Source organism: Bos grunniens, chromosome 1 (assembly GCF_055505025.1).
Source record: "Bos grunniens cultivar Pamir isolate PY7600 chromosome 1, Bosgru_T2T1.0, whole genome shotgun sequence".
Taxonomy (NCBI): Eukaryota; Metazoa; Chordata; class Mammalia; order Artiodactyla; family Bovidae; genus Bos; species Bos grunniens.
The window spans coordinates 40,111,707-40,183,649 of NC_141165.1; the positions used below are offsets into that span (position 1 = coordinate 40,111,707).

The window sequence follows — 71,943 nt, forward strand, 5'->3', positions numbered from 1 at the left end:
TGCCCAGTAAATATGTATTAAATAAACAGATGAATGTTGCCTCAAGTTCTGGAGGCATCAGATTACCAGGGGGGGTGGATTTTAAAACTGTATGTTTGTATGTATGTGTATATATATTATATATATATATGAGAGCTTTATTGAGATGTAGTGTTCATTCACTTGATGCTTACAATTTAATGGCTTTTTAAAATTATTGATTTATTACTATTTATCGATGATTTATTGATTATTTGTTTATTGAGTAACTGAACAACAACAAATTCCACTATACGGATTCCATTTTTGGCTGTGCGGGATCTTTGTTGCTGCGTGTGGGCTTTCTTTAGTTGCATCAGGGCGTTGTTACTTGTCACTGCAGTACGAAGGCTTGTCACTGTGGTGACTTCTCTTGCTGCGGAGCACAGGTTCTAGGGTACGTGGGTTTCAGTAGTTGTGGCACATGGGCTTGGTTGCCCCACAGCACATGAGATCTTTTTGGATCGGGGGTCGAATCCACGTCCCCTGCACTGGCAGGTGGATTCCTGACTACTGGACCACCAGGGAAGTCCAGACAATTCAGTGATTTTTTAATGTTTTCAGAGTTGTGTGAGCATCAGTGATACCAATTTTAGAACATTTTTATCACTCCAAAAAGAGCCTCATGCCCATTAGCGGTCACTCTCCATTGCCTCCAAATCCCCCCAGCCCTAAGCAACCATTAATTTACCTCCTGTCTTGGTAGACTTGACTGTCTGTACAGTTCATGCATATGGACTTGTACAATGTGTGACCTTTCATATCTGGCTTCTTTCATTTAACATAGTGTTTCCAAGGTTCATCTATGTTATGGCATATATTAATACTGCTTTACATTGGTGAATACTATTATACTATATAGATATGTCAAGTTTTATTTATTCATTTGTCAGTTGATGTATGTTCAGGTTTGTTCCATTTTGGGGGCTATAATAGATAATGCTACGATGAACATTCATGTACAAGTTTTTCTGTGGGTATATGTTTTCATTTCTGTTAGATATATACCTAGAAATAGAATAGTTGGTTATATGACACTCTAAGTTTACTATTTTAGAGAACTACCCATCATCTATGTAGATTTCCAATTTCTTCACATCCTCAGCAATTCTTGTTAGTATCTGTTGGTTCTATTATAGTCATATTCTCAGTTCAGTCGCTCAGTCGTGTCCGACTCTTTGAGACCCCATGAACTGCAGCACGCCAGGCCTCCCTGTCCATCACCAACTCCTGGAGTCCACCCAAACCAATGTCCATTGAGTTGGTGATGCCATCCAGCCATCTTATCCTCCGTTGTCCCCTTTTCCTCCTGCCCTCAATCTTCCCCAGCATCAGGGTCTTTTCATATTAGGAGGTATGAAGTCATGTGTTATAATTTGGTTTGCAGTTCTTTTTTCTAAATGAAGTATACTTGATTTACAATACTGTGTTAGTTTTAGATAGATGTACAACGCAGTGTCTTGGCTATTGTAAATAGTGCTGGTTTACAGTTCTTTGGTGACTGACGATGCTGAGCATATTTTCATGTGCTTATTGGCTATTTGCATGTCTTCTTTGGAGACATGACTTTGCCAGTTTTTAAATTTGGGTTGCCTTTTTGTTGAGTTGTAAGAATTCTTTATATATTTTGCATACTAGACTTATTAGATATATCATTTGCAAAAATTTTTGTGCACTATTTTTCACTCTCTTCTTGATGGGTGTTCTTTAAAGCACAAATGTTTTAATTTTGATGATGCCTTATTTACCTCAGTTTGCTTTTGTGTCTTGTGCTTTTGCTGTCACATCCAAAAACAATCACTTAACCCAAGATTATAATGATTTACACCCAGGTTTTCTTCTAAGACTTTTATAGTTTTTGCTCTTACATTTAGGTCTTTGATTCATCTTGAGTTAACTTTAATGCATGGTTTGAGGTAGGGATCCAACTAAATTCTTTTGCATGTACATATCCAATGGTCCCAGCACAATTTGTTGAAAAAGCTATTTTCACCTATTGAATTGTCTTGGCATCACTGTCTAAAACAAGGGGAGATTTTAAATCAGATTTTTGTGATTAGGTTTATTTATTTGTGATTTATTTTCCTGGAAGCATTGAGAAGTCTAGTTAAAGTCTATTTATGTAGAAGGCAGGAAATGCTTTCAAACTATTTTAAGAATAAAGGGAATGCTCTTAATGCCTAGACTGTGATTTTTTCAAAATGTTTTACCTTTTTTTTTTGAAATTGAGGTATAATTACATATAATATTTTATTAGTTTTAGGTATACAAAGGAATGTTTCAGTATTGCAAAATGACCACTGAAACAGCTCTGTTTAACATTTGTCACCATACATGATTATAAAACTTTTTTTCTTGTAATGAGAACTTTTAAGATTTACTCTTTTAGTTACTTTCCTATATGTAATACAGTATTATTGACTGTGTGCTTCCCAAGTGGCTCAGTGGTAAAGAATCTGCCTGCCAACCAGGAGACTTGAGTTTGACCCCTGGGTCAGGAAGATCCCTTGGAGAAAGAAATGGCAACCCACTCTAGTATTCTTGCCTGGAAGATCCCATGGACACAGGAGCCGGGGCTACAGTCCATGGGGTCACAAAGAGTCGGACACTACTTAGCTAGTAAACGACAACAACAATTGTGATTATTATTAGTGACTATTGTCACTGTGCTATAGATTGCTTTCCCATGACTTATCTATGTTGTAACTTTTGATCCCCTTCACCCGTTTTGCCCACCCTCAACTCCTTTCTCTGGCAACTACAGATCTGTTCTCTGAACCTATGAGCTTTTTAAATTTTTGTTTTCATTTTTAGATTCCACATTATAAGTAAGATCATGTACTTGGCTTTCTCTGTCTGACATTTCATTTTGCATAATACCCTCCAGATCTGTCCATGTTGTCACAAATCTCAAAATTTCACCCTTTATCATGGCTGAATAATATTCCATCGTGTATATGTACCACTTCTTTTTCATCCATTCATCGATCAATGGACGTTTAGGTCATTTCCACATCTTGGCTAGTGTAACAATACTGCGATAAGCATTAGACAGTGATCTTGAATTATTATTTCCTACTAAAAGAAACCAAGGTCCCTTGGAGACATAATTGATTCTAGGTTGAGGGCAGGAAAAGCTTGGAACAACAAAGACTGCTGTCTATGACCGTGTCAAAAGGACTCAGAAACCAAGCTACGTAAGCATTCACTAGGCCAAGATGGAATGGACTGAAATGCATTAAAAATGTTTAAATCCATGATTCATAGTGATGTTTTAAAAATATTTCTTCACTGGTTACTTTTGGAGGATGCCAAGAAATCACCTCATTATTTTGTAAATTAATGGAGGAAAATAAGTGCCCCTCCAAAGTGTACTCTATGGTAACCAAATAGCTGAAAAGAAGAAGTTTCTGTAAAAGTTTTCCAGCTATTGAAGGAATGATAGGTTTGGAATGTCATTCTGTAATCCCTAATAAATGAATATGGGTCGTCAGTGGCTGATAATATCATCTAAATAGAGAAAGAGGGAGAGAAAGAGAGAGAGAGAAAGAAAGGGGAGGGAGAAAGGAAAAGGAGGAGAGAAGGAAAAGATTATTTTGTCCTTCCTACTATGGAAGTACACAGTACCCCCACACCTATGAAACAGGTAAAAAAATAAAACAGAACTTCTCTGGTGATACAGGGGATAGGAGTCCATCTGCCAATGCAGGGGACACTGGTTCAATTCCTGGTCCAGGAAGATTCCACATGCCACGGAGCAGCTGAGCCCATGTGCCACAACTACTGCCCCAAGTGCTGCAACTACCGAAGCCCGTGCACCTAGAGCCTGTGCTCTGCGTCAGGGGAAGCCACTGCAGTGAGAAGCCTGTGCACTGCGACAAAGAGCAGCCCCCACTCACCTCGCTAGAGAAAGCCCGAGTGCAGCAACAAAACCCAGCGTAGCCATAATGAAAGAAAGGAAGGAAGCTAGCTAGCTTCCCTGGTGGTAGAGTCCACCTGCCAATGCAGAAGACATGGGTTCAATCTCTGATGCAGAAAGACCCCACATGCTGAAGAGCTGCTGAGCCTGTGTGCCACAACTGCTGAACCTCTGCTCCACAGTTTGTGACTCACAACCACTGAGCCCATGTGCCGCAACTACTGAAACTCCCACACCCTAAAGCCTGTGCCACACGACAAGGGAAGACACCACAGTGAGAAACCCATGGACTGCAGTGAAGAGCAGCCCCCAGTCACTGCAACTATATAACAAGTCTGAGCAGCAACGAAGACCCAGCACAGTCAAAAATACATACATACATACATAAATTAAACAGGAATCTAATCAAGCCTCTTGTCCTAACTACTCATTGAAAGAAAATACAGGAAGCAGACGAATATGTTAAATGATATTCTGGGGATATAATGAAACTATAGGAAACTCTGTTGTAGGAAGCCTGGGTTTCTGAATAAATAATTTCATGAAAAGAAAAGAGATGGAAGGAGAATCTATAGATTCTATAGATTAAGAGATGTAACCATTTCATCAGTTCAGTGTAAGACTCTAACATGGATCCCAGTTCAAGTAAAGGATCCCAATTCAGAGTATACACGGGCCAGAGAAACATGTACATTGACTGGATACTTGATTATATTAAGGAGTTATCACTAATTTTTATATGTGTCATAGTAGTATTGTTATATACCCTGAAGTATTGTTATATACTCTGAAGCCATTGTCATATACTTTAAAGTCCTAGTTTTTCTGCACTTAAATATATACATATATACCCACACACATACATATATACATATATACATACATATATATATATATAGAGAGAGAGAGAGGGAGAGAGAGAGAGAGATGAAATGATATAATGCCTGGGATTTGATTGGAAAAATCCACCTGTGGATGTAGGTGAGGGTATAGATGAAGTAATATTGGCCAATAATTGAGAACTATTGAAGCTGGTGATGGGTTATTATGCATTCTTACTTGTTTTGATAATGTACATAATAAAAGGTTTTTAATAAAAACACCAGCTTCCTCCACCTCTCTGGGCCTGCTGATGCCCATTCCCTCATCCTGGCACAGCCCCACTGGGATCCCAGGGCTGTGGGGCTACAGGGCCTACCACTGGCTGTCTTCCACTCTCCTAAGAGAATCTGGTGGATTGAGCTCAGCCAGTGAACAGCCAGCCTGGGGTCATGTCAGCTGTGGCTTGCTTTGTGACCTTGTGTGTGTGTGTGTGTGTGTATGTGTAATTACTGGGGGTTCGCATGGAGATTTCCAGGAACTATGGGCTAGGAAAGTCTCGAAGAAGATTTCATTGTGGGCGGGGTTGGCCATGAAGTTTAGTTATGGATGGATTTGAGAAAGTAGAGACTGGAATTAGGAGACCAGACAGGACACTGTTGAACTCAACAGATATTCACTAGGCACGTTCTCCACGTGTGGCCTTGGGTTAGGCACTGGAGATGCAGGGATAAAGCAAAGGTGAGAGATGGAAAACTGTACAAAGGGGATGGTGAGGTGGTCAAGGCTGGATCCAGGCACTGAGTGGATTGGGATTAGTTGGGGAGAGGAGGCCCCTCTTTCCTTTCACATCCGCCCTACAGCATCAGCCCCGTCCTGTCCACCTCTCAAAGCCCATTGCACACACTCCTCCAGGAAGCATTTTCTGACCCCCCACCCGCTTTGAACTCCACAGCAGTTTTTATGTCTTTTTAGTTTGTGTTGTAATGATATAGTTTATGTAGTTGTAGTTGTGTCTTTTGTGTTATTGTAATACTGGTCATAGCAAACACCCTCTTCCAACAACACAAGAGAAGACTCTACACATGGACATCACCAGATGGTCAACACCGAAATCAGATTAATTATATTCTTTGCAGCCAAAGATGGAGAAGCTCTATACAGTCAGCAAAAAGAAGACCGTGCACTGACTGTGGCTCAGATCATGAACTCCTTATTGCCAAATTCAGACTTAAATTGAAGAAAGTAGGGAAAACCACTAGAGCATTCAGGTATGACCTAAATCAAATCCTTTATGATTATACAGTGGAAGTGAGAAGTAGATTTAAAGGACTAGATCTGATAGACAGAGTGCCTGATGAACTATGGATGGAGGTTCATGACATTGTACAGGAGACAGGAATCAAGACCATCCCCAATAAAAAGAAATGCAAAAAAGCAAAATGGCTGTCTGAGGAGGCCTTACAAATAGCTGTGAAAGGAAGGGAAGTGAAAAGCAAAGGAGAAAAGGAAAGATATACCCATTTGAATACAGAGTTCCAAAGAATAGCAAGGAGAGATAAGAAAGCCTTCCTCAGCGATCAGTGCAAAGAAATAGAGGAAAACAATAGAATGGGAAAGACAAGAGGTCTCTTCAAGAAAATTAGAGATACCAAGGGAACATTTCATGAAAAGATGGGCTCAATAAAGGACAGAAATAATATGGACCTAACAGAAGCAGAAGATATTAAGAAGAGGTGGCAAGAATACACAGAACTGTACAAAAAAGATCTCCTTGACCCAGATAATGGTGTGATAATGGTGTGATCACTCACCTAGAGGCAGACATCCTGGAATGTGAAGTCAAGTGGGCCTTAGGAAGCATCACTATGAACAAAGCTAGTAGAGGTGATGGAATTCCAGTTGAGCTATTTGAAGTCCTAAAAGATGATTCTGTGAAAGTGCTGCACTTAATATGCCAGCAAATTTGGAAAACTCAGCAGTGGCCACAGGACTGGAAAAGGTCAGTTTTCATTCCAATCCCAAAGAAAGCCAATGCCAAAGAATGCCCAAACTACCGCACAATTGCACTCATCTCACATGCTAGTAAAGTAATGCTCAAAATTCTCCAAGCCAGGCTTCAGCAATATGTGAACTGTGAAATTCCAGACGTTCAAGCTGGTTTCAGAAAAGGCAGAGGAACCAGAGATCAAGTTGTCAACATCTGCTGGATCATGGAAAAAGCAAGAGAGTTCCAGAAAAACATCTATTTTTGCTTTATTGACTATGCCAAAGCCTTTGACTGTGTGGATCCCAATAAACTGTGGAAAATTCTGAAAGAGATGGGAATACCAGACCACCTGACCTGCCTCTTGAGAAATCTGTATGCAGGTCAGGAAGCAACAGTTAGAACTGGACATGGAACAACAGACTGGTTCCAAATAGGAAAAGGAGTATGTCAAGGCTGTATATTGTCACCCTGCTTATTTAACTTATATGCAGAGTACATCATGAGAAACCCTGGGCTGGAAGAAGCACAAGCTGGAATCAAGAGTGCCAGGAGAAATATCAATAACCTCAGATATGCAGATGACACCTCCCTTATGGCAGAAAGTGAAGAACTAAAGAGCCTCTTGATGAAAGTGAAAGAGGAGAGTGAAAAAGTTGGCTTAAAGCTCAACATTCAGAAAACCATGGCATCCGGTCCCATCACTTCATGGCAAATAGATGAGGAAACAGTGGCTGACTTTATTTTGGGGCTCTAAATCACTGCAGATTGTGATTGTAGCCATGAAATTAAAAGACACTTACTCCTTGTCAGGAAAGCTATGACCAACCTAGACAGCATATTAAAAAGCAGAGACGTTACTTTGTCAACATATGGATGTGAGAATTGGACTATAAAGAAAGCTGAGCACTGAAGAATTGATGCTTTTGAACTGTGGTGTTGGAGAAGACTCTTGAGAGTCCCTTGGACTGCAAGGCGATCCAACCAGTCCGTCCTAAAGGAGATCAGTCCTGGGTGTTCATTGGAAGGACTGATGTTGAAGCTGAAACTCCAATACTTTGGCCACCTGATGCGAAGAGCCGACTCATTTGAAAAGACCCTGATGCTTGGAAAGATTCAGGGCAGGAGGAGAAGGGGACGACAGAGGATAAGATGGTTGGATGGCATTACTGATTCAATGGACATGAGTTTGGGTAGACTCTGGCAGTTGGTGATGGACAGGGAGTCCTGGAGTACTGCGGTTCATGGGGTTGCAAAGAGTAGGACATGACTGAACAACTGAGCTAAACTGAATGTACATCTTCATCTTTTGCTTTCAGACTTCTGCTAGGCTGCAGAGTCCCTATCTCAGCCACATCTGTAGGCTGGCCGGGCTGTTGGAAGGGCTAGAGTCCTGGGTTTGAATCCCATTTTCACCACTTGCAAACTGTGTGACTTTGAGCCAAATCCCTTAGCCTCCCTGAGCTGCTTCTTTCTTTGTTAATGGGAACGATACTGGTCACCTCAAAGTGTTTTGTGAGGATTAAATTCTATCAGGGATGTAAAAGCACGGGACTGGGCACAGATCAATTGACTGATGTGTCTTAAATGAGCAGAAATGTTAGGCCTTGAAGGGTGAGAGGCATTAGCATAGCTGGAAAGATAAGAAAGGTCAGGGAAAGTGAAGTGCCTGCCCAGCAGTATGCCTCCCTCCAGAAACAGGTGAGAAGGTGGGTTGGCTAGGCAGAGGGTCAGCACTCGTGTCACTATGGATGGGACGTCTTTTCCTGTTGTTGCAGAAGCCACTGTAATTCTAGGACTTGGGTAGCCCCATGTGCTTGTCTGGTGTAATGGAAAATCTGCCCTCTGGGCTGCACTGTGCCCCTTACTTGATATCATTGCCCCAGCCACTGGTAACTTGAGCAGGACATGGAGCTTGGCTCTCAGGGAAGTACAGTTTGACATTCTCCTCAGTAGCATTCCACAGCCAACCCCTCTGTTCTACCTGAGTCCAATATTCTCTTGGGGGTGGGCATTGTGACACCACATTCTCTGGGATTTCCCCCCACTTGAAAAAAAAAAAACACTTTTTTATTTATTTGGCTGTGCTGGGTCTTAGTTGCAGCACCCAGGATCTTCAATCTTCATTGCAGCACTCAGGATCTTTAGTTGTGGCATGTGGGGTCTAGTTCCCTGACCAGGGATCAAACCTGGGCCCCCTGCATTAGGAGCGCAGAGTCTTAGCCACTGGACCACCAGGGAAGTCTTAGGATTTCCCCCAACTTTGACAGCCGCTCCTGAAAGTCTCCTTTCCCGTCTCTGGTTCATCACGTCACCCCCAGAAGGTTGGCAGTTTTGGGACACAGGACTGAGTCACTCCCTCATTTCCATGCGTATTGCTCCCCAGGTCTTCTCCCCCCACCCCACAGCTCAGATACCGTATAGATGCTGATGGCCCCAAGTGCTCCCTCCAGCCTGGCCTCCCTCACAACTCCAGACTCAGATAAACATCTGTGTGCTTGCTGCCTTCAACCACGAGTCTCTCTCTGGCTTTCTCCCCTGAACCAACCCTTTCCTGTCTCTTTCATCTCAGTAAATGGAACTTAGTTATTCAGGATAAACACCTAGGAGTGGCCACCTTTGGCTCTTTCCTTTTTCTTATTCCTATAACCACTTCTCCACCCCATCTCCCCATCCAATCCTTTAGTGAGGCCTGTTGACTCTCCCTTTAAAACCCGGCCCCCAGGTACCCCCTTCTCTGTAGCTCTCCCATTCTTGTCCAGGCCAAAATCATGTTGCCCCTGAACTGATACAGTAGCTTCCTGGATGCTTCATTCCTTCCTGAATGCATCCCCTATACTCATGTTTCTTCACAAAGCAGCTCGAGCTAGTTTAAAAAATCTGAATCATGCCATTTATGCTCCTTCTTAAAATTCTTCAGTAGCTTTCTCTTGCTGGAAAGAAATCCAGTCCCCTAGCTTTGGCCTCTGAGGGCAAGGATCTAACTTCCCACGGACCTCCTCCTCAAACCACTTCCCTGCATCCATTGGCCTCCGGCCTTGCTGGCTGATCCAACCTTAGGCCTTTGCGCTCGCCATTCTCTTCTTGTTAAGAAGCTTCCCTCCAGGGGACTTCGCATGTATTTGCATCCGTTGGCCACTCCATCTAAGGTAGCCATCTGGTCATTTTTAGCATATTACTCCATTCATGTTCTCTGTAGCATGCTTCTGATATTTTCTTGTTTGGTTTGTCATCTGTTTGTCTCCGCCAGTTGCATGTACACTCCATGAGAACAGGTGCCAGGCTGGTTTTGTGCATGGCTATGATGTGTTGGAGAAGACTCTTGAGAGTCCCTTGGACTGCAAGGAGATCCAACCAGTCCATTCTGAAGGAGATCAGCCCTGGGGTTTCTTTGGAAGGAATGATGCTAAAGCTGAAACTCCAGTACTTTGGCCACCTCATGCGAAGAGTTGACTCATTGGAAAAGACTCTGATGCTGGGAGGGATTGGGGGCAGGAGGAGAAGGGGATGACAGAGGATGAAAATGCTGGATGGCATCACTGACTCGATGGACGTGAGTCTGAGTGAACTCCAGGAGTTGGTGATGGACAGGGAGGCCTGGCGTGCTGCGATTCATGGGGTCGCAAAGAGTCGGACACGACTGAGCGACTGATCTAATCTGATCTTATCTGATGACCTCAAGGGCCCGCACAGGGCCCACTGCACCCGAAGTGCTGTCAGGTCTGGAGTTTGGTTCTGCCCTGCTTACAGGCTAATGAGTCAGCCTTTGACTCTTGCATGGGTGCTGGCAGGAGACATGAGACTCGGAGGCTGGAAATTAAGGACTTTATTCCTCCCAAGACAGCAAGCAGCGTGTGTGCGCCAGGTTTCCCTTGCTCCTGGTTCTCACGAGGGAGACAGGACCTGGGCCGGATGGTGAGAGCACGCACAATGAGCTTGTGCTCCAGGTGAAGGACACAGAGCTTGGGGGAATTCATGACTCTGACAGTCAGCAGTGTGCACGCCTGTCCTTCATCCGAAGGGAGACATTACCTCATCCCTCAAGGTTTCTTGCTGATGACACAACCCTGAGAAATGGGTGAAGAGCAGTCAGGCCTTGTACGCCTGGCACACCCAGCAAGGTGTGTAGGTGCGTGAGTCACATGGAGGAATGTGGTAAATATTTGTTGAATGAATGAATGAAAGAAACCTAGTCTAGTGACCAGGTGCCAGCGTTGATGCCTGCAGATGGACTCACCTGGCGTGCATTCCTGCCTGGATCCCCGCCCCTCACTTGCTCTGGGCTTCCCTTCTACCACTGTTCTTCTCAGCCCTCACCACGCCTCACTCCAGCTGCATTCACTGAGGCTGAATGCTTGCTGGGACTGATGGCATCTTCTGCTACCGCCTGAGTCAGATACTATCTTTTTCTGCTTGCTGGATGGGGATTCCCCCCAGTGTCTGTGGCTGGCAGTCGCCCCAGAATCTGCCCTGCCCCACCCCCACATCACGCTGCTATTTAGTGGCCCAACATTGGCCCTGTCCCCATGACATGAGGCGTGTTAACGATGGTGCTTTGATGGCACTTTCCGTCACATACTGGGTGTGTAAGAGGTGTGGTTAGGCATGTGTAAGGTGTGGCTGCTCATGCTTCTCATCCTAGAAAGTACTCTGTGGAATGGCATTACATTGTCCTCTCCCATAATCCACAGCCTAGACTTACAGATTTAGAAAGTTCAGATTTCTAAATTTTTGAACTTGAATCCAGGCGATGTCCAGAGTTGACATAATTTAGTGATGTTGACTGACCAGTAGAGAGCTCTAAGAGAGTGAAGAAATATTTGAAAAGCAATTAATTTAATTGGCAGAAAGTCCTGTCAGATAGTTGGAACGTTGACAGCAGTGTACCCGGACATTCTTACACTGTATGTAAACTCCATGGGAAGTTAAATTCTATGCAGAAGTGGTCTGGCAGGCACAGAATTAGACACCACACTAGGAGGAGCTGGCTAGGGAGGGATAATGGCATCCTGCTTTGAAAGCCTAATGTATCTGTCTTCATGTTAGAGACAATCCTAGGAATTTCTTGGTGGTCCAGTGGTTAGGACTCTGTGCTTTCACTGTTGAGGGTGCGGGTTCAACCCCTGGTCGGAGAACTAAGATTCCACATGCCTTGAGACCAAAAAATAAATGAATTAATTAAAAAACATAAAAAAAAGAGAAACATTCCTGCTAACGAGCCTTATCATTACCCTAAAGAGTTCTTGTTATGAGCCAATTGTTGTCTCTTGGATTCTTCTTTTTAAATATTTCTAGGATTGACAATTCTCCCTTTTTGATCAACACATTTTTTTTTTTCTTTCTTTGGGTTTCCAATTTTTTTTCTGATTCTTTCACTATGTAACTAATACATAAATACATTTTGTTGTAAAAGATCCAAGCAACACATACATCTCTAGAGACAAAGCACAGGAAATTTCTCTGTCACATCCCTTTGCCATCCCCTCTCCTGTCCCTGGGACACCATGGAAATAAATGACTTGGAATATGGAAAGAATCAGACAGGAAGACCTCAATACGTATAAGTGACTATTTCTGAGAGAGGAGTTTGTAGTGATTTATATTTATCTTTATATTTTACTGTTTTCTTAAAATAATAACTCATTATTTCTTTTTATTTATTTATTTATTTTTTCATTATTTCTTATAAGAAGAAAAAAAAATGTTTTCCTAAGAAAAAGCAGAAAAGAGCATAGCCTCTGGAATCCCACAGACGTGGATCTGAATGCCAGCTGTACCGCTCCTCGCCCCCCACCCCCATGTGTACGCACTGCTTTTCCTCCTTGAACCTCAGTTTCCTCATCTGTAAAAAATGGGTGTAACACCCCCTTCCCTCCCTTACGAGGTCGTTATGAATAAAGTATGTGAAAGCACCGGACACGTGGTCATCACTCACTACATCAGCTTCCTCCCAAGGAAAAGAAAAGGCGCGTTGCCCTGGGCCCCCTTGGCAGGCCATTTCTAATTTTACACATGGAAGGTTCCAGAGCTGAAAAGTTGTGAAGATACTGTGTGTGCACACATGTAGGTATGTGTGGGAAGAAAAGGAAATACAAGAGCAAAACTCTTAAAATGATGCAAAATATGGGCATGTACTTAATACCACTGAATCAGGCACTTCAACATGGTTGGAATGGTAATTTGATGTTAACTAATTTTACCACAGCAAAACATGTTTTTTAAAAAACTGCTGAAAGAAGAGTGAGAACACCTTTCTTTCTTACATCCTTTGAGCCCCAGACTTTCTCAGGTAAAGCTGCAAAACCACGTTTTGGGTTTTCTTATAGAGTTTCAGTCAAAGGAGCTCTTTTTACCTGTGTTAATTGTACTGTTCCAGTAAATACAGATAAACATGCAGTATGGAAAGTGTTTTTTTTATAAGTTTCAAAAAAACACACAACAAACCACACACAAACACAACTCAGTGATTATAGGTCTTTGACCACTGGCATATGCTGTTTCTCCGATCAGGGTCGCCATCTGGAATGGAGGGGGCAGGGAAGAGAGTGGGACTAGAGGGCTGAAGTGGCTGGAACATGTGGCAAAGGAGACTGCCTTTGCTCTTTTCCCCTTGGATCTCACTTCCAACCTCTTCTTCTGCATCTTTTCATTGTTGTTGTTCAGTCACTAAGTTGTGTCTGATTCTGTGACCCCATGGACTGCAGCATGCCAGGCTTCCCTGTCCTTCACTATCTCCTGGAGTTTGCTCAGATTCATGCCCATTGAGTCGATGATGCCATCCAACCATCTCATCCTCTTCACCCTCTTCTTCCTCTGCCTTCAGTCTTTCCCAGCATCAGCGTCTTCTCCAGTGAGTCTGCTCTTCATATCAGGTGGCCAAAGTATTGAAGCTTTAGCTTTAGCATCAGTCCTTCCAATGAATATTCAGGGTCGATTGATTTCCTTTAGAATTGACTGGTTTGATCTTGCTGTCTGAGGGACTCTCAAGAGTCTTCTCCAGCACCACTGTTCAAAAGCATTGATTCTTTGGTGCTCAGCCTTTTCATCTTAGTCTTAATGAATGTTCTTTCAATACATTGGCTCCATACTTGGAGAATATGCTGGGGAAGAATTGCAATGTGCCAGCTTTTTACTCCTTGGACAGCCATCTGCTGCTGCCCTGGGGTGCTCTGACTTGGGCAGTCAGGGTAGCTGCCAGTTATTAGGGTCCTCCTACACCCAAGTGCAAACATTCCATTCTCCATACTTTGCTGGTTTTTCTCACAGTGACCCCTTAAGGTGGGCTTTATTACCTCCATTTTATAAATGTGGAAACTAAGATCCAAGCAGAGTAGTGTTTTGCCTAAAGCATCACTGCTAATAAGTGGCAGAATCAAGGATCCGAATCTTGACCTGTTTAATCTCTCAAGTCCACACACTTTTCATCATGCTTGGTAGGTCACTTCACTTGTTATAACTGTAGTATAAAAACAAGGGGAAGAGAAAAGAAGGCCATGCAGTTGGGCTAGATTGGTAGTTCTCAGCTCTGGCTGCATGTTGGACTCTGCTGGGAAGACTGAGAAAAAACATGCAAGCACAGCCCTACTACTGCCAGGGATTCCAGTTCAGGTCCTAACATGTTAAAACTCCCCCGGTGATTCTAAAGGGCAAGTGGGTTGAGAACCCCTAGTCTACACCAATGCTTTGCAAACTGGAACTGCATTTAGTCCACTTGGGTCTGTGTTAAAATGCAGATTCTGATCCAGCAGGTCTGGGTGTGCCTGAGATGCTATACTTCTAACAAGCTCCCGGCTGGTGCAGATGCTGTAGGTCCATGGACCACACTTTGAATAGTCAGCATCTGAATGATCTCTAGGTCTCTGTCCCCTTCTAACATGTTGTGACCGTAGAGAAAGAAGTTCTAAAGCACAGGCGTTCTGTTCTGTTTCCACCAAGCTTCCTGCATTCCTATATCCTGTCATCTCCATCTGTATTGCTGTTGATGGTCAAAATATGTAAAGGCCGAATGCCAACATGATGGACCATGGGCCATGGTGAAGAAGCACAGACTAGGCCTGGGTTCACATCCCAGTTCTGTTGCTTGCCAGCTGTGTGAGTTCAGGCAAGTTACTTAATCTCTCTGCGTCTTAATTTCCTCAACTCCAAATTGAGGATAGTATACCTTTATTGCATTGGGACATGGGGAGGATTAAATGGGTTAATATAGACCAAGCACTTTGTACCAACAGGTGCCCAAGAAATGGCAACTGCTGTTACCTTGGTGGACTTTACAGACTGATCTACTCTGATAGAGCTCCCTGGTCTAATCTGATACAGCTCGCTGTGAGTCAGGGGAACCCTGATCTCTGTCCTCTGCACAAAGCAGAGTCCGCCTTTGATCTCAGTGTCAGGTGACACGGTGACATAAGCCATCTCAAGGCGCCGGACTTTCTGGCCAGTGTCCTTGCCTAAAGAATGATGGGCCAGAGAAACCCTTGCTTCCTCCCTTCTCAGGACTATTTGATTATCTCCCCATCTCTGTTCCCTGCCTACCTGTGGAAATTCCCTGGGGGTTTTTGTTATTAAAAACAGAGAAGGTTAGCTTTTAAGGTATGGGTTCTTAAGTGCTACTCTGAGACTAATCGTTAGGAGTAATTTATTCAGTCAGTATTAATAGATGCCCAGGTGCGGGGGATACCAGGGACAAACAAAACCTTCACAATCTCTTTCAGCCTAGAATTTGTCAAAAGGGTGGGGGCAGATGTTGAACAAATACAATATCCATTTGCCATTGTGGAAAGTGGTGTGAAAGGAAACAACAAGGCTTCCTGGAGAGAAAATACTGCCAAGTTTGTGGCACCATCAATTTTGACTTAAAAGCCTTGTGATTGCCTGTGTGTGGACTAGGCTGGAGCAGGGCAGGAGGGAGGCAGGCCAAGCTGTTAGGAGCTCTGATAGTGGTCCGGGCCCAGGTGGTGACAGTGGAGCCGGAAGAAGTTGGTGGAATCACGACTAGGGACAGATTTCTTTCATTTGTCTTAAGTATCATAAAATGTCAGTTTTTAGATCAATTACTTTTATAGTTTTTCCCCTTTTGTTCAATACAGATTGGGGCTCAGCTGGTAAAGAATCCGCCTGCAATGCGGGAGACCTGGGTTTGATCCATGGGTTGGGAAGATCCCCTGAAGGGAAAGGCTCCCCACTCCAGTATTCTGGCCTGGAGAATTCCATGGGCTGTATAGTCCATGGGGTCACAAAGAGTTGGACACAACTGTGTGACTTTCACATTCAATACAGAAGACACCATGTTATCACCATGGAAAATTCTAACTAGTTTTTTTTTTTTTTTTTAGGCCAGTGACTTCCCTTCTGTATGTCTCTATCCATCTAGTCATTCTGGAAAATAGTGACAGTGGTAGCAGGTATTGGTATCAGCAGGGTCTGACATTCTTTCTTGCCCTGTCTTTTGGAGACTCCAAGACAGATGTGTTCACAAATAAGAATTTTTTTTAAAGGTTTTATTTTTATTTTGGCTGCGCTGTACCTTCCTTGTGACGTGAGGGCTTCTCTTGTTGCAGAGCTGGGCTCAAGAGCACACAGGCTCTCTGTGGCTCAAGGACTCAGTAGTTGCCCCTTGGCATGTGGTATCTTAGTTCCTCGACCAGGGTTGAAACCCTTGTCCCCTGCATCAGAAGGCAGATTCTTGACCACTGGACCACCAGAAAAGTCCTCACAAATTATAAGCTTCACATGAGGAGCAGAAGCAGAAAGTTTAATACTGAGGGGCGGTGAGATTTCCTATTCTTGAAGAACGCTTGGCTCCCTTCTTCGGGGCCAGCACAGGTCAGTGAAATTATAATCATACTTCAAACACAGAATGCATGAGTCAGGAAAAGTCAAGGCCGCAGGCCCCTCAAGCCAGAACTACAAAGCAAAGCTGGTTTCAATGCCCAAGTCCCATCCCTGGCTCTAAACCAGGGGAACTGAGAAGCGGCTAGAGCATGACTCACCTGCTAACTCTGAATGACACACACTGGATCAATTATCCCTGAACCATGGCATCCAGAGCCCTGCTGCAATGACTATACACCTCAACTTTAAGTAGCTCAGCTGTCTCAGGAAATTAGTACTAGAGCAAAAACACTTAGAAAATGAAACTTCACGTGTTACAGATCAGGATATTTGGGACCAGAGAGGTCACCTCATGGACCTAAGGTCACACTGCCGGCTACTTGGCAAGCCCTGGGAGCCTGAAGTCAGGGACAAGGAGAATTTCTTTGGAATGGTATTTTACAGGAAGTGCAGGACTCTGCTGCTGAGACAAGTTCAGTTCAGTCGCTCAGTCATGTCTGACTCTGTGACCCCATGGAATGTAGCACTCCAGCCTTCCCTGTCCATCACCAACACCTGGAGCTTGCTCAGACTCATGCCCATTGAGTCGGTGATGCCATCCAACCATCTCATCCTCTGTAGTCCCCTTCTCCTTCTGCCTTCAATCTTTCCCAGCATTGGGTCTTTTCCAGTGAGTCAGCTCTTCACATCAGGTGGCCAGTGTATTGGGAGTTTCAGCTTCAGCATCAGTCCTTCAATGAATATTCAGGGCTGATTTCCTTTAGGATGGACTAGTTGGATCTCCTTGCAGTCCAAGGGACTCTCAAGAGTCTTCTCCAGAACCACAGTTCAAAAGCATCAATTCTTCAGCGCTCAGCTTTCTTCACAATCCAACTCTTATATCCATACATGACTACTGGAAAAACCATAGCTTTGACTAGACAGACCTTTGTCAGCAAAGTAATGTCTCTGCTTTTTAATATGCTGTCTAGGTTGGTCATAGCTTTTCTTCCAAGGAGGAAGCATCTTTTAATTTCATGGCTGCAATAACCATCTGCAGTGATTTTGGAGCCCAAGAAAATAAAGTCTGTTACTATTTCCATTGTTTTCCCATCTATTTGCCATGAAGTGATGGGGCTCGATGCCATGATTTTTGTTTTTCGAATGTTGAGTTTTAAGCCAGCTTTTTCACTCTCCTCTTTCACTTTCATTAAGAGGCTCTTTACTTCCTCTTCTCTTTCTGCCATAAGGGTGGTGTTATCTGCATATCTGAGGTTACTGATATTTCTCCCGGCAATCTTGATTCCAGCTTGTGCTTCCTCCAGCCCGGCATTTCACATGATGTACTCTGCATAGAAATAAGCAGGGTAACAATATAGAGCCTTGATGTACTGCTTTCCCAATTTGGAACCGGTCTGTTGTTCCATGTTCAAACTGTTGCTTCCTGACCTGCATAAAGATTTCTCAGGAGGCAGATAAGGTAGTCTGGTATTCCCATCTCTTTCAGAATTTTCCAGTTTGTTGTTATCCACACAGTCAAAGGCTTTGGCATAATCAATAAAGCAGAAGTAGATGTTTTTCTGGAGTTCTCTTGCTTTTTCTATGATCCAGCAAATGTTGGCCATTTGATCTCTGGTTCCTCTGCCTTTGCTAAATCCAGCTTGGATATCTGAAAGTTCATGGTTCACATACTGTTGAAGCCAGGCTTGGAGAATTTGGGGCATTACTTTACTAGTGTGTGAGATGAGTGCAATTGTGTGGTAGTTTGAACATCCTGGCATTACCCTTCTTTGGGATGAGACAAAGTGCATGCTGAGACAAGTGCGTGTGTGCTAAGTCACTCAGTCATGTCTGACTCTCTGTGACCCCATGGACTGTAGCCTACCAGGCTCCTCTGCCCATGGGATTCTCCAGGCAAGAATACTGGAGTGGGTTGCAGTGCCCTCTTCCAGACCCAGGGATCCAACCTACGTTTCTATGTCTCCTACATTGGCAGGCAGGTTCTTTACCACCAGCGCCACGTCGGAAGCCCTGCTGTTTGAGGGTGGAGTTTCAGCTTCTACTTGGGTGTGCTCCATGATGTAATGATGGTTCATTGGTCTCTTCTCAATTTTCCCATGATTTGCACTGGACGGTTTGCTGTGAGGACACCATCCTCTCAATCCTCTAAATCTTAAGAATCCACGGAAACCAAGGCTAGTTCCTCCTCTTGGAAAAGTTGGGAACGTGTGATCTCAATTGGTTAGTTTAAAAACAATTTTTTTAAAAAACAGAGAATAATGTTAATACTAATATAACACATACCGGGTTCCTGCATCCCAGAATTAATGAGTATTAACATTTTCTTCAAGGTACATTAGAATCTTTTTTTTTTCTTTCTCTGTCTTACTGTGTTCGGGCTTTCTCTAGCTGTGGCAAGCAGGGGCTTCTCTCTAGTTGTGTGCTCGGGCTTCTCCTTGTGGTGGCTTCTCTCGTTGCAGAGCAGAGGCTCTAGACGCAGGGGCTTTAGCAGTTGTATCCATGGCTTTATTAGTTGTGGCTCGAGGTCCTTAGAGCATGTAGACTTTAGCAGTTGAGTCACGAGGACTCAGTAGTTGTGGCACATGGGCTTAGTTGCTCCGCAGCATGTGGAATCTTCCCAGACTGGGGATCTGTGCCACCAGGGAAATCCTATCACGCATTTTAAATTGCATTTTACAATCAGAACTAAAAGGACAGACTTTAATTTACATAGTGTTTCACTATTTTTCACTTCCTCTTAAAACAGGGAATAACCTGGGGGGTTTTGTTTGTTTTTCTGGCAGAAAATGGTTAAGTTTAAAAAAAAGTTGGAGAATAAAAGTTAAGTTCACAGATATCCAGGGACAGAGACTAAAGAGACTTAGAAAACTATGGAAAGTAAAAGCTCAGTTTTGTTGCCTACGACTTTATTTTCATTTACATTCTAGAAAGTGTCTGAACGGGGAGTCAGGAAGTCTGGATTCTGTGCTGCCACTCATGCCCTGTGTGACTGCCCGCCCATCCCTTGACCTTCTGATGCCGATCATCTAACATTTCATGCTTTTGCGGTGACTTGATTCCACTGTCTGCTCCTTTACTGTCTTTTGTTTATAGTTTACGCTCTGGTCCTGATTTCCTCTATCACATATAACAAGGGTGAACTATGGGCACCATAGGATGTCAGTGAGCTTGGCTAGTTTCTGTACAAAATATATTGCCTGAGTGTCACGTTTGTACTGGGCAGCCATTCGTGGACCAGCTCCACCTTGAGGGTCAAAGTCTGCCTGCTCCTGAGTCTTAGTCTCACCTCCAGGCATCCCTCTGTGTACCGGCTTGAAATATGACTTTCTCCATGACGAGAACTGTGGTTTTCATTCATTTACTCGACCTATTATAAGCCTGTCCTTTGATTCATGGTGCTGCTTTTTTTTTTTTGGGCGGGGGAGGGCTTCCCACATGGTGCTAGAGAGCCTGCCTGCCAATTCAAGAGAAATTAGAGCTGCAAGTTTAATCCCTGGGTCAGGAAGATCCCTTGGAGGAGGGGGATGGCAACCCACTCCAGTATTCTTGCCTGGAGAATCCCACGGACAGAGGAGCCTGGCGGGCTACGGTCCACAGCGTCCCACAGAGTCGAACGCTACTGAGCCGACTGAGCATGCACACGTGTACGCATCCTACTTTTCACCTTTATGTGAAGAACAGTCTTGAAGGTAAGTTACTTTAGCAAATTTCTTAACTGCTAAACTATTTCCTGGCTAAAAACTTAGCCCTGCAACTCACCTGAAATATGAAGTAAGTCTAAAGCCATCACTCCCGCCTGGCACTTCTCTGATACCTTCGGGCCACTAAGGGAAGCAGTCCATCCTCACCCGGTATTCGGGGCTAAAACTGTGAACTGCTTTGAGAGTTCAGGGTTGGGATCAAGGTAGTGGGTCACCTTGGCTCAAACCCAGTGCTCCGGACATCACAGCCAAACCTCTTCCTTCTGATTCTGTAAACCAGGAAAAGTATTCTCTGTCCACAAGCCCTGGCACTGTCAGACAGAAAGAACCACTCCAAGGAGGAGACCTGCCACACCCATGACACTTTGTGGTTGAGAGAAGTGAGTTCAGACCCCAGTGGTGCCAGCGATCTGTGCTGTGGTCTTGGACAAATGCCTGTTTCTTCACAGAGAAACAGTGAGAGCTCCAAGGGGGTGCTAGGGGTAAAGGGGTGAAGCTTCATGGCACCTGCACACAGTAGATACCCAATAAGTATGCATCATTCCACTCAAGATGAAGCAGAATATTCATTTTTGAAAAATATTTATTAAAAAACTAAAGTGAATGTGGAAAAAAAAAACCCAACAAACCAAACCCAACACATACCTTTAAATAGCAAGCATATGACACTGGTTATAAAGCTTTTCCAACCCTACTGATCTAGTCTTTCCCACCATCTAAGTTAAGGAGGGCCTCTGAGGGAAGCCAGGTGTAAACAGGTCATTTGTACTAGTGATGAGCAAAAACTAACTACGTGAGAGCTATCAATGGCTACCCTTTCTGCTATCCTAGGCAGTCCCTCCCAAACACAAGAGAGTGACTAGATCTCAAGACTGTGTTTGTGGGGATCTGTGGTTCTTGTTTTAATCTGGGAGTAGGGGTGTGTGTGGATGAAATAGTAGAAAGACAGACAAATCAGTAGAGGGTAATCGGAAAGCACCTTTAAAATCTGGACCCTTTCCCACAATTAACCCAGTAGTTCTCAAACTTTACTGTTGGAAAGCATCCCCTGATGAGATTGTTAAATTCGCAGGCTCCCGAAATTGCATGTTTCAGGTAAGCACGCCATTGATTCTGTGCACACTGGTTAGCCATCCGGTTTGAGAAACACTGTTTAAAATGTAGTAAAACAATTCCTACCTCCTTAAACACAAGGTAAAAGCAAAGTTAAGGACTCTGCTGACAGTCACTGTGCTTTCGTCAACTTGGAGGGACCAATATAGGGAGGCAGGAAGGAGCCTCCAATTCCTAACAAACATCCTGGTCTTAGAGGAGCCCGAGCAACCTGTCAGGTGCTGTTCAGGAAGGAAGTAAAATTTAATAATCAAGTTGATTTCCGATCATAGGATGGCCTCCAAACGACTAACTGGCCAACCTCCTCTGTCCCGGTTTAATGAACTTCGTTGGGCCAGTGCCAGATGGGAAGCTGCCGTTCAGACAGGACACGGGGAAACTGTGGGTCCTGACTTGTGAAGACACTGTGAATAAAACACCTATAAAAACCTTTATTAACCAGAAAGCGCCACGCCCAAATCATGTCGGTGCGTCACGGACAACATGTAGAAATAGTCACATTGATGCCAAGGTTCCCATTATCTGCAAAAAGATGCGCTATGGCTGTGTCGAACACCAGGCAGTCGCTGTTCATGATGGCTGCGGACACACCATCGTGGATGGACCGGGGCGTGGCCTCCCAGGTCAGTCTCCTCCGGTTTCCATTCAGTTCCAGTCTGTAGGCGAAGTTCTCCGCCTGCTTGCGAGTGCCGATGAGCAGGACGATGGCGAAGAACTGCTGGTGGCCCTCATACTTCTCTTGTTTCTCCAGCACCAGCATGAAGTGATGGCCGAAACATGACTGCATCATCACCCAGTCCACAGCTCCTGGCAGGTTAATGTCTGTGGCCAGGAAGACGATGTCCTCTCCCTGAAGGGTGGTGATGCTCTTGTGGGCGTGCATGAGATGGGACATCACGGCTTCCAGGGACCCCTGCCACTTGCAGGAAGCACCGGGACAAGGGCAAGAGTAGGGACGGTATTCACAGATGTCTTCATGCTCCGGCTTCTCGGTGTGGTGCAGGGTCAGGGAACAGCCCGTGGTCGCATACTGCAGGGACAGAAAGCAGCACAGTGAGACACTGGGGGCTTCCTCCACCTCTGAGGCTGCAAACCTCAGGTTTTCCAGACTCAAACTGCATTTTTGTTTCAACTACTTTCGTTCCAGGTGAGTTAAATATTGCAGACTGAAACATCTCAGTGCCTATTCATCCTCTGCACTGCCATGCATAAGATCAGGGGCCCATCCTGGCCAGGAATGAGCTGCATTCCCGCCCCTGTTCCAACATTGTTGAAAACATGAGAACTGAAGTACTCTTACAAATTTTTCAAACAAAGTTGTGGAGCCAGCCCTAGAAAACCTGGCTTTCCCCTTATTTTCTGTGAATTTAAAGATTTTTAAAAAGAATTTAGAATTGCTTGTGTGCATTGAGTGCTAAGTCACTTGAATCATGCTCGATTCTTTGTGACCTTATGGACTGTAGCCCTCCAGGCTCCTCTGTCCATGGGATTTTCCAGGCAAGAATACTGGAGTGGGTTGCCATGCCCGCCTTCAGGGGATCTTCCCAACCAAGGAATGGAACCAAGGGATGGAATCCGCATCTCCTGCATTGGCAGGCGGGTTCTTTACCACTAGCACTACAGAATTGCTAAGGGGTAGGACAAGGATGAATGTCGTCTTTGGACTAGTTTTCACTGACAGTTTTGCAGATGGTGTAATTCCCCCATTGGCCCCGTCCACTGCTTCCTGGCTCCAACTGTGACCGGCAGGTGGGCTGTGGGAAAGCTGCCCTGTGGCCCCTGCTCTTGCTGGTGGAGTGACCAGCCCAGTGCAGAAGAGGGCTGGAGACCCCTCACATTGCTAGAACCGTGACCTCACCTTCACCTTTTACCCCTCGCCCCAAGGGTGGGCTTTGGACATACATTTTTTAGGAAAAGAAAGCACATTCAGAAACTCAGGAGACTGCTTTTCAGTTTGGTTCCAGCCAGTGGAGCTTAGAGTGAGAAGGGCCTCAGTCTCCTCTCAAAGTCCGCTGGACTTGCCTCAGACCCCTTCCTCAGGCCCCTGTGCTCACCTCCTCGTGACCAGGTGGTCAGGCCCAGGAGGAAGGGGAACTAGAGTGGGTGCTAGAGTGGGTACTTGTCCTAGGCGGGTTTCCTGACACAGTCTGTCTTTCAAACGCTGCCTTAATAGGGAGGGAACAAAACCTTTTTCTCCCTGCACATTCCTGATGGATAAATCACACCTATCGCGAGAAAAGACCACACCACAGGAATTAAGACTTCTGTACCCAAACTTCATGAGAATGACCCTGCTAACTCCTGGACACCAGATGGAGAGTGAGTCCACCAGTAGACACTTGCTCAGAGGACTATGCTGTAGTTTTGTCAAGAATAAGGAAACCTGAATGACCTCTTCAGGTGAAACCAGAAGTCAGCTTCCTCCCCGAGCCCAGAGTGGCAGGTACGCCATTTGGGTTCCTGCACTTGGATTCCCCCACCCCGTGTTGAGACACGAAGACATCAAATGATGGCAGGGCCACATCAATTTTCTTTTTGGTCCCACTGGTGACTTGCAGGATCTTCGTCCCCTCACCTGGGATTGAACCCAGGGCCACAGTGGTGAAAGCCCCGAGTCCTAACCACTGGACCACCAGGGACTTCCTCTGCTTCATTTTTCTAAGATGCCGTGTCCAAGGCTGAAAACACAAAACTGAACCCCACAGCTGTTTCTGCTTCTCCCTACCCGTCCTTAAGGAATAAACCCTTATAAATTTTAAAAATAGGTCAAATTCTGATCTTTGCAGCTGAATTAAATCACTAGCAGTAAGCAGGCCCTGAACGTCTTCTCCTTACAAGACACTAAACTGCAGTCACTGAGAAGCAGATACGGAGGAGAGAAGGCCGCCACCACCCTTAGGGAGATGAGTCTCCCCTAATAAGGAAGAAGAAGGTGGCTTAGAGAGAGACATGCAGCTCCTTCCTCCTCCATACCTAAAGTGAATTATAATGGTCTTCAGTAGAAATTGGCAGAAATAGTTCACTGTTATTTATTAATACTTTGCCTGTAGGAACTGCTTATTCATCTTTGAAAACCATGGACTAATTTTAAAAGCATGGGTATAAAACTTAATCAAGAAGAAGGAACAAATTTACTTATCCAGATATATTTATAGTTTGTGTTCCTAGCAGTGTAAGGCCCTAAATAAACCAAATCTCTATTAACTTTGTCTTAAATCCAGGGTGAGGCTCAGAATACAGAGCCTTCTGAAACTCTTCTGTGAGTGATGGGTGAGACACTTCTGCCAAGCATTTAAAAACACACATCCAACACAATAAAAATAGCAAAAATTAACCCAGAACCTGGCCAATTTCCTGGCTGAAACAAACCCTCAATATTTGGATCTGAAGCCCTTTCAGAAGGGGCTGTTTACCACAGTCGCCCAGGAATAATTCCAGGAACGAGAAGAACTCTGGCTTAGAATGTACAGAAAAAGTACCACCTGCCTCCTTCCCCAGCCCAAAGCCCCAAACTACTCCAGGTTCACCAGGTTCACCAAATGTATAACAAATATTTATCACCAAGCAATCATTTGAGAACTTTTTCTTGTGTAACTCAGGTAGGAATATTTATACTCTGAATTATTGGTTTGCCTTACAAGTCACATACTTTTCCTTCCACCCAAATATAGAGAACAGGGGACCTCCCCAAAACACACAAATAGACCAGGCATTACTTAGCATCTGTGTGGACAGTGACCTTGTGAGAAAAAATCTTACTGCTGCCTCTATTAACTTAAGTAAATAAAAATTTAAAGTGTTACGTGCTTATTCTGCTTTTTCTGAACAAGCTGAACTTTAATGCCAATCTATTCCTTCTCTTTTCCATCATGGGTGAGGGCGTGTCTTCATGACCACTGGCGCCACTGTTAGGACGACCAAATTAAAGATGGTGGTCTCTAAAAAGAAAAGATCTGGACTTTAAACATGTGTGCACTCACACGCACACAAACACATGCACTCTCGCGCCACATCTGATACTTGTGACAGTCTCGCCATTGTTCTGGAATGATGCTCTTGTCATTACATTAGCAGTGCTCCTGCAGGGATCAGAGGGCTGCCTTTGGGGTCTGCAAATCTCCTGAGGCAGCCTGTAGAACGGTTTAGGGGCCTCTGAGGAGCAAACCCAAATTGCATGGGTCCCTGGGCTTGTGTCTTCTTGATAAGCGCCAAGGGTTTCTAAGGGCTGCCACCCTCTGTGGCGCAGATCCCGCCCCTGTGGCGTCTGCTGTCAGAGGGGCTATACCATGCAACAATAAACAGCTCGAACACATCAGAAATACAGGTACCTATGCAAAGGAAGAAGGGGGGGCAGGGGTGACAGGTGATTTCAAAGTGGAGACACGTTGACGAAGGGGGGTATGGGAAGCCTCACGGGGGAGGACGCAGATTGTGGAAGGAATAGTTCCATCTGGTTCTAGCGCGGGGTGAGCGGAGCATGTATTGGGGACAAAACCTAATGAGCAGGCGGGTCCAGGTTCCGTCCAGGACGTTGACAGTTTAGTTCATTTCCAGGGTTTCTCTGCAGCAGCACTACTGACGAAGAGCAAATGCGTCTTGGTTTGGGGGCTGTGCTGTGCGCTGGAGGGTGTTTAGTGGCATCCCTGGCCTTGAAGATGCCAGGAGAGTCCCCCTCGCCCAACGTGGTGACCACCAGAAATGTCACCAGGCATGGCCACATGTCTCCTGGGTGGCAAAATCACCCGAGTTGAGAGCCCCTGATTTCAGTGAGTGACACAACCCGGCTGGGCAGGCACACTCCCAGGCGTGAGGAGGGGCCACAGCAGGAAGCTGGTCCGGCTGGTCACTGCCCTGCCCAGCGGGTGCCACCTGAGGCACTTCAGGAAATAATCCAGCCACAACACACAGCTAGACCTCAATGGCTTGAGCAGCATGGATGGAGGCTGGGGCACTGGTTCCACCCGTTTTACAGAATGACTCATCCCAGCCATGTGGTCATCCATGGCCACACCAGGGTCAGAGCCTTGAGTTTCTGGATCCTCTGTGGCTCTTTCTCTGAACACAGCAGCTTAGGAGTCAAAGAACCAATCTTTTGCGGAAAAAGAAATTGGCCTTGATCTCCCCACCCAAGCCCTCCCAGCCTACCACCCAACATACACAAAACCCAGGGTCCACAGATATGCTGTTTCTGGAAACTGGTTCAAATATAACTTCTCCCTGGTTTGCAAGGAGAAAAACAGCCCCAAACGCGGCTATCCCCAAGGACTGAGGCAGCAGCAGATCACAAACAAGTAACCAGTAATTAGGCCCTCCCCGCCTTCTCTGGCATCTGGCAAGAAAGTCCTGAGGTTTCCCTCCTCTCGCTCTGGCCAGGGCCTGCCCACCCGGCGGGAGGGTTCAAAGGATGCCCGTTTTTCTTGAGACGACCGGTTCTTCAAGGCACACACTTGTCTCTGAGATAAAGCACCTGGGCTGCTTTGCAGACGGCTGCCTGCAGCCTGGGACACATCTGCGGTTATAAATGAGATTTCCCCCTCAGGAAATATCTGCTCATCTCCCCTGGGGGGTGGGGCTCGAGGTGGGATTTGCTTTAAGTAAACCCCTCTTTAAGCTGGGGGCCAGGGGCTGCATGACCACACACACAAGCCCAAAGCTAAAGAAGAATGCACGGCAGGGGGAGAGATGGCCCAGCAAAGCAATGTTGAAATAACACTTCTGACTTTTCCTTTAGAAATTTTTCACGTTGCAACGGCTCAAAAGTCTTGTGCAAACACATTCTGCTGCTCTGAAAAGGCGACAGAGGACCCTGGTGCCTCATTCTGATGTCTCTGCAGAAAGCAGTAAATAGTGCCAATTCTTTCCCTGGACATGGGGTTTGAAGGTGGTTTTATTTAAGCTGGAATTTAGACAAGGGTTTCTCCTTTTTGGCACAGAGACCCCTTGACACACAAATACACATGACAAGGTACGTCAGAAACATAGTCAAACACTAGACACCTGGTATTTATTCAAGAAACACAGGCATATTATATTTGTTTAAGGAATAAGTATATAAACGGAATTCTTAGCCTGGGTGCTCGTGAAGGTCGTGGATTCCATGACTGGTTTAGAACAAGTTTTTTCACCTATTTAATTAAATCTGAGTCCAGGCAATTTAAGGACGATTTGCTGAACTCTCAACAATCAACAGTCTACGACACTGGAGGCACTGGGAACCAACCAGGTCCCTCTGGGGACTGTGAGGTAACCGCCTTGCCTCCACCTGCTTACCTCCTAGGAAACGGTGAAGTGTATTAGCAGACTATCTGCCAGTACCTCAAATGACAACATCTCAAGAAAAGCAAAACATAGTAGATACTTGTTGCTGATGCTTATAAACGTCTGAATTAGAGCCAGGAAATGACCTTGTCTTGGGGTAAGCCAAAGCAAACTGCACTTCCTTTCCATCTAAATAAGCTGTAAGCATCACAGAATGCACACGGATGACCAAACGTCTGACCCTGGACTGGGAAACCAAAACTGCTACAAAGGGCATTACTGGGGCAACCGCTGAAATTTGAATATGGACTCTGGATTACATAAGAATATCTACACTGTATCACATTTCCTGATTTTGATAACTGTACCATAATTACATAAGAAAATGTCCTTGATTTTAGAGGAGAAACACAGGGAAGTACTTAGGGATAAAAGGACAGGGTGTCTGCAGTTTCCATGTAATATATATATATATATGAATGGAGAGAGCACAAACAGTAAAGCCAGTGGGCAAAAAGGAGGTAACTGGTGAATGTGGATAAAGGCCATAGGGGATCTGTACTAACATTGCAAGTGCCATGTAAATCTGAAATCACATGAAACAATCCAGAGGGACTTTCCTAGTGGTCCAGTGGCTAAGACTTTGCACCTCCCAGTGCAGGGGGCCTGGGTTTGATCCCTGGTCAGGGAACTAAGATCCCGTGTGCCACAACTAAAACCCAGCACAGCCAAATAAATAAAAACAAATATTAACAAAAAGCCCCAGAGACTAAGCATATTCATCCTTCTGGGGGTAGAGATTCTTTTTGCAGATCTGAATGATTATTGTGATAGTTTTTCCTTTTTCAAAGAAAATATACTTTTAACTACACACTTGCATGTAAATGCAACTAAACTAATAGTTTATCTTTTGTTAGAAGCTCTTGGGACTCATTTTAGTGAACCAACAAAATGTGGCAGTGAAGACATCAATTGTGATAATTACCAACACTTTTTTGACCCCCTCCCCCCTCAAAGAAAAGAGAGCCTTCTCTGTTGCTCCTCGGATCCTTCCAGAGGTTTGTGGGCACCTGACAGATCGATGGCCCTGGACGATGGTTTCCAGGTTCATGATCCACCACCCTCAGTGCTCCAAGGGAAACTCCTGTTTGCTTCCAGACCACATCTGGAAGAGGAGCTCCAGGTATGAAACATACCTGCACCTCTTTCATAAACAGGGAAACCCCTTTTAGCACTGGGGAAGTGACCCCATGAATGGAATCAGAGTTAGTTCAGTGGGAAGGATGGATCCTGACAGTATAACAGGTATGATCAGCAGACGATAAAAGGCTATTGGTTGAAGTCTCTGTTTCTCAACATTGTTTAGACTTGATCAAGTGGGAGCTGCAGCTAAACCTAGTCTAGACCCATATAGTGGTAAAACTTATATCTTAACCAGCAGTTACACTTAAATGTTACCATTTTCTTTAACATTTAAAAATTTTTATTTACGGCTGTGCTGGGTCTTTGTTGCTGCGTGTGAGCTTACTCTCGTGGAGAGCGGCGGCTGCTCTTTGTTGTGGTTCACAGGCTTCTCACTGCAGTGCCTTCTCTTCTTGTGGCTCACGGGCTCCAGGGCACACAGGCTTCAGTAGTCGTGGCTCGTGGGCTCAGGAGCCGAGGTACATGAGCTTAGCCGTTCCGTGGCATGTGGGATCTTCCCGGACCAGGGATCGAACCCGCCAGCGTCCCCTGCGTTGGCAGGTGGATTCTCAACCACTGGACCAGCTGCTGCTGCCGCCAAGTCACTTCAGTCGTGTCTGACTCTGTGCGAACCCACAGATGGCAGCCCACCAGGCTCCACCGTCCCTGGGATTCTCCAGGCAAGAACACTGGAGTGGGTTGCCATCTCCTTCTCCAGTGCATGACAGTGAAAAGTGGAAGTGAAGTTGCTCAGTTGTGTCCGACTATTAGCGACCCCATGGACTGCAGCCCACCAGGCTCCTCCATCCAGGGAAGTCCAATTTTACCACTTTCTAACAGGACTTCTAGCAATCAAAGCTAGCTCTTTTGTGACTAAAATTTTTTTTATCTTCCCCCCAAAATATCACTGAATGATCCCACATTATTTTCCAATTAACTTATGGGTCTGTTAATTTTGCTTATTGACTTACTGATGTATTGCCTGCTTCCTGTTCACCCACTATTTGTTGGTAGATGAATAAATATTAGGTTTATCTGCAAAAGATGATTTCTCTCCACCATGTTTCTTTAATTAAGTCTTACTGTGGAACTTAGAATTAAAAAATAATTCAATAGATCTTGAGACCATGTAAGAAAAAAATGCATATTTTAGACTTCATTCATTCTGGGTTGAATGACTTCTGTAATTTTTGACCAAGGCATTTCACATACTTTATGTATATAAACTATTTCGACGGGGGTGTTTCTAGCTTTTCTGAAACCTTACCTAGATGGGGAAACAGGATGCTGTTGTCATTCTGATGGCTGTATGTCACTTTTGCCTACGGTGTCTTTGCAACCACTGGTAGAGTGGCTGTGATTGGAACTCAAGTAACCAGTGTCTTGTGTGACCTTGGTTGAGCCTGCGTACCCTGTCACCTCTGAGTGGGTCTATAAAACTACCTGCCAAATAATCAGTCCTTGACTGTTACTACCAGTGGAGAAGTTCAGACTTGAGGAGCAGGAGAAATGACATCTCTTTTTGTGACTTCATTATAATGCTCACCCTGCATCTGTTTGTCTAGCATCTTTCCTCTAAGAACCTCAGCGGATTTTCACTTACATAGTACACTCCTCACCTCGGCAGAATTATCAGAGTGCAGTCTTAGTTTCACAGATGATAGTATGAGAAGACAGTGTCACTCAGTCCCCGAACTGTCGAACAGTGGTGAGGCTAAGCAAAGACTGACACTGAACTTTATAAACTTCCTTCCGGAGAAGGCAATGCTCATGAAAACCTTGGGCTTAAAAATTCTCCTTTTTGCCTAAGAAAAAGTCAACAAACCCCACGTGGCAGGGCTTTCTTACTGAAGGTGACTTGGTGGGAGAATCCGACCTCTTATTATCGCAGTCATCTGAGAACATCCTGCTTTTGGGGAGGTGTGTGTGTCCAAGTGTGCATGTGTGTGCGCATACAAAGACTCCTTGGGATAGCAGGGGTTTCTTTTTAATCTTGGAAGTGTTAAACAAAAGTTGACTTTTGACCGAGTATACCTCTCATCTGACCATAGATCAAGCTAGCAGGCAATACCCTCCGTGGACTTGGAGAACCAGTTTCGTGAGGTCTCTTCAGAATCTCTGCTGAAGCAAACAAAAGCAGGAGCTGGAGTGAGAGGCTTTATGGACCTTGTCCAGCCTTTCTCAACACCCTTCTTCCTGCCAGCTTCCCATCTGCGAGATCACATTCACTGCCCTGCCCACCCTTCAAACGCTGCTCCACCTCTCTGGACGCTTTATTTCTCAAAGGATACAACTGAATTCACAAGAAAGCTTAAGTGGTAGGGCTGCCAGATTTAGCAAATAAAAATACAAGCAGCCTAGAATGTTCCAGGCAGTTATTTATTACAAGCAGCCTAGAACGTTCCAGGCAGTTATTTATCTGTTAAAATTTAACTAGGCATCCTTATTACACCTAGCAGCTTCAGGGGTACCACTGCCATCCCTCCAGAAGCTACTGTGTGAGCCTGGAATGGGAAGGAGATCACCTCAGCCAGGCAGAGGGGTAGCAGAAAAGACACTGTGTGTATAATTACAAGGCACCTTCTGGGGTTTCTGCTCAGCATGTGGGAATCTTAATTCCCAGACCATGGATCAAACCCACATCCCCTGAAGTGGAAGCTCAGTGTTTTAACCAGTGGACCACCAGGGAAGTCCTCAAACTTACAAATTTTGAGCAAATTTCTTAGGGGGGATGTTAACCATGTTCTGTTTCCTTTACAAAGTAATTAGGAGGATAACACGAGATAATGTACCCAGCTTGGACCAGGTAAACAATGTTTTCTACAAGCACTGGCCTCCCACAAGCCCCATCGGGATATTCCATCCCTTCCTTTCTTGTGGACACCCTGCTCATCCTCCTTAATACAGCTCTGATACCACAACTGAGGGAGGCCTCCAGACTCCTCTGCTCCTACTACTCAGAAGGGCTCTGTTGGCACATCTGTCTCCACAATTAGACTCAATTTCAGAAGGACGGGGTGGTAGGGGAGGCAGTGGTTGGCTAAACAGATTTTTTGTAGGAAGAGAGGGCTTGGGGCTGCAGGGTATTCCAAGGCATGGGTGGGTCTGATGAAAAGTTAATGGGTAATCAGGAGGAGCCAACTCTGGCCTGATGTTACGTGAGGCAGAAAAAGTAGGCACTAGTGAGAAGGAAATGGCAACCCCACTCCAGTGTTCTTGCCTGGAGAATCCCAGGGATGGGGGAGCCTGGTGGGCTGCCGTCTATGGGGTCGCACAGAGTCAGACATGAATGAAGTGACTTAGCAGCAGCAGCAGCATTAAAGCAAAAGGATAACACCCATTGCTGGTGATGCTGGAGAGAAATGGGCACTCAGTGCCCATTTGATTCTATGTGAAAAAGCAGTTTGGCTTTATGAGCAAAAGCTGATTTCTGCACATGCTCTTTGTTCTTACCATTCAACTTGCAGTTTATCATTAGGAAATAATTATTTTCTTATGCACAGGGATTCAGTTATAGCAGTACTTTTCCTTTTTTTAAAGCACAATAAGAAAACAATGATTTAAATGACCACAAACAGGGGCTTGATTAAATAACTCTGATACATTCATAACCAACACCATGTTCCATAACATTCCAGAGTTAATGGAATTATAATACTATCTAGTCATTAAACAGGATCTTAGGGAATATTTATCAGTGTGGAAAAGCAGTCACAATGCATTAGATGAAAAAATAGGTTATGAAATAGTGTGTGAATTTCCTGTTTTACCTGTTTTTCATTGTTGGTTTTTTGTTGTTGTTGCTGGTTTGTAAGTTTTGATGTAGAGCTAAGTTTGCAAGGACATGTGCAAAATTGGTGTAGTGGTTATTCTAGGTGGGCAGGATTATAGAAAATAGTAGCAAATTAAAATCTTCTGTGTTCTACATTAAAAAAAGATCATAACTTAAAAAAAAAATACGCATAAAAAGTTCCCTAATCTAAGCAGGTTTTCCCTTCTAAAAGCATTAAAGAAATTTTTAAAAACTCTCATCACTGAAAAATCAATGCCAGAGCCAACTTACCTAGTTCTATGGAAACCCTATAAGACTAGGAATACGGAAGAGAAGCTCGATGGGAGAAAAAAAGATTCCTTTTTTTCTTTTTTAGGGCTTCCTTGATAGCTCAACTGGTAAAGAATCCACCTGCAATGCAGGAGACCCTGGTTTGATTCCTGGGTCGGGAAGATCCCCTGGAGAAGGAATAGGCTATCTACTTCAGTATCCTTGGGCTTCCCTGTGGCTCAGCTGGTAAAGAATCTGCCTGCAATGCGGGAGACCCGAGTTCGATCCCTGAGTTGGGAAGATCCCCTGGAGAAGGGAAAGGCTACCCACTCCAGTATTCTGGCATGGAGAATTCCATGGACTGTATAGTCCATGGGGTCACAAAGAGTCAGACATGACTGAGCAACTGGACCTGACCTCAGACTCCAGTCATTTGCTTTCTGTTAGTTTCTAACTGCGCATTTATTTAGTTTTTACTTTGTGCTGGGCACTTTGCATGAATTACTACCACAGTCATCATCCCATTTTAGCAAAAAGCCACTGAGGCTTGGAGAGGTCACCAACCAGTAAAGACAGATAGGATTGGGACCAGGAGGCTCAAGTAGGGCCTGCCTTCAAAACTACCAGAGTTAAGAGGTGAAGGGGAGGAGTGGGAGAAGGAAAGACCCAAAGACACCACCTCCATTAATTCAAAGTTTTGAATTAGGGCCCACCAGGCCCACACATTTAATACCTTCCATTCATCTCGACAGCTAAAAACTAGGAAAGGGGGTGACCTTTTATCTCACGGACACTATACAGTATAAAAATGATTACAACTTTTACCCAACTGGCAATGAGAATGTCAATTTCGCAGTTTTTAAGAAACAAATGGAGAATGGATGTGTGGGGCAAAGTTGATGCAATTCTGCTAGGGAATTTTCAGCATCTCTCATGAGCTTTAGAAAGTATACTCAGGTGAATGCTGGCATTCACTCTGGCACATGTATACCTACTGTGTGCCCTTTTCAAAGAATGAGGACCTTACGGGTGTGAATGAGAAACGCCACTGTTCACAAATTTTGTCAGATGCACAAGTTGGACAATAAAGATATTTTACATTGAGGTCTTCCTATGGTCATGTGTATATAGCACTTTATATAGGGCTTCCAAGAAAAAAACAAAAAGGGCAATTCTAATCCATCCTAAGCTGGGGACTCTATAGGTCAGACCTGCTGTGCCTTTTGGCTTTCGTCCACTCTGGCTGTACCCAAGATCAATCTTTAGCAATGATTTACTCTAGTTCCAGGACTTGGTGACCTGTGAAAAATCTTTGGCCAACTCTGTGTAGAATCATCATTAAACTTCCAAGTACTCTTTTCATGCATTCTAGTGCTTCTGTTCTTGATTTTATACTCAAAAGCTGTCTGTTGTCTTCTGGAAAATCTTGAGCCTCACCAGAAACACATGTGGACCCCAGTGCTTGCCAGCACAAGCTTCTGTGGGCCAACCCAGTCAACTTCAGCCAGGAGTGAGGACGGAAGGGATAACTTCCAAAGTAATTGATTTTGTCTTAGGGGAATTTTTGAGGTTCAGAAGAGATCCCTGAAATGGTTTTGGCAAATTGGCTTATCCCCTCAGACTGTTAGGTGACTGATCACCCATCACCTAGCAACTGCTCTGATCCCACCCACCTTTCATCTGTTTTGGTGACAAAGAAGTCCTCGCCAGCATTGCTAATCTGACCTGAGAGCACCCACCAGCTCAAGGTTATCTCTGTTCTTTTTAATTAATGAACAAACAGATCTAAGGAGCTAGTGACAGGACTGAGATCACAGAAAGCCAGGATGAGAACCCAGTTCTGTCTCCTGACTAGTGCCTCTTCTCTTGAACAGCTCACTAGATTCCAGAATTTTAGGCAGAAGAAGATCCTTGGTATAGTCATCTTGTCCAGCTCTTAAGACATTCAGGTGCAAAGAAATAGACTGACTTGAACAAAGTGTCAAACATCTAGTCAATAGGACAATAGTTCAGGTCTTCCAAAGGCCAGAATGTTGGCATTTTCTCTCAGCAAAACAAAGATGAAAAGGCAGTAAGCTGTAACAGTCGGGACCTATCAGAATTCCAGAGTTCATATGTTCTCAGAGTCAAATGAGAACTTCCAGGCTCAGTGGATGTTTTCTGAAAGAGAACCAGGTCAGAAGTTGGAGTTTGGTCTATAGACACGGTTGGTTTGGCCTGCAAGTGCTAGCTTTAAATCTGAATTTGGACAATGTTTAAAAAAAAAAAAAATCGAGATATTTAACATTTTAAAAATGCAGATTTCTGAATTTTCTTGAAAAAAAAAAAAAACAAAGATCTGGCATGGCTGCAATCACATTCCCATCCTGGCCAATCAGCCAGAGTTGAGCAAAAGTTGTCCAACTCCCAACCACCTCCACTGCTCCTGCCGTCGCTTGAAGCCTAAGGTCACATGGCAGATGCCCCTCTCCCTTGCATTACCTGTCCCTACTGGTGTTTAGCGTTTCTCCCCACTGGACTAGATCAGTCCACACATTTTAACTTCTAACTGGATTATCTGATCTGACTTTAAGATTTTTTTTTTTTAATGTGGACCATTTTAAAGTCTTTACTGAATTTGTCACAATATTGTCTTTTCTTTTCTTTTAATGTTTGTTTTTTGGCCAAAGGCATGTAGGATTTTAGCTGCCCAACCAGGGATTGAACCCACACCCCCTACCCTGGAGGACAAAGTCTAAACCACTGGACCATCGCAGAAGTCCCTGTGTTTTTTTTTTAAAGAATACAAACACTGGCACAATCCAACTACAGAGAAGAAGTATCTGACGAGGCTTTCTAAGTATTTGGAGATAATGCTGCTAGAAACTTCTACAGAAACCAAAGAAAAAGTGGAAAGAAAATGTCTCATAGTGTAAGAGGGCTGGGGTGTGTATTAGTATTTCCTATGGTTTTGGAGAGAAATAACTCTTTGCGACCCCATGGATTGTAGCTGCCAGGGGAATTCTCCAGGCAAGAATCCTGGAGCTGGTAGCCATTTCCTTCTTCAGGGTATCTTTCTGACCCAGGGATCGAACCTGGGTCTTCTGCATTTCAGACAGATTCTTTTACCGTCTGAGCAACCAAGGAAGCCCCGAAGAAAAAGTGGAAAGAAAATGTCTGATAGTGAAAGAGGGCTGGAGTGTGTTTTAGCATTTCTCATGGTTTTGGAGAGAAATAGTTGGCTGATATTAAAATACACTGTGGAGTGGGGGGCCCCAATTTGTCAGCCTTCACTTCTCCCCCTGCATCCACACTCTCCAGAGATGATGGTGGGTTTGTGATAAGGGGACAGGATGTCAAAACTTCTCAGGCATGGCACAAGTCATAGAATGGACTAAAAATACCCCAGGTGGCAGAGAGCCATACTCTGATAGAGATCCTTTTTTAAAAGGAGATCTGAGCTAACAGTGCATGTGGTGCCCTCTGTCACAGGTGCTGGCAGGACTCTAGCCTTTAATTATGTGACCCCGTCCCTTTTTGGTGACTCATACCCTGGTTCAGAGGGTAAAGCGTCTGCCTGGAATTCGGGAGACCCAGGTTTGATCCCTGGGTTGGGAAGATCCCCTGGAGAAGGAAATGGCAACCTACTCCAGTATTCTTGCCTGGAGAATCCCATGGACAGAGAAGCCTGGTGGCCTACAGTCCACGGGGCCACAAAGAGTTGGACACAACTGAGCGACTTCACTTTCTTTCCACTTTGGGGCCAATAGAAGCATGAGCAATTCAGAGCTGGATTGCTGCTGCTGCTGCTAAGTCGCATCAGTTATCTCCGACTCTGTGCGACCCCACAGATGGCAGTCCACCTGGCTCCCCTGTCCCTGGGATTCTCCAGGCAAGAACACTGGAGTGGGTTGTCATTTCCTTCTCCAATGCATGAAAGTGAAAAGTGAAAGTGAAGTCGATCAGTCGTGTCTGACTCTTCGCAACCCCATGGACTGCAGCCCATCACGTTCCTCTGTCCATGGGGTTTTCCAGGCAAGAGTACTGGAGTGGGTTGCCATTGTCCTCTCTGAGAGCTGGACTGAAATCCCCCCATATACTGGATGCATAAGCTATTCCCCCTCACCCTTTGATCTTCCCACCCCCCAAGCCCTACAAAATTCCTCCCAATAAACTTTATAGTCAGCAGCTATGTTGTCTCACTGGGATGTGTCCATCTGGTGACCTCATCCAGTTGGATGATTTTGTTACTGGTGTCAACCTCAGGTTGTGATCTGGAGCCTCCGAATATAACCTCAGACTCCAAATCAAAGGATGTGTGCCTTCAGGATGAAGGTTTATGGACTGGTCCACCGTGTGATCTCAAGTCACTTAACTCTTAACCTCTCTATAGGCGCATGTTTCCTCATCTGAGAATAAGAAAGGCAGACTCATAAAAGATAACCCACACAAAGGAGCTGGCATGCAGAGGGCCTAAACAAGCATTCCACAGAGCCTCCCTTCTTTTCATGGAGTTCTAGTAAGCTACAGGTCCTTAGAAGTTGAACAGTCCAATCCCCTCATTACAGATGAGAACATCAGGCTCTCAGAGGCAGTCTCTCAGGCAAACAATGGCAGCACCAAGCAACTCTTGAGAGCTGGCTTCTGGTATTTTACCCAACACGGATTTTCTCCCATGAGCCAGTCCATGAGAGACTCAGAGGCAAGTGGGGACAAGGCAGTCCCTATGACTTCCAGGAGCAAGTGTGAAGCACAGGGCTGGCCAAGCAGACCACTGTGTTGGAGTTTGCCACAGGCCTTACTACTCCCTATTGCTCTCAGCCTTCCCAACGAATATTATTTCAGTTGCTTGCTGCGTCTCTGTATCCATCCAAGTTTGATTTATCCAGACTAACTGGTTGAGCTCCCCTGTCAATAGTCTGGATTACTGATCAATCAAAGTTGAGGTGTGCATATTCCAGCTTTATAAATCTCACATATATGTATTTACAGAACGTGACCTCCCCCCGCCAAGGTCACTTTCTAAGCTGGGTTCCTGGTCTGTAGGGGGATGGCTGACCTTGTTTAATTTCAGCTCGCAAAGCAATGGCTTTGTCCAGCCGCAGTCTTATAGAATGGGACCTTTTTAAAAATCAGTGACATATACAGAAACACTGGATACCCTTGATTCCCAAGAGACCTCTTCTTCAAGACATATCACATTAGGAAAGAATACATACTTCAGTAGGAACAAGAATTCTGGATTCTGAAAGTGAAACTTCACACTTCATATAGCATGCTATAACTGCCCCCATTCTCTAAGGAGCAAGCAACATAATGCTCTTATGATACTGCTTTAAAAAATAAATTAGGGATAGCCTGTTCAGTCGCTAAGTTGTGTCCGACTCTTGTGACCCCATGGACTGTAGCCCGCCAGGCTCCTCTGTCCATGGGATTTCCCCAGGCAAGAATACTGGAGTGGGTAGCCATTCCCTTCTCCAGGGGATGTTCCCCACCCAGGGATCGAACCCGCATCTCCTGCATTGTCAGGCAGATAGGGATAGCTGACTGATATCAAATGCTCATTTGTAAAATGTTATTTATCTGAAATCATTTCTTCTGTTTGCCACTAAAGGCCTAGGGGAAAGTGAAGGGCTGAGAAGATGGCTCCCCAGAAACCCTGTGGGGCATCCCCCACCTACTCACCCAGCTTCCACAAAATATCTCAAACCTCAAATATCCACTCTTATGTCACCAATCACCAAATCTTCCCTTGATCACCAGGCTGCCACCTTGTTCATGACCCTAAGAAAATTTTGAAACTCTTTTGTGTAAATTTTATGACAAACTACTTCTGAGTTGGGTGCATTAGTAAGCACTGCATGAGGAGTGGTCCAAAGCATGATAATTTGAAGGTTGACTGAAAACCCATAGCTCAAACACAAGTTCAAATGCTTATTTGAATATGCTATTTTAAGCCCTATTTGTGGCAGGACACAGACCAAATTAAATCACTCATTTTACTGACATGCGTCCCAAGCTTCAGTTCTCTGGTGGATTATTTTTAATTTAAAAATAAGCCCTTTCCCTATAAAAGTAAGCAGCAGCAAAGAGAAATCAATGCAAGAGAGCCTAAATGGCCCATGAGGCGCTTTACCAAAAAAACTCCAAAAATATTAATGACATTATTTCTAAGTTTAAAAAATGAACTGTATGGTAAAAGTCTAGGTTATAATGCGGTAATATAGATATGTCTCTATCTGCTCCTGAAACTGCTCCTGAAGATTTTTACCCAAAAGATGTAAACTGATGTTACAGTATGACCGCACAACGGAAAATTACGCAGCCATTTAAAATACAGTGAGATAGAGATAGCCTGCAGACATATAAAAATATGTGTCATGAAACGAACCTAAGTCCGCAAGCTGCAGAAGCCATTTTTGGAGAAAAACTTATGTGTGCATGTATAAACCTTCCTGACATTAACATCTACCATTCCATATTCAGCTGCGGAGAGTGTATTTATACATGGTTAGAAAAAACCCCGTGCAGATGCATACTAAACCTAACATCGGTGGGAAAGGAGGAGAGACGTTTGGGTCTTTCACTTGTCTCAGTGATGTGCCTTTTTTTTTTTTTTTGCAAGGGCACTAATAATTTTTTAACTAAACAAAAAACAAAGTGGTGGGCTTTAAAGAACTGTAACAACAGCTCCTGCTTGCCCTTCCAGTTAAATTCCCCATCAACTCTTGTTTTCACCCCACTTAGTAAAAGAACTCCTCAGTCTTTGGAAGCCTAGGAGAGGGAAAGGCGTGGCTTACAAGGTTTTCTTGTTGTTGGAGGAAAACAGGCTGTAGGCGCCCTTTTTTTTTTTTTTTTTTTTTAGCTACACTCCCGAGGGCTCCCACGTGTCAGGGGTGCGCAGAAGGCAGACGCGGGGGACAGGAGGAATCCACTACCAGTCCTTCCAAGCCCAGCGCTGGCGAAGGGTGCGTTTAATTCGCTCCTTTCCCCTCTCCTCTGTCCCCCACAGATAGTCAGCTTCTGGGTCCAAGTTTTCCTTCGGCGGCCCAGCTCTACCCAGGCTGAGTACACGTCTGCAGAGTACGCAGGCTCCGTGTGGGGACAGCGTGATCGCGTGCCAATCAGGCTGGGGTCAGTGATCGGGCAGCAGTCTGCCCAGAGCTGCTCCCAAAGTGGACAGGTGGCATGGGGGAGGGCGAACACGGTGTAAACTGCCCCCCCCCCCCCCGCCCCCGTTAATAAGAGAGAAGCCCACTGCCTCTCAGCGCCCGCGAATGGGCTGGGGACACAGGAGTCCCTGGAGGTCGCCAGGCGGAGGTGCGTGGCTGGCACCTGGGCTTACCTTGCAGGGAAACAGAACTGCCGAAGCCACCTTCTCCATAGCCAGGTTCCTGATGCTGGGCGTCAGGGCGCCCCGGCACGTCGGGCAGCAGCTCAACTTCTGACGGCATTGGTTACACACCAGGTGCCCGGCCTGGCACTGCAAGATGGGGGGCAGGACATAGTCAAAGCAAACCGGGCACTCGAAGAGCGAGGTCAGCTCGTGGTGCTGCGGAGACACCGGGCCAGCCCCGCCGCCGCCGCCGCCGCCGCCGCCGCCGCCGGGGCCCGAGATCACCGCCGCCGCGGCGGGCACCGCGGACGAGCCGGGGCCCGCAGCCGAGATGGTGGCGGCGGCCGGGGGCGCAGCCGGGGACGGAGCGTGCTGTGGCTGCGGCGGCGGCTGCTTGCTGCAGGGTTTGTTAGCGCTGGGGCCGGTGGAGGACGGGCGGCTCATTGCGCTCCGAACCAACCATGGAACTGGGGGCGCCTGCCTGCCGCGGGGCCGCCGGGGTCAAGGCGGTGCGCGCCCCGCGGGCGGCGGGCTCCGGGGCAACGCCACCGCGCCCAGCCCGGGACCGAGCAGCGGAGACGATCGGCGCCGGGCAGGATGGGGGGCCGGACCCCGCTGACGATCTCTGCGGTCCCCGGCGCTCGGAGCACCCCTCCGCGCCGCCAAACTCCTCCTCTCGGCGGCGTCGCGGCCCCGAAGCCGAGCGGTGCGCAGAACCCCGGCCCAACAGCTACCGGAGCGGCCGCTGACGCAAGTCCCGGGGGCGCGCGCGGACGTGACGCTTGGACACGTGTGCGGCCGCCCGGGCGCGCGGGGACTGGCAGAACCACCCGGAGCTGGAGCTCCGGCTCCGCCCGACTCCAGCTGGCAGCGCTGGGGACCGCCTAGCGCCGGCGCTTCCTGCCCGGGGTGCGGGCCCTGCCCGCGCCAGTGAGCATGCCCGGCTAGCCGCTGCCGCCGCGCGGGGTCTCCTTTTCCGGGCCGCGTAGGAGGCGGCCCTTCGGCAAGGCGTCGCCTGAGTTTTTTGGCCACACCCCGGGGAGTCACGCCAACGCGTTCCGCGGGCTGAAAGCCGAAGGATAACTTTAGGCGGGGCGGGGGCTTGGATAGTGGGCGGGGCGGGGCGGGACGCGGGTGCCCAGGGACAGGTCGGAAAAAACCGAGAGGTTTCTCTTCCCAGCGTTGAGTCAGCAGCGCGCGGGGGAGGCGTGACCGCGTCCAGGGCGGCTCTTAGACCCGGAGCTTTGGGCGGGAGCAGGGCAAGGGGCTCGGGATGGGTCCGCAGCGGGTGCAGGACCTAGTGCTGGGATATTAAGGATGTGTTTGAACCAGTCTTTGGTTCTGCTCTTCCCAGGCGGAGAGGAGGTAAACTAATCTTTCACCTTTGGACCGGCCAAAGCCTTCGTTGAATTGAGTTGAGCGCCTCTGACTTGCTAGAGGGCCAGGGAGGGAGTTCACGGACAGAGTTAACTAAAAAGAGTTGGAGATCGCCAGAATCTAAGAATGCCAGAAATGTGGCTTGGGTCCTGAAACCCCGGGAAAGCAGTGGATGATGTTCCAGTACAACGCATCTTTATCTTTGAGATCCCGCGGAAGTCCAAGACTTTGATGGCAGGATGTGGGCCCTGGTCCCACACGCTCAGCCGAAGCCCTGGAGTGAGAACCACAAGTTAACGTGTACGGAGTTGAATTGCTTTTCTGCAACTTTGACCCACTGACACTGGAATTGAGGCAATGAGCTTTGTAGCTGGGACTCAGGTCATTCTTTGTAGGAGAGGCAGTGGTAAAGACTAGGTGGAAAATGGGCCTCTGCTTACCATCGGTGTGACTTTGGACAAGTTCTTTATTTCTCTGTGTCTCAGTTTCCTCATTTGAGAAAGTGGAATAAAAACAATACCTATCTTATGGGTGGGATAGTGAGGATTAAATGAGTTTGTTATATGCCAAGAACCTGGCCCATAATAAGAGCTGTTTAAACGTTAGCAGTTATTTTTAAAAAGTAGTATTGCTGCTGCTGCTGCTAACTCGATTCAGTCGTGTCCGACTCTGTGCGACCCCATAGACGGCAGCCCACCAGGCTCCCCAGTCCCTGGGATTCTCGAGGCAAGAATACTGGAGTGGGTCGCCATTTCCTTCTCAAATGCAGGAAAGTGAAAAGTCAAAGTGAAGTCGCTCAGTCGTGTCCGACTCTTAGCGACCCCATGGACTGCAGCCTACCAGGCTCCTCCGTCCATGGGATTTTCCAGGCAAGAGTACTGGATCTTTCTATATACCGTGTATAAGACTAAAGTTTCTTCTGGCTTCTAATAGTCAATTTTTGGGAAGTTTTATTCACTGATACTCATTGTAAACAATGTTTAATATTTAATTAATATTTAATTAGAATTATATTTAATTATATTTATAAATATAAATATATTTAATTATATTAATTAGAATTAATTAATATTTAGTAATATTAATGAGTATCAGTGAATAAAATTTGTCCAAAAAATAGACTGTTAGAAGCCAGAAGAAACTTTAGTCTTATACATGGTATATAGAAAGATTACATGCAAGGATTTTGTTGCATTTGATCTAAATCTTGAAAAAAATTAATAGATAACATTGTTCAATCTTAAATAAATGTTTCCTGAGCATTTATTATGTACCAGCAGTCACTGTTGGACTCTGACAATGGTTCTAGTTTAGTCTACTAATAGTAAGGGAACAATATGCTAATAGGCAAACGCTCATGAAAGAGAGTTTCAGATAAATAGTTGAGTGTGTGAAGGGTGGTGGTGAAGATACTGTAGCAGCAGCTAAAGCACATTGAGAGAATGTATTGGGACTTGGGGGCCTAGGGGTGGTATATGGGAGCCTCAGTTGGCCTGATAAGACCTTTACATCAGTGACAAGGGGCAGTCTCTGTAGGTTTTTGAAAGGCACAGTAATGTGGCTGAGTCTGAGTTTTTGGAAGAGTACTCTGGGAATACAAAAAAATAATAATAATAACTGATGTTTATTAAATGTCCACTATGTGCCAAGAATGGATGGTTCTCAGGCCTCTGCAATAATCCTACAGGATGGATACTAATGTTATCATTTCCATTTTATAGTCAAGGACACTGAGACACAGAAAGACTTAATTTGCTCAAGATCACGTAGCTGATCATGTTGAAAAAGCTTCAGAGTCCTTTTTTCCCTAAGCTTTTTGTTTTTTTGACCTTGGACAGTTTTTGAGTCTTTATTGAATTTGTTACAATGTTGCTTCTGTTTTATGTTTTGGTTTTGTTGATGCATGTGGGATTTTAGCTCTTCTACCAAGAATTGGACCGCCAGGGAAGTCCTAGGGCCTTTCTTGTTAAGTACTAATCTATATCCCTTTCAATTATACCACAAAAACTACTTATAGTTTGGTTAAGGAGTTAAAGTTAGCACACTCAACACAGAAGACAGTTATACAGCCTCTAATAGAGTACTGAATTTTGTGAGTACACTTCACCTAAATTCTTTCCTTAGCTGGTCATGAGAGGAAAAATTTAATCATATTGTTTGTTCCATTTTTACCTTTTTATGGCCTAAAGAACACAATAGAGACAATAGAAAAAAAAGAAAGAAACACCCAGTTTCACATTTATTGGAGAAAATAGAATGTTTTCCACTTTTAATTTAAAACCCAAGCAAGTGGAATTTATTACATGTGCTTTCATTCTCCACCTCTCAGTGCAGGTGGCTCCCATTCTCAGGTCTTACTACCTACCTCTCACCAGAGAAGCGAGGTCCCCACCCTTGCCACGTTGATATGAATTTTCAGTATTCCAGCCAGCTAGGTCCTGGTTGTTCTAAAAGCAGTTTGGTTTCAGATGGGAAAAGCAATTTTCTGCAGAGAGGATCTGGTTTATTTTTCTAAAACACACACACACACACACACACACACACAACAACAACTAATCTATCCACTCTTAACCCTGGCAGATGCCTCCTCCCATGATATGGAGACATTTCTTGTTGCTTCCTCCTTCACATCATTGCACTTCTGAATAAGTTGAGCAGGGTAATTAAAAAAAATTGCTGAGGCAGTTGCTGAGCGTGAGTAGCATGAGCGTGGACAGGCCTGCTGGCTAACCTACATCAGTGCCCTCTCCAGGCTGCCAGGCTGGCCTTTCTGGTCCTGCTTCCTTCTTCCTTCCTTCTTCTGATTCTTTTGAATCAGATACAGGTGGCCTTTGCACACTGGGCGCTGTGAGCTGGAGCGCCCTCTCAGGAGGCCACGTGTGCTGAGTGGAGTTGTGTTTACTTGCCCTTGGGAGTTGCTGCTGTTGCCAGGGGCTTTGTGGCCTGGGGAGGGCAGTGGGGAGTCCAGCCTTTTGTTATCACCTGATTCCTGACCCATTTACCACATCTGCTGGATGGCAGGTCGGCTGCCTTCCCTCACCCACCGAGGCCTGGATTATACAAAAGGGACATGTGTGAAGCAGGGCACACTCCTTAACCCACCTCCCCCTCTGTATTACCCTTTACAGATTAGGGGTAGACCGAGTAACTCATCTTTCCCTATTTTTTTCCCTATATATTTATCCCCATATATTTTTTCCCTATATATTTATCAGGGTGGGTCTTATTTGTAAAAGCTCACAGGTGACCACAAATCGCACTTAAACTGCTGAGCGTGGTGAGAAAGGCCCCAGTCAAGTAGACACGCTCTCACTCTTCTTTCTGTAACTTACAAATTGTGTGGTTTTGCTAATTAGGCAGCTTCTGCAATCAGGCAAATGGTGTGCCTTTTCAGAGGGAAGTGTGGTTTGCCTTTTCTGTTTAGACATAGAGATGACTCAGGAGTGCACTGGAGCTTGCTGCATGGAAATTTCTGATAAGAGGAGAGCTAGTGGGAAATTTGGAGGTGACTTTGTGACCCCTCACCCTGGTAATTATGGTAGGTACTTTTACCTTTAGAAAGTACTTTTGTTTCTGAGGTAGTTTCCATATGCTCAGGCTTCTTTTGAGTAACTAGGGGTCATTTAAGGCAAGTATTTCTTGAACAACTGCCACAGACTTGGGCTTCCCTAGTGGTGCAGTGGTAATGCAAGAGACAGAAGAGATGCAGGTTTGATCCCTGGGTTGGGAAGATCCCTTGGAGAAAGAAATGGCAACCGGCTCCAGCCTGGAAATCCCTTGGACAGAGGAGCCTGGTGGGCTACAGTCCATAGGGTCACAAAAGTGTCAGATACAACTGAAGTGGCTAAACAGCCACCACCAGACTTAGTACTGTTTGGAGTAGGTATATGCATTTGCATTATTTTTTGTATCCATACTTAGTTCTTATTTCTCTAGTGTTCATTGTGTACCAGGTACTATTCTCTGCACTTGATGTATTTTAATTCTCTTAATTCTCATAATGATTCCTATAAGGTAGCTGTTTACAGATGACAAAACTAAAGTACAGAGAAGCCAAGTTACTTGTCATTAGTAGCGTTTAAGATGGCTCTGGTGATCCCTCTTCCTGGTATATGCCCTCAGTGTAATCATGAGAGCCAAATGTGCTAACTCACCTTATTTATTTATTTTTAATTGACATACAGTTGATTTACAATGTTGGGTTAGTTTCAGGTGTACAACAAAGTGATACATTCCTTTCAGGTTCTTTTGCATCATAGATTATTACAAGGTATTGAATACAGTTCCTTGTGCTATACAGTAGGAATTTGTTGGTTATCTGTTTTATATATAGTAGTGTGTATCTGTTAATCCCAAACTCCTAATTTATCCCCTCCCGCCTTTAAATGAATAGATGTGGCCAAAGTGATAGAATGCCTCTTCTGAGATTAGGTTACAAAAGACTACAACTTCTGTTTTGCTCTCTCTGTCTTCCTCCCTCCGAGCCCTCTATGTGTGTGAAGCCAGCTGCCATGTTACGAGTAGCCCTATGACTATGAAAAGCCTCACACCACTAGGAACTGCTGTCTCTGGCCAACAGCCAGCAAAGATTCCAGGCCTGGCTGACAATTTGATTGCGTTTGTGAGACCCTGAACCAAAGGATCCAGCTGAGCTAATGCATGCAAATTGTGAGACAGTTTTAAAACAATGCCAGTTTTAAGTCACTAGGTTTGGGGCAGTTCATTATACGGCAGCACTATATAACTAATACACTTGTCCAAGGTCCAAAAGCTTGTGTGTCAAAAGAAATGCAATATACAGACCCTCTACCTTGTTTCTCTTAAATTGTGTGTACTGTGATGCTTCTCAGATATATAGAAACAAACCTAGGAATAAGATTTTTATGATTATTATATGTATTATTATACACAGCTGTAAAAATTTTTTTAATGAAATACTAAAAGATATCTAGAATTCATGTTTTTATTTTGACTTAAATTTGTGTTTTTAACATGTGACCAAAGATGTGCTGCAGTGAAATCATCACTTAGTTTGGAACAACTTCAATATCCATCAACAGGAAAACAAATTATGTAAAGCCATCCTACAGAATCTCTGAAATTTGGAAAAGATCTCTAAGATAAATTTCTATGTGAAAAAGCAAACTGTAACCAAGAAACTCCCAAATGATCCCTGTAAAAGGAACTGAGCAAAACAAGAATACTTTATATATACAAAAGGGCATAGAAAGGTCTGGAAGGAGACGGTGAACTGATGACCACGATGGAAGAGTGGGTATGGGTATGGGGAGCTATGCTTTGTATTTTCTATATTTCTGTAGTTTCTTTTTTTCTTTTGTCTTTCTTATCTTTCTCTCTTCTCCCTCCTCTTGCCCCCCCCTCCTTTTTTTTGCAATGAGGATTTATTCATGTGTTACAAGTGTAATTTTTTTAAAAAGTGTTGTCTTTGCCTTCTAGGGTTATTTTAGTGTGTAATTTATTTATCTGTAGGGTTAGTTCCAAAATAAGTGATCCATAAAGGATCAGTCAGTCAGGCGGAGAAGGTGGTCCCTGCGCTGCCGTACCGCCGTGGGAAGGACCAGGAGCTTTGATCAGGGCTTCGGGTCTGGGAGACGTCTTGCTGAAATTGGTATTCTAGTAAGAGTAACTCAAAGGCCGTGTGTGTGTAGAGCTTGGAGACCTACGGGAGAAGGAAATAGACAGGCTGGGGGGCCTGGTGCTCAGAGGGAGGCTTCCTGGGACCAGCAGAAATTAAGTCCTGTGACAGAGGTGAGGGTGGAATTGTGAGCCAAGTAGTCATGGTCACTGGCCAGCTGACCAGGTGCAAAGAGTTATTTTGGTCAATAGTGTCATGTTTGGATGCCAAGGGTAAAATCCAATCCAAGCTTGACTTCTTGGGGAGTTAGTAGCTCAGAGGGGAATAATATTAGTGGTGGCTCATTCTTGTGTACATGATGCTACTGTACATGCCACACCCATCTAAGGACAGAATGTTTAACCCTCATAGTAACCTTATGAGGCGTGTACCATAATCCTATTTCATAAATGAAGAAAGTAAAGATCTTGGAGGTTTAGTAAAGATCTAAAGTATCTTCAGTGTCTTAGTCATAAAGCTGGTACGTGGCAGAACTAGGGTTTGGCAGGTGGTTTTGTTTTTTTGGGGAGAAGGAAATGGCAACCCACTCCAGTACTCTTGCCTGGAAAATCTCATGGACAGAGGAGCGTTGTAGGCTCCAGTCCATGGGGTCGCAAAGAGTCGGACACAACTGAGCAACTTCACTTTCGCTTTCTTTTTGTTTTTTTGGTGTACCATTTTTGGAGTTTTATTTTTTCAGAATATAATTATTTTTAAGTTATTTTATTGGAGTATAATTGATTTACAATGCTGTGTTAGTTTCTGCTGTACCTCAAAGTGAATCAGTTATACGTATACATATATCCACTCTTTTCTCGATTCGATTCCCATATAGGTCATTACAGAGTATTGCATAGAGTTCTTTGTGCTATACAGTAGGTTATTAGTTGCTTATTTTATATATAGTGGTGTGTATATGTCAATCCCAATCTCCCAATTTATCCCTTCCCCCATCGCACCCTTCCCCCTTGGTAACAGTCAGTTTGTTTTCTATATCTGTGACTCAATTTCTATTTTGTAAATAGGTTCATTTGTTCATTTTTTTTTAGATTCCACATATAAGTGATATCATATGATATTTGTCTATGTCTGACTTCACTTAGTATGACAATCCCTCGTCCATCCATGTCACTGCAGATGGAATTATCTCACTTTTTATGACTGAGTAATGTTCCATTGCGCGCGCGTGTGTGTGTGTGTGTGTGTGTGTGTGTACGTATATACATATGTGTATATAATGCTCAAACTACCACACAATTGTACTCATCTCACACGCTAGTAAAGTAATGCTTAAAATTCTCCAAGCCAGGCTTCAGCAATATGTGAACTGTGAACTTCCTGATGTTCACGCTGGTTTTAGAAAAGGAAGAGGAACCAGAGATCAAATTGCCAACATCCGCTGGATCATGGAAAAAGCAAGAGAGTTCCAGAAAAACATCTATTTCTGCTTTATTGAGTATGCCAAAGCCTTTGACTGGGTGGATCGCAATAAACTGTGGAAAATTCTGAAAGAGATGGGAATACCAGACCACCTGGCCTGCCTCTTGAGAAACCTATATGCAGGTCAGGAAGCAACAGTTAGAACTGGACATGGAACAACAGACTGGTTCCAAATAGGAAAAGGAGTACGTCAAGGCTGTATATTGTCACCCTGCTTATTTAACTTCTATGCAGAGTACATCATGAGAAACGCTGGGCTGGAAGAAGCACAAGCTGGAATCAAGATTGCCGCGAGAAATATCAATAACCTCAGATATGCAGATGACACCACCCTTATGGCAGAAAGTGAAGAGGAACTAAAAAGCCTCTTAATGAAGGTGAAAGTGGAGAGTGAAAAGGTTGGCTTAAAGCTCAGCATTCAGAAAATGAAGATCATGGCATCCTGTCCCATCACTTCATGGGAAATGGATGGGGAAACAGTGGAAACAGTGTCAGACTTTATTTTTCTGGTCTCTAAAATCACTGCAGATGGTGACTGCAGCCATGAAATTAAAAGATGCTTACTGCTTGGAAGGAAAGTTATGACCAACCTAGACAGCATGTTCAAAAGCAGACACATTACTTTGCCAACAAAGGTTCGTCTATTCAAGGCTATGGTTTTTCCAGTGGTCATGTATGGATGTGAGAGTTGGACTGTGAAGAAGGCTGAGCGCTGAAGAATTGATGCTTTTGAAGTGTGGTGTTGGAGAAGACTGTTGAGAGTCCCTTGGACCGCAAGGAGATCCAATCAGTCCATTCTAAAGGAGATCAGCCCTGGGATTTCTTTGGAAGGAATGATGCTAAAGCTGAAACTCCAATACTTTGGCCACCTCATGCGAAGAGTTGACTCATTGGAAAAGACTCTGATGCTGGGAGGGATTGGGGGCAAGAGGAGAAGGGGACGACAGAGGATGAGATGGCTGGATGGCATCACTGACTTGATGGACATGAGTCTGAGTGAACTCTGGGAGTTGGTGATGGACAGGGAGGCCTGGTGTGCTTCGATTCATGGGGTCACAAAGAGTCGGACATGACTGAGTGACTGATCTGATCTGATCTGATATACATATATATATCACATCTTCTTTATCCGTTCCTCTGTTGATGGACATCTAGGTTACTTCCATGTCCTGGCTATTATAAATAGTGATGCAATGAACAATTGAGGTACATGTATCCCAATTATGGTTTTCTCCAGAAATATGACCAGGAGTGGGATTACTGGATCTTTTGGTAGCTCTCTTTTTAGTTTTTAAAGGAATCTCCATAGTGTTCTCCATAGTGGCTGTAGAGATTTATATTCCCACTAACTGAGTAGGAGGGTTCTCTTTTCTCCATACCCTCTCCAGCATTTATTGTTTGTGGACTTTTTGATGACAGCCATCATAAGTAGTGTGATGTGGTACCTCATTGTAGTTCTGATTTTCATTTCTCTAATAATTAGTGATGTTGAGCATCTTTTCTTGTGCCTCTTGGCCATCTGTGTGTCTTCTTTAGAGAAATGTCTATGTAGATCATCCGTCTCCTTTTTGATTGGGTTATTTGTTTTGTTGATATTGAGCTGTATGAGCTGTTTGTATAGTTTGGAGGTTAACCCCTTGTTGGTCTTGCAGGTGGTTTTAACTCCAGTATCTGTGCTCTTAGCTTCTCAGCAAAGAGTAGAAATTCTATGGAATCTCTAGTACAGTGTGATAAATGTGACAATAGGATTTTGAAAAGAGAAGAGGGTGAAATATGCTTCCTGGACATATATGAGGATGATAAGAAAAATGGACATTTTTTGGGGTCTTGAAGTAAGAGTGTGATGAGCAAAGAAGGGGGTAAAGAATGCAGTCCAGAGAGAGGGAACAGATACTCTTAAAACTTTTACCTCCCCTGGGAGTCCTGTCTTCTCTCCTTTGTATACACCCTAATCCGATCCTGCTCTCCTCTTCTGTCTGAACTAGCTGTTAAGGTAGAGTTGTATACCAGGCAGCTCTCCCAGGACTGTTTATTCTTAGGTCTCTCCCTTCCAGAGTAAAACAACACTTAGTCCTTAGTGAGAAGTGAAGAAAGGCAGAGTGGAAAGGGTCCCCAGTACTCCCCCCTTCTCCCCCCTTCTCCCCACGTCCCTAGGCCTGATCTAAGGCTTCCCAGAGAACCACACCCATGTAGGGCCAACACAGAATGTGGATCCTTGAGAACCAGCAGAACTGACATAAACTTGAGGCCTCAAACAATACATTCCCCTCCTTCAACATCAGTTTTGTCAGAGTAAAAATCTAATCAGACTCAAAGAAAAGAGATGGCAATAAAAGGGAGAATCTGATTCCATAATGGGAGGCAGGTGATTTGTAAACTTGGTTTTTCCAGCTGTCTGTGCTACATAAATGGCAGCAAGCCTATGCATGTATCTGTTTTCCCAGATCTGGCTTTTCCCCATATACTGTCCTTCCCCTTCTCTTTCCCTGGACTTGGTGCCCAGCTCCGTTATTGCTCCTGTTTGCCTGTCTGGGACTCGAAGTGTTGTCCTCACTTCCCCTGCTATTGGTTCAGCCTAGTTCTCTCCTCAGCACCCCATAACCTGCCCTTCACACCATCCCTGTTTAAGTCATCAGGGACTCTGCTTCCTGCTGCCCCATCACTGGCCTCCCTCCTCCAGAACCTCTTTTGCCACCTCTGAAGCACAAATAGAAATCACCCTGGCAAATGAATGACTAGATACCATGTGATAACATGTAAATCGTTTCACCAGCATTGAATTCACCACGTATAAAAGTGCTTGGGATGTGCCCTGCTTTGGGTTAAGTCTGCCTAGGCTCTTTTGATTGCAAGGAACTTATCTTAGACTAATCCAGGAGGTCTCACATGGAAAACAGGGTAGGCAGTGCTGGCAGGGTTCGACAGTGGAATCAGAAATGCAAAAGCCTCCAGGAAGAGGCAACTTGTGCTCTCCAATTCTTCTTCCTATTTGTTTTTCTTCCTCTGTCTGCAGACTAGCTCTCAATGCTTCCCAGAGCACGGGGTCAAATGTAATCAGCCTGCACAGTTGGAGTTTATGGTACCCTGGAAGATGAGTTACTGTTAGATCTTAGTTTTGAGCCCAGATCTCAGGAGAGGATCTGATTAGCTTAGCCTTGGGCAGCTGACTGTTCCTTGTCCAAGCGCTAAGGCCAGGCTGGCTGCCTTGATCAATGCAAACATGGCTACTTGTTGCCCACCCTTGTCTGGTGGAAAGAATTCTGAAAAGGGGAGTTTGGGGCCGGCCAGATACTCCTAAAGCTGTCTATTAAGTTGTCTGTCGTCTGTAAGGAAGGACATGATATCTAGCATCTTAGCACTTAAGCTGTATTGGAGAAACTGAGTTGAGTGAGTTAGGGTTACTTCAAATACATGTGAATATTTGATTTTGAGGAAAGAAATTGGTGTTCATGAAGGAAGTGTCGACTTCAAGGAAGTATAAGTCTTTGAGTTTTGGAGAGAATGGTTATTTCAGATGAGAAGTGTAGAAGGATCGTGAGTTCCTAAGAGGAGTGAGGGTAGTGAAGACTTCCTCCTAGGGAGGATTCAGTTTTCAATGGTGATGGCTGAGATTAGGTGGATAAAGTGGGAACATTCACTGGAAGGCTTTGAACATAATTAAATAAGCTCAGACTTATCCCATTAAGGACAAGGAATTAGACATTAAGGACAGCCAACAAAGTTGTCCAAAATAACAATTAAAAAAATAATATCATCCAAAAGACAGTCTCTGGTATTCAGTTTCCTCAAATGACTACAAAGACATCTTTACAGTTTGATTTTTGAAATCAAAATTCAAAGAGAGTCCACTGTCCCTTAGGAATCTTTTAATCTATAAAAATTTCTCCTCTCCTTTATTTTCCTTTACCATTTATTTGTTGAAGAAACTGAATCCTTCATGTAGAATTTCACAGATTTTAGGTTAATTGTATTCTTTGATGGAGAGAGATGTTGTTCTATTTCTCATATATCCTCAAATTGGGTGTTGGGTCTAGAGCAGCCCTGTCTGTATGGTGACCACTAGTCATGTGTAGTGATTGGGCATATTCAGTATGGTTAATCCGAATTGTAATGTGCTGTAAGTGTAAAATACACACCAGATATCAAAGACTTACTATGGGAAAAAGAGAATGTAGAACAATTTATTAATATTTTTATATTGATTACATACTAAAATGAAAATATTTTGGAGTGAAGTTAGTGTATCGCTCAGTCATGTCTGACTCTGGGACCCCTGGACTGTAGCCCGCCAGTCTCCTCTGTTCATGGGATTCTCCAGGCGAGAGTACTGCAGTGGGTTGCCATTCCCTTCTCCAGAAATTCCTGACACAGGGTTTGAACCCAGGTCTCCTACACTGCAGGCATATTCTTTACCATCTGATCCACCAGGAAGCCCTAATGTATTTTGGGTATATTAGCTAAATAAAATACACTTTAAAATTAATTTTACCTCTTTATTGTTTTTTTTTTAAAAAATGAAGCTACTAGAAAATTTTAAGTCGTATAATATAGCTTGTATTTCCTTTCCATTGGGCAGTGCTGGTCGAGAGGTTTAATTAGATTCAGATTCTTTTTCTTTTCGACAAGAGTACTCCAGAGGTAATGTGGTATATACTTCCTCCTCTCCTTCTTCTTCTTTAATATTTATATATTTGGTTATGCTGCATCTTAGTTGCAGCACCTGAGATCTTCAATCTTTGTTGTGGCATGCAGAATCTTTTTAGTTGTGGCTTGAGAACTCTTAGTTGCGGCATGTGGGATCTAGTTCCCTGACCTGGGATGGAACCCCCTTGCACTGGGAGCATGGAGTCTTAGCCACTGGACCACCAGGGAAGTCACAGTATATTTCTTCTTGCACCACATCTGGAGACATATTATCCAGCTGTCCTACTTTTTAATAATGTTGAGATTGATCAGTGGTGAGAAAGAGAGAAGCAGATCCTGATGGGAGTGGGCCCAGCACTCACAGCTAAAACTCTGGTGTTTTGTTAAACATCAAAAATTTCACAGAATGCAAACATCATGCAGGATCACTTTGTGAATGCAGTGGAACGAGAGAAAGATGAGGACTCCATGGTTTGTGTGAGCATATGTAACAAGAACATTGTCCAAACCACAAAACTCCCTTCCCTAGGGGCTAGTATGAATGGCTATAGTTTCTTTACCAGTTATAGCTTTAGCTTTACTTTGTTCCTTCTGCCTTTTAGATGAGAATTATATAGCCAATAATAGAATCACTCTGGTCCTGACAGTATCCAGTTAAGAGCAAAGCCCCCTTTCCTTGAATTCTCCCCCAAATTATTACCAAGTTCAAGTCTTATCAGTCCTTTCTGACACCCTCTTATTGAGACCTCCATGGCTCCCTTTGATGTGCATTCTCCTTTGTTACAATGAGACAATAAACACAGATTTGGTTCAGTTCAGTTCACTTCGGTTGCTCAGTTGTGTCTGACTCTTCTCGACCCCATGAATCACAGTACGCCAGGCCTTCCTGTCCATCACCAACTCCTGGAGTTTACCCAAACTCATGTCCATCAAGTCAGTGGTGCTATCCAGCCATCTCATCCTCTGTCGTCCCCTTCTCCTCCTGCCCCCAATCCCTCCCAGTATCAGGGTCTTTTCCAATGAGTCAACTCTTCGCATGAGGTGGCCAAAGTATTGGAGTTTCAGCTTCAGCATCAGTCCTTCCAATGAACACCCAGGACTGATCTCCTTGCTGTCCAAGGGACTCTCAAGAGTCTTCTCCAGCACCACACTTCAAAAGCATCAATTTTTCAGAGCTCAGCTTTCTTCACAGTCCAACTCTCACATCCATACATGACCACAGGAAAAACCATAGCCTTGACTAGACGGACCTTTGTTGGCAAAGTAATGTCTCCACTTTTTAATATGCTGTCTAGGTTGGTCATAACTTTCCTTTCAAGGAGTAAGCGTCTTTTAATTTCATGGCTGCAATCACCATCTGCAGTGATTTTGGAGCACCAAAAAATAAAGTCTGACACTGTTTCCACAGTTTCCCCATCTATTTCCCATGAAGTGATGGGACCAGATGCCATGATCTTCGTTTTCTGAATGTTGACCTTTAAGCCAACTTTTTCACTCTCCACTTTCACTTTCAAGAGGCTTTTGAGTTCCTCTTCACTTTCTGCCATAAGGGTGGTGTCATCTGCATATCTGAGGTTATTATTTCTCCCGGCAATCTTGATTCCAGCTTGTGCTTCTTCCAGCCCAGCATTTCTCATGATGTACTCTGCATAGAAGTTAAATAAGCAGGGTGACAATATACAGCCTTGACGTACTCCTTTTCCTATTTGGAACCAGTCTGTTGTTCCATGTCCAGTTCTAACTGTTGCTTCCTGACCTGCATATAGGTTTCTCAAGAGGCAGGCCAGGTGGTCTGGTATTCCCATGTCTTTCAGGATTTTCCACAGTTTATTGTGATCCACACAATCAAAGGCTTTGGCAATAGTCAATAAAGCAGAAATAGATGTTTTTCTGGAACTCTCTTGCTTTTTCGATGATCCAGCGGATGTTGGCAATTTGATCTCTGGTTCCTCTGCCTTTTCTAAAACCAGCTTGAACACCTGGAAGTTCATGGTTCACATAGATTTGTTTGAATGCAAGTTATTCCTAGTAGACATTGGTTAGAGAGCATTGACAGTGGGTTTAGGTAGTGTCAACCTCATCCTTCCATAATCAAGGTCGTTCAGTAAATTTTTAAGCAGGGGTACAACTTAATGGAATTATTTGTTCTGGGAATTACAGGGACATGAGTTAGTAACTGAACAACAACTTAATGCAATTAGATGTTCTGGGAATTACACAGTAGCTATTGGTAACCACTGTGAAACTAGACTTATCAGTCCAACCAATTATTGAAACCTTTTTACAAGTAGACCTAAGCCTATCTGGTCATTGTGTTAGTTTGCTGGGGCTGCTGTCAAAAAGTACTATATTCTCAGTGACTTAAATAACGGTTTGACAGTTGTCCTGTAGTTCTGGAGGGTAGAGGTCCAAGATCAAGGTATTGGCAGGGCTGGTTCCTTCTGAGGGCTATGAGACAGATCTGTTCCATGCCTCTCCCCTAGCTTCCGGTGGTTTGATGGCCATCTTTGTGTTCCTGGGTTTATAGATATATTACCCTGATCTTTGCCTTCATTACATGTGGGTTCTTTCTGTGTATCTGTCTCCAGACTCTCCCTTTTTGTAAGGATACCAGTCATACTGGATTAGAGCTCATTCTAACAGCTTCATTTTAACTTGATTATCTTTGTGAAGATCCTGTCTCCCAATTGGTCACATTCTGAGGTACTGAGGGTTAGGACATCAACATAGGCATTTTTCAAGTATATAATTCAACTCTTAATTGTCATTCACAACTATTAGATTGTTTTTGGAAGGAATCAGTATCCCTCAGTCTTAGAGGTCAGTGAGACTGGATACTTTCTGACAATCTCACTATAATTCATTTATATTCAAAGTGAGTCTTCTTTTTCTTTTTTAATTGGAGGATACTTGCTTTACAATGTTGTGCTGGTTTCTGTGTACCAAAGTGAGTCTTTAACCAAATTCTGTACATATATGGACATTTATTTAATAAACATGTATCCATAAGTAAAAAACAGTTCATATAAGCTGTTCTATAATCTCAGGAAGTCCCAGTTCTCTTCTCTTTTGGGCCTCTAGCCACAAAAGAGAAGGCTTGTATGAAGCCTTCTTGTATGAAGGCTTCATCTGAGCTCGAGGCATGATCCAGTTAACCTTATAGCGGTAGCAGCCCAAAAGAATTCTTTTAAATCAGGCTGGACATAGGACCGTTTCTGATTCTATGTCTGGGCACCATCCTTATGGGCAAAAGTGAAGAGTTCACCTTACTTGTTAAAAAGGGGCATGTCTATAAAACATTCTATCTTGAACAGCACCAATTTTACCAATAGCAGTTCATTTATAGTATCCGTTGTTACTAAAGAAGTCACTAATTTCACCAATGAAAGCCTATTAATAACATTTATTATAATTAGCAAAGTGGTGTTGATTAAAGGTAGCTGAAGCCTTCTGATATTCTCCTTTGGTGTATAGCACTTTGATTAAATGCTAGCTATAAGTTCTTGATTAAGGCAACCAACTGTCCTAAGAGTTACATGGAGACTAGCAAACACACAGCCTGAGCTGAAGTGTTTAAGGTAAATTACAGACATCATCACCTGGCCACACACATCACCTGGCTGCCATTTTCAGAACGTGCTTGGAAGGGTGCATAATAAATGAATTTACCTTGGAGTATAAGGACAATGGAACTCGGTCAAGTGTGCCCTTAGTCAGCAATCTTTGTGATCTTGAGCAAATCTTTTTGTTGGGTTTCATTTTCATCTATAAAATGAAAGTCCTAAATTAAATGATCCTTTAGGTTCCCTTCAGCACTTTAATTCTACAATTCAATTCCAACTAATAATTCAATAAGTATAAAATAATGTAATGTAGACTGCATACACAACTGCTCAGAAGAAATGGTATAAAGATGAAATTGGATTAGTCAAGGAAGATTTGGGGGGAAAGTAAGCCAAGACCAGTTTCTAGTGAATTATTTCATTTGACAGTGTGTATATGTATGCACATATGTGTGTATTTTTCTGTCTGTCTCTCTCTTTCTCCCTTTCTTTCTTTTCCTATGATGAGCCCACCGACCTTTGTAGATCAAAATGATTCTTGGTACTCTAAGACTCAAACTTGGGACATTAGATACCATTTAATGTGACTTTGGTAGTTTTTAGAATTTGTGTTTGGTGATGAGGCAGAGTGTTTTGCTTGCTTGAAGTTGACAAGTTCTCATGCAGATGTCAGTGCCAGCTTCAATTGAAAAAAGCTCTGCGTTGTACCAGCTGAGCTCTGCCCCTTCTTTAGTGTCACTCGAAGTAAAATAGCTATTTACATGATTGAAGTCCGAACAAAGATGTACATTCCTTTCTGGTCAGTAAGAAAGGAAAGAGTATGCTGATTTCATATACCTTGATTAAAACATTCAAATCCTAAACATTGCCACAGGCACGTGATTCAAATGAACCCCACAGATTACAGCAGACCCCACAAGTACAGCAAATTAGCTGTACTTCATTGAATGGAGGGTGCTTCACAGCACTTTCCAGACTTCCTACCTGGGTGTGCTAGGGGAGGATGTAGCTACTTCCCTTTGTTTGGGATGAAAACACATGCTGAATAGAAGGGGGATGGAACAAGCTGCAGTGTCCACAAGGACTAAGGAAGTAAAGTCAGCGATAAGAGTCAGCTCATAAGCCAGCTGATAAGATCAGTGGGACACAAGGATAGACCTGGCCCCATCCAAGCGGTAAGGCTGCCAACCAGCGCAAGGTGGCTAGATGTTCCAGCATGTCCAGAGGTGCCAGATGGTACACTATTTTGTCTTTCCCTAAAACTGGAAATCCAGATTTTTATGTAACAGTTCTTTCCTGTTAAATGTTGGTAATGAACTCAACCTTTTTAAAGCTTCATAGGCTGAACAAAACACCCATCTGTGCAATGTGGACATTTAAGCCATGGTTTTTTCCTGGAAAAAAACAAGGGCTTTATACACACCTGGGAACAAAGTTCAGCCAAGTCACTTATTGGCTATGTAACATTGGGTAGGTATTCAGAATGTCTCAGCCTTATTTTTCTCATAAGTGCAGATGATGGTGTTTTATCTATTTAATAAAGATACCTTATTGAATGTTGACTGAGACTAGGTATTTGACAAGGCATGCAAATACAATAAAAGAGATACTTATGTTTGTTTTTCAGAACAATGGATATAAATTGAGTGCTCATAGGTTAAATTCTACCCACAAATCCTTTTTCTGAAGTTAATATATAATTAACATATAATATTGTATTATAATAGCTTCAGGCATACAACCCAATGATTTGGTATTTATATGTATTGTGAATTGATTGCTACAATAACCCTACTTAACAGCTATCACCACACATAGTTACGTATTTTTTTTCCTTGCAATGAGAACTTTTAAGACACAAATCCTTTAAAAAATTTTGCGTGTGATTTTTTTTCTTCTGGGTTTCAGTATGCCCTCCATCATTCTGCTTACTCTCAAGACTGAGCAGAAACAGGGTAGTTTGCCCAGAGGAAATTCAGTTTTCTCTTCTTTGCTCACCATGATCTGACTGTATTTCAGGTTGTCAGTTCATTTTGACTATAGCCAGTGGTGGCACATTTGAATGAAATAGTAATAATAATAGACTACTTACGAAACTGCAGGCAACTACTTCTTGTTGTTGTTCAGTTGCTCAGTCATGTCTGACTCTTTGGCACCCCATGGACTGCAGCATGGCAGGCTTCCCTGTCCTTCACTATCTCCCAGAGCTTGCTCAAACTCATGTCCATTGAGTTGGTGATGCCATCTAACCATCTTGTCCTCTGTCGTTCCCTTCTCCTCCTGCTTCCAATCTTTCCCAGCATCAGGGTGTTTTCTAATGAGTCGGCTATTTGCATCAGGTGACCAAAGTATTGGAGCTTCAGCTTCAGCATCAGTCCTTCCAATGAATATTCAGGGTTGATTTCCTTTAGGATTGACTGGTTTGATCTCCTTGGACTCCAAGGAAGTCTTCTCCAACACCACAGTTCAAAAGCATCAATTTTCAATGTTAGCCTTCTTTATGGTTCAACTCTCACATCCATACATGACTACTGGAAAAACCATAGCTTTGACTAGATGTACCTTTGTTGGCAAAATAATGTCTCTGCTTTTTAATATACTGTCTAGGTTTGTCATAGCTTTTCTTCCAAGGAGGAAGCATCTTTTAATTTCACACTGTAGTCACCATTTGCAGTGATTTTGGAGCCCAGGAAAATAAAGTCTGTCGCTGTTTCCATTGTTTCCCCATCTATTTGCCATGAAGTGATGGAACCGGATGCTATGATTTTCATTTTTTGAATGTTGAGTTTTAAGCCAGCTTTTTCACTCTCCTCTTTCACCTTCATCAAGAGGCTCTTTACTTCCTCTTGTCTTACTGCCTTAAGAGTGGTGTCATCTGTATATCTGAGGTTATTGATATTTCTCCCGGCAATCTTGATTCCAGCTTGTGCTTCATCCAGCCCAGCATTTTGCATGATGCACTCTGCATAGAAGTTAAATAAGCAGGGTGACAATATACAGCCTTGACGTACTCCTTTCCCAATTTGGAACCAGTCCGTTGTTCCATTCTGTTTCTAACTGTTGCTTCTTGACCTGCATACAGGTTTTGCAGGAGGCAGGTAAGGAGGTCTGGTATTCTCATCTCTTTAAGAATTTTCCACAGTTTGTTATGACCCACGCAGTCAAAGGCTTTAGAGTAGTCAATGAAGCAGAAGTAGATGTTTTTCTGCAATTCTCTTGCTTTTTCTATGATCCAGCAGATGCTGGCAATTTGATCTCTGGTTCCTCTGCCTTTTCTAAATCCAGCTTGAATATTCTCAATTCTCAGTTCATATACTGTTGAAGCCAGGCTTGCAGAATTTTGAACATTACTTTACTAGCGTGTGAGATGAGTGCAGTTGTGGGTAGTTTGAACATCCTTTGGCTTTGCCCTTCTTTGGGATTGGAATGAAAACTGACCTTTTCCAGTCCTGTGGCCACTGCTGAGTTTTCCAAACTTGTTGGCATATTGAGTGCAGCACTTTCACAGCATCATCTTTCAGGATTTGAAATAGCTCAGCTGGAATTCCATCATCTCCATAATAATAATAACAATAAATTGCTTACAAAACTGCAGACAGCTACTATGATAAGCCTGAAGGACAAGTATTGCCATTGGGCCGTTATTTTAATCCTGATGTTAGTGTGTTGACTACTTTTCCCTCTGTTTCTGTGTCCTCATGTGGATATGCTAATACTTCTGACTTTCTTAATTCTTTGTTACATCAAAGTCAGAGTGTCTTCTGTTTAAAGAGCAGAATCCCATGGCAGCTTTCATCTCTGCATTACTAAATAGTGACACTGAGGGCATGTAAACTTTGCTGTTAAACACAAGATGAGGCAGTTTATAGTAACCCACCCTTTTCAAAGTTTTACGAGCATGCTTCAATAGTCCCATCTCATTTGAACTTCAAAGCAGCTCTATTTCTATCCCCACTTCATGATGTGCAAAGTGAAATGCAGTGAAGAAACTCAACTTGCCTGTGTTTGCAAAGCTCACAAATCCCTTTTTAGGGCAGCTTTCAGTTGTCTGGACTGGAATGTCAGTTTCCTCCCTTGAAATGAGGCATGAATTCTTCAGTCGGTCCCTTTCCCTGGCAGTCTGCTATTTTCAGTTTTGCCACATGCTCATCTCTTAGCCATCTGAGTTTGTGACCCCAGCATACAGGATATTCACTTGACACTGGATGTCACATAGTGGCCCTGACCGCTGTATTTCCAGTCCCTACTGCATCAGACTGTTCAGTATAAGAATATATGTATATGTATAACATATATGTATAACACTGACTGTGGATAATCAATAAAGACTTTATCACCTGTCCAGAGACTGGCCAGTGCAATCAGAATAATAGTAAATTCAAACTAGTGATTTTATATGGCTTCAGTTTTGGCCATGGCTCCAAAGCATAAATGCGCATTTGCCCAGTATATTCTGTGCTAAAAACATGAAATAAAAATCCAACTTATAGTGTTTCCTCTATCAAATAATAATTAAAAGGTTCTGTCTCAGGGGCTTGGGAAATACCATGACTTCCCCAGGAAATGGCTGTGAAAAGACTTCCCATTAAGGCTTGAGAGAAGGCAGTATGGAAATGCATGCTGTGAAAATACACACAAGGCCCAGCTCCCGGGCCTCCATGAAATATAAGAGGTGCCTGCTGGATCTCAACATTTTCAAGCCTGGAAAATTGGGATTTGGGGAGCTGTGAGCAGTTTATGCTCTTCCTAGGGTAGAGTTTGCAATTTGTCTTTGGGGCTGTATCAATTAGAGTCATTTGGTGCAAGCAACAGAAACAGACTTTGCCTGATTTAGCCAAATGGGTTAGCTTAGAGAACAGGAATAAAAGGGGGTAGCTTAGAAAACAGGAATAAAAATGCGTGCACTGTGGTCTTTGATAGAACTAGGAACTAGGTGGCAAGAGCTAGCAGACAGTCTCTATGGGACTGCTTTTAGGGTGAGTGATCATTCATCTTCAGCCTCAGAGTCACTCAGCTTATGATTCAGATTCAAGGGATGAATGTTTAATTTTCCAAGGAGTCTCTAGTCACACTTGGAGGAAGTGCACTTTGATTGGCAGTCTCACCATGACTGCCTGCCATGGGATTGCATAGTCAAAATCAAATTCTGATGCTGATTCCAGAAGATGAAAGAAGACATCTTCCCTTTGCTCCAGAAGGGACTACTTCTCCAGACCTATTTATTTGTTAAACAATGAAGACAAATACCTACTGTTTAGAGGATGGGACTCAACCACATCTGGGTCAGATTCCCAGGAAATAGCTTCAAATTGTCTAAGATTGGGTCAGATGCCCCCTCTTGGTTCAGGGTCTCTGCTGTAAGCAGCTTGTTACCTTAGGAAGTAAACTGAATGATTAAAAAGCTTCGAGAGAGATTGGGATTGACACATACATACTATTACATTTAAAACAGATAACTAATAAGGACCTACTGTATAGCACAGGGAGTTCTTCTCAATACTCCATAATGACCTCTTATGGGGAAAGATTATGGTGATATTGAATGGTTTGCCTTGGAAACGAACAGAAATCATTCTGTCGTTTTTGAGATAGCATTCAAGTACTGCATTTTGGACTCTTGTTGACTATGATGGCTACTCCATTTCTTCTAAGGGATTCTTGCCCACAGTAGTAGATGTAATGGTTATCTGAGTTAAATTCACCCATTCCAGTCCATTTTAGTTCACTGATTCCAAAAATGTCGATGTTTACTCTTGCCATCTCCTGTTTGACCACTTCCAGTTTGCCTTGATTCAGGGATTCCCTGGTGGCTCAGAGGTTAAAGCTTCTGCCTGAAATGTGGGAGACCTGAGTTCAATCCCTGGGTTGGAAAGATCCCCTGGAGAAGGAAATGGCAACCCACTCCAGTATTCTGGAGCTTGGGGGGCTACAGCCCAATGGGGTCACAAAGAGTCAGACACGACTGAGTGACTTCACTTTCACTTTCACTTTATGGACCTAACATTTCAGGTTCCTATGCAATATTGCTGTTTATAGTACCAGACCTTGCTTCTATCACCAGTCATATCCACAACTGGGTGTTTTTGTTGCTTTAGCTCCATCTTTTCATTCTTTCTGTAGTTATTTCTCCACTGATCTCCAGTAGCATATTGGGTACCTACTGACCTGAGGAGTTCATCTTTCAGTGTTCTATCTTTTTGCCTTTTCATACTGGTCATGGGGTTCTCAAGGCAAGAATACTGAAGTGGTTTGCCATTCCCTTCTCCAGTGGACCACATTTTGTCAGAACTCTCCACCATGACCCGCCCGTCTTGGGTGGCCCTAAACAGCATGGCTTAGTTTCACTGAGTTAGACAAGGCTGTGGTCCATGTCATCAGATTGGCTAGTTGTCTGTGATTGCGGTTTCAGTCTGTTTGCCCTCTGATGCCCTCTCTAAGTGCCTACCATCTTACTGGGGTTTCTCTTACCTCGGATGTGGAGTATCTCTTCACAGCTGCTCCAGCAAAGTGCAGCTGCTGCTCCTTACCTTGGACGTGGGGTATCTCCTCTTGGCCGCTCACCGCTTCAGCGCTCACCACTCCAGCACCGCACAGCCGCCACTATCATGGTAATCCAAGTCTATGCCCCAACCAGTAACACTGAAGAAGCTGAAGTTGAACAGTTCTATGAAGACCTACAAGACCTTTTAGAACTAACACCCAAAAAAGATGTCCTTTTCATTATAGGGGACTGGAATGCAAAAGTAGGAAGATAAGAAACACCTGGAGTAACAGGCAAATTTTGCCTTGGAGTACAGAATGAAGCAGGGCAAAGGCTAATAGAGTTTTGCCAAGAGAACACACTGGTCATAGCAAACACCCTCTTCCAAAAACACAAGAGAAGACTCTACACATCAGATCAGATCAGATCAGTTGCTCAGTCGTGTCGGACTCTTTGCGACCCCATGAATCAAAGCACGCAAGGCCTCCCTGTCTATCACCAACTCCCGGAGTTCACTCAGACTCACGTCCATCGAGTCAGTGATGCCATCCAGCCATCTCATCTTCTGTCGGCCCCTTCTCCTCCTGCCCCCAATCCCTCCCAGCATCAGAGTCTTTTCCAATGAGTCAACTCTTCACATGAGGTGGCCAAAGTACTGGAGTTTCAGCTTTAGCATCATTCCTTCCAAAGAAATCCCAGGGCTGGTCTCCTTCAGAATGGACTGGTTGAATCCCCTTGCAGTCCAAGAGACTCTCAAGAGTCTTCTCCAACACCACAGTTCAAAAGCATCAGTTCTTCGGTGCTCAGCCTTCTTCACAGTCCAACTCTCACATCCATACATGACCACAGGAAAAACCATAGCCTTGACTAGACGAACCTTTGTTGGCAAAGTAATGTCTCTGCTTTTCAATATGCTATCTAGGTTGGTCATAACTTTACATGGACATCACCAAATGGCCAACACCAAAATCATATTGATTATATTCTTTGCACCCAAAGATGGAGATTCACTATACAGTCAGCAAAAACAAGACTGGGAGCTGACTGTGGCTCAGATCATGAACTCCTTGTTGCCAAATTCAGACTTAAATTGAAGAAAGTAGGGAAAACCACTAGACCATTCAGGTATGACCTAAATCAAATCCCTTATGATTATACAGTGGAAGTGACAAATAGATTTAAGAGACTCGATCTGATAGACAGAGTGCCTGATGAACTATGAATGGAAGTTCATGATGTTGTACAGGAGGCAGGGATCAAAACCATCCCCAAGAAAAAGAAATGCAAAAAAGCACAATGGCTGTCTGAGGAGGCCTTACAATTAGCTGTGAAAAGAAGAGAAGCAAAAAGCAAAGGAGAAAAAGAAAGATACACCCATTTGAATGCAGAGTTCCAAAGAATAGCAAGGAGAGATAAGAAAACCTTCCTCAGTGATCAATGCAAAGAAATAGAGGAAAACAACAGAATTGGAAAGACTAGAGATCTCGTCAAGAAAATTAGAGATACCAAGGGAACATTTCATGCAAAGATGGGCTCAATAAAGGACAGAAATAATATGGACCTAACAGAAGCAGAAGATATTAAGAAGAGGTGGCAAGAATACACAGAAGAACTGTACAAAAAAGATCTCCTTGACCCAGATAATCACAACAGTGTGATCACTCACCTAGAGGCAGACATCCTGGAATGTGAAGTCAAGTGGGCCTTAGGAAGAATCACTACAAACAAAGATAGTGGAGGTGATGGAATTCCAGTTGAGTTATTTGAAGTCCTAAAAGATGATTTTGTGAAAGTGCTGCACTCAATATGACAGCAAATTTGGAAAACTCAGCAGTGGCCACAGGACTGGAAAAGGTCAGTTTTCATTCCAATCCCAAAGAAAGGCAATGCCAAAGAATGCTCAAACTACCGCACAGTTACACTCATCTCACATACTAGTAAAGTAATGCTCAAAATTCTCCAAGCCAGGCTTCAGCAATACGTGAACTGTGAACTTCCAGATGTTCAAGCTGGTTTCAGAAAAGGCAGAGGAACCAGAGATCAAATTGCCAACATCCGCTGGATCATGGAAAAAGCGAGAGATTTCCAGAAAAACATCTATTTCTGCTTTATTGACCATGCCAAAGCCTTTGACTGTGCGGATCACAATAAACTGTGGGAAATTCTGAAAGAGATGGGAATACCAGACCACCTGACCTGCCTCTTGAGAAACCTGTATGCAGGTCAGGAAGCAACAGTTAGGACTGTAAATGGAACAACAGATTGGTTCCAAATAGGAAAAGGAGTATGTCACGGCTGTATATTGTCACACTGCTTATTTAACTTATATGCAGAGTACATCATGAGAAATGCTGGGCTGGATGAAGCACAAGCTGGAATCAAGATTGCCGGGAGAAATATCAATAACCTCAGATATGCAGATGACACCACCCTTATGGCAGAAAGTGAAGAAGAACTAAAGAGCCTCTTGATGAAAGTGAAAGTGGAGAGTGAAAAAGTTGACTTAAAGCTCAACATTCAGAAAACGAAGATCATGGCATCTGGTCCCATCACTTCATGGGAAATAGAGGGGGAAACAGTGGAAACAGTGTCAGACTTTATATTTTTGGCCTCCAAAATCACTGCATATGGTGACTGCAGCCATGAAATTAAAAGATGCTTGCTCCTTGGAAGGAAAGTTATGACCAACTAGATAGCATATTCAAAAGCAGAGACATTACTTTGCCAACAAAGGTCCATCTAGTCGAGGCTGTGGTTTTTCCAGTAGTCATGTATGGATGTGAGAGTTGGACTATAAAGAAAGCTGAGCGCCAAAGAATTGATGCTTTTGAACTGTGGTGTTGGAGAACATTCTTGAGAGTCCCTTGAACTTCAAGGAGATCCAACCAGTCCATCCTGAAGGAGATCAGTCCTGGGTTTTCAGTGGAAGGACTGATGTTGAAGCTGATACTCCAAAACTTTGGCCACTTGATGGGAAGAGCTGACTCATTTCTAAAGACCCTGATGCTGGGAAAGATTGAAGGTGGGAGGAGAAGGGGATGACAGAGGAAGAGAAGGTTGCATAGCATCACCGACTCAATGGACATGAGTTTGGGTAAACTCTGGGATTTGGTGATGAACAGGGAGGCCTGCGGTGCTGCAGTCCATGGCGTCGCAAAGAGCCGGACACGAGTGAGCGACTGAAATGAACTGAACGGAATGGGGAAAGAATCTAAAACAAGAGTTGGCATATGTATATGTATCGAGGGCAAGAGGAGAAGGGAGCAACAGAATATGAGATGGTTGAATGGCATCACTGACTCAGTAGACACGAGTTTGAGTAAACTCCAGGAGACAGTGAACGATAGGGAAGCCTGGCATACTACAGTCCATGGGGTCCCAAAGAGTCAGACATGACCTAGCGACTAAACAACAACGGTGTATATGTATAACTGATTCACTTTGCTGTACGACAGAAATTAACACAACATTTTAAATCAATTATGTTCCAATAACATTTTTAAAAAATGAGATAAAACAAATGATAACAATAAAGCTTTGACTAAGGTTTTGTAATGGCATCAATAGCTACCTGACAGGATTTTCAGTAATGGCGGGATTCCTAGTTCACTCCCTTGGAGGGAAGGAAAGATGAATTCCAGTTGTTGAGATTGAGAAGAGGCAGGGAATGCAGAATTCATCTTCCTCTTTCTCTCTGGAAACGAGTTGGCCAACAGGAAGCCAAAGTGAATCTGGCTTCACTTTCTAGTGCAGAAGTTCTTAAAGCATAGTCTTCAGAACACTAAGAGTCCCCAAGAGCCTCTCAGGGGGGTCAGTGAGATCAAATGTATTTTCTTAACTGTGCTAAGATGTTATTTGCCTTTTTCACTGTGTTGACATTTGCACTGATGATGCACACACGAAGGTGGGTGAAACTGCTTACGCCTGAGCATGAATCAGAGCAGAGACACCAAACTGTCCTAGTAGTCACTGTGTTCTTTCCTGCCACACACTAAGAGAAAAAAACCGAGAGGCTTCGTTTAAGAATGACTTTGATGAACGTCGTTAGTTTTCTTACATCAGTGGTTGCGTGTACTTGTGCTGCATCCTGGAACACCGTGGTTGTCTAGAGGAGAAGCATTTGTGTTATTGTTTGGTTTATGAGCCGAACTAGAATTCCCTCTTGAACATCATTTTACTTGCCACTCATTACTGACAAACTGATTATTCAGACTTGGGCATTTGGCAAGCATTTTCTCTTATGAAGTGACTGTCACTTCAAGGTAACTGACAGTATTTGTTGCTAATGATAAAACTGTGTTTACAAGCAAAAATTAGAATTTTAGAAAACTTGTATCTGCCACCATAGGCTTGACAGCTTTCCTACTTAAAGACTTTTTTTTTTCTCCTCTCCTGGTTTGTAGGCACTGTGTGACATTTTATTTTCAGATGCCCAGCAAGTGGCCGGTCCCCTGCCCCAGGGGTGGGGGTGGGGGTGGCGTGTCACTTTTCTGATGATATTGATGGTGATATTAATGAATGTGGTTTTGGATACTGTATGACAAAATGAGGCAACATTTAGAAGATCAGGTTGACTCAGTGAAACAGAACTTTTAAAATATTGCTCCAGGATGTTACAAAGATCCATTCAAACTGCAAGAGGTCAGAGAATTTCAATTTAACAGCGTTTGTAAAGTTCACTGATTTGGTTTTGTTTCATGTTGCAATTGATCTTTAAGAAACTACTGCTTATTGAGTTTTGATGTAGTATCAAAGCAGAATATCCACAATTACTTGAAAATATTAAAATATTCTTCCTTTTTCCAATTCCAAATCTTCACAAAGTTGGATTTTCTTGATGTACCTCAACCAAACATGTTGCAAAACAAACAATGCAGAATCTATGAGAATCTAGCTGTCTTTTATTAAGCCAGACAGTAAGATTGTAAAAATAGGTAACAATTATACTCTTAATTAAATTTTTTGAAAATAATGTTTTTTATAAACATGGTATTTATGTTAATACTTAATGGATTTATTGTTGTTATTTTAAAATGAATTAGTACATAAATATTTTAAAAAGTTTTTGGCTTTACTTGGCTTGTGGGATCTTAATTCCCTGATCTGGGATCAAGCCCAGGCCCCTGGAAGTGAAAGCACCAAGTGATAACCCCTGGACTGCCAGGGAATTCCCATGAATATTTAAAATTTTATCAGTTTTAGCTTCTAACATGGTGAATAGCTATAGATTTAGCCTAGATTAATAAAGGCTTTTAAAAGTCTTCAATAATTTTTAATAATTTAAAGGGATCCTGAGACCAAAAAATTTTAGGCAACTGTTCAAGTGGAATTCATTTCATGTAGAAGGAAATATCAGGAGTAGGGAAAAGGATTTCTCTCTTTAACAAGTGAGGGTCCTATCTCAGGAGATGTTTTGGAAGATGTTGTTGATTGACAACCAAATCATTCATATCTCACAATAGAGGCTTAAAAACCAGATGTTTACTTTCCAAACATCCACTGTGCCCAGAGGCAGTCATGTGACCTAGTTTAGACCCTGAGATTGTAGAAGATGCTTTGATGGCCTCTTCCTTTATTGGGACATTGCACCTGTCATCCCATGGCTGTGAATTGCCCTCAGCCAAAGGGAGCCTCCTTGCTTGGAAATGACTAGCAGATTATGCTGCACGCCCTCAGCAACTTGCAGCCAATGGTTGATCAAGACAAGGATGTGAAAGCCAGAGCCCCTTGCCTCAATGTGAGTTGGCTCCATGGTGGGATCAGGCTGAGGTGAGGTTTCAGCTAAACCCACATCCTTGCCTGACTTCTTTCCTCTGCTTTCTTTGCTCCCTTAAGAGCTTTATTGAAAATATTCCCTCAATAAGTTGCCTGCACAAGAATCCCCATTTTAGCATCTAGAGAACCCAGTCTAAACCAGACATGAGCAGAAATCAGCAGGAGTGCCTTTCTGGGAAAGCATTTACTTTCTTGATTTAAAAAGAGAGAGAGAGAGAGAAAGGGGAACAGTACAGTGGGCATGGACCCTCCCTCTTCTTGCCTTGAACATGGTGTGATGTCTGGAGCTAAAGTTCCCATCTTGTGGCCAAGAGGCAATAGACACAAAGGAAAGAGAGCCAGTGCCAACAGCCCCAATCTCCAAACTTTTATATGTGAGAAAAATAAATACTATTTGCTTAAGTCACTTTAGATCAGTGTTTCCGTTGTTTGCAACTGAACACATTACTATTTGACAGAGTTGTTATGAGACTCTAATGAGAAAATATTTTATTGCTTTATTTTCTTGGACTCGAAAATCACCGCAGAGGGGGACTGCAGCCATGAAATTAAAAGACGCTTGCTTCTTGGAAGAAAAGCTATGACAAACCTAGACAGCATATTAAAAATTAGCAGAGACATTACTTTGCCAATGAAGGTCCGTCTGATCAAAGCTTTGTTTTTTCCAGTAGTCATGTATGGATGTGAGAGTTGAACTATAAAGAAAGCTGAGCGCTGAAGAATTGATGCTTTTGAACTGTGGTGTTGGAGAAGACCCTTGAGGGTCCCTTGGACTGCAAGGAGATCAAATCGGTCCATCCTAAAGGAAATCAGTCCTGAATATTCGTTGAAAGGACTGATGTTGAAGCTGAAGCTCCAATACTTTGGCCACCTGATGGAAAGAACTGACTCATTGGAAAAGATCCTGTTGCTGGGAAAGATTGAAGGTGGGAGGAGACAGGGACGACAGAGGATGAGATGGTTGGATGGCATCACAGACTTGATGGACATAAATTTGAGCAAACTCTGGGAGTTGGTGATGGACAGGGAAGCATGGCGTGCTGCAGTCCACAGGGTTGCAAAGAGTCAGACACGACTGAGTGACTGAACTGAATGAGAAAATAAAGGGCCTAGCCTAGAATAGACATGCAAAAATTAGTAATTTTTTCCCCCACCATCTCTTCCCAGATACGTTTTCCTAATTGGAGTTTATGGAAGGCCAAATGAGATTACCAAATACCTTTGTATAGTATATGACAAAATTAACTCCGATTAAGAACCGATGCCCTGATTAAGAGAGGAATGCCTAAATAAAAGGAAGGAGCAGTGAATTTTGTTTCTTCTTCCTTACATTTCAGCAGTGGATGGTCTTATGTGTTGGGAAGGTTGACCAACTCACTGCTTTTCAGTTCAGTTCAGTCGTTCAGTTGTGTTCAACTCTTTGTGACCCCATGGACTGCAGCACGCCAGGCCTCCCTGTCCATCACCAACTCCTGGAGCTTGCTCAAACTCATGTCCATCAAGTCTGTGATGCCACCCAACCATCTCATCCTCTGTCGTCCCCTTCTCCCACCTTCAATCTTTACCAGCATCAGGGTCTTTTCCAGTGAGTTACTTCTCTGCATCAGGTGGCCAAAGTATTGGAGTTTCAGCTTCAACATCAGTCCTTCCAATGAATATTCAGGACTGATTTCCTTTAGGATAGATTGGTTGGATCTCCTTGCAGTCCAAGGGACTCTCAAGAGTTTTCTCCAACACCACAGTTCAAAAGCATCAATTCTTCTACACTCAGCTTTCTTTATAGTCCAACTCTCACATCCATACCTGACTAGTTGGTAAACTAATGTCTCTGCTTTTTAATAAGCTGTCTACTCACTGCTTTAATATCTCCTAATGACTCAAGGAAAAATACTTTCACATTTTGTAAAATATATTATCATTTTGGGCTCATATTGGCTCACCCTTCAAGTTTATAATAATAGGCCAATATTTGTACCAAAGTAGAAGAATATGGTTGGGTGACTTGGGTGTCAGGGACAGTAGAGCCTTTATTTTGGATTATGACTGCATGTGTGTATCACAACAGCTCTTTTTTTTGGAGGGTGGGGCACTGTTCTTGCCCTGTGCATATTCCTTATTATTTATGGAAGTAAAGCTTGTCCTTGGAATAATGAATCTGCTGGTGACAGGGACGCAGTGCTTGAGATGCACCAAATGCCTCAGGTTTACATGATGTTAAATAATGCAGTTCAACCTGATTTAGCAAATATTTACTGAATGTATGCCATGTGCTGAGCACGGTGAGGCCTGTGGCCATGCATCAGTCATGGCTTGCCTTTCTGGAGCCGAGATCTCTGGGTAGTAGACTTATATACCAGTCACTTGGATGCAGGGTTGATGCTATAGTAAAGATGCTAATAGGGTTCTTTGAGACTTTTGAGGGAGGGAAGAAGAGATCCATTTCACTTTGGGGATTGAATAAAGGCATTTAGATGTCAGTGTGCATGCTCAGTTGCTCAGTCGTGTCCGACTCTTGGTGACCCTATAGGCTGTAGCTGGCCAGGCTCCCTGTCCGTGGGTTCTCCAGGCAAGAATACTGGAGTGGGTAGCCATTTCCTTCTCCAGGGGGTGTTCTCATCCCAGGGATCAAACCTGGGTCTCCTGCACTGAAGGAGGATTCTTTGCCATCTGAGCCACTAGGGAAGCCTTTAGATGTCAGGAAGAAAATAATCTCTGTGCTTATTTTTCTACCATCTAATTATGTCACGATTTTTTTTAAGTTCACACGTTCATTTGCAGTGACAGCATTTTACTTCTTGTCATCCAAGACTGGTAGTTTCCTGTCTTAGCATAAAAGAATGGAC

General features: G+C 43.9%; 1 protein-coding gene, 1 long non-coding RNA gene and 1 other non-coding gene across 4 annotated transcripts; 1 reads left to right on the plus strand and 2 right to left on the minus strand.

The window, feature by feature from the left end:
• Positions 1-8,911: 8,911 nt before the first annotated feature.
• Positions 8,912-8,984, minus strand: TRNAR-CCU (transfer RNA arginine (anticodon CCU)). Its single transcript has one exon. It is a non-coding gene; the product is annotated as a tRNA-Arg (tRNA).
• Positions 8,985-20,840: 11,856 nt separating this feature from the next.
• SIAH2 (siah E3 ubiquitin protein ligase 2) lies at positions 20,841-40,913 on the minus strand. Of its 2 annotated transcripts, none has more exons than XM_086390347.1 (2): positions 40,195-40,913; positions 20,841-22,418 (listed from the first exon to the last, which is right to left on the minus strand). In XM_086390347.1, exons 1-2 carry the CDS (start codon positions 40,627-40,629, stop codon positions 21,861-21,863), a joined length of 993 nt encoding a protein of 330 aa, XP_086246473.1. In that variant the 5' UTR covers positions 40,630-40,913; the 3' UTR covers positions 20,841-21,860. The 2 variants fall into 2 exon arrangements, with proteins under 2 accessions (XP_086246473.1, XP_086246476.1); XM_086390350.1 differs by lacking the exon at positions 20,841-22,418 and adding an exon at positions 32,352-35,030.
• Positions 39,741-42,090, plus strand: LOC147379311 (uncharacterized). Its single transcript, XR_015160199.1, has 2 exons — positions 39,741-39,817; positions 41,540-42,090. It is a non-coding gene; the product is annotated as an uncharacterized LOC147379311 (long non-coding RNA).
• Positions 42,091-71,943: the final 29,853 nt, after the last annotated feature.

What these genes read in the sequence shown, in the direction of transcription:
- SIAH2 (XM_086390347.1), bottom strand. Translation starts at nt 40,629, where the DNA reads ATGAGCCGCCCGTCCTCCACCGGCCCCAGCGCTAACAAACCCTGCAGC. An exon ending in CAGTTCTGTTTCCCTGCAAG is followed by an intron (nt 22,419 to 40,194) that starts GTAAGCCCAGGT and finishes CTGTCCCTGCAG; the next exon opens with TATGCGACCACGGGCTGTTC.